General features: G+C 43.0%; 4 protein-coding genes across 4 annotated transcripts in view; 1 reads left to right on the plus strand and 3 right to left on the minus strand.

Moving 5' to 3' along the window:
- Positions 1-2,558: 2,558 nt before the first annotated feature.
- Positions 2,559-25,265, minus strand: LOC308296192 (plasminogen-like). The gene is made up of 14 exons (XM_080739362.1): positions 25,109-25,265; positions 22,080-22,215; positions 21,851-21,978; positions 21,290-21,449; positions 20,619-20,743; positions 15,258-15,393; positions 14,568-14,692; positions 12,803-12,962; positions 11,030-11,154; positions 9,482-9,704; positions 8,578-8,723; positions 6,949-7,086; positions 5,925-6,079; positions 2,559-4,818 (listed from the first exon to the last, which is right to left on the minus strand). Exons 1-14 carry the CDS (start codon positions 25,176-25,178, stop codon positions 4,657-4,659), a joined length of 1,989 nt encoding a protein of 662 aa, XP_080595488.1. The 5' UTR covers positions 25,179-25,265; the 3' UTR covers positions 2,559-4,656.
- On the minus strand, positions 17,827-18,810 carry LOC308294934 (methionine adenosyltransferase 2 subunit beta-like; the record flags this gene model as incomplete). Its single annotated transcript, XM_080737873.1, has 1 exon — positions 17,827-18,810. The coding sequence occupies one exon, from the start codon at positions 18,808-18,810 to the stop codon at positions 17,827-17,829; it is 984 nt and encodes a 327-aa protein (XP_080593999.1).
- Positions 25,266-40,888: 15,623 nt separating the features above from the next.
- Positions 40,889-51,017, plus strand: riox2 (ribosomal oxygenase 2). Its single transcript, XM_080738165.1, has 12 exons — positions 40,889-40,957; positions 42,427-42,494; positions 42,843-43,075; positions 43,524-43,679; positions 43,775-43,894; positions 44,243-44,371; positions 45,234-45,337; positions 46,455-46,557; positions 47,832-47,994; positions 48,867-48,955; positions 50,265-50,366; positions 50,681-51,017. Exons 2-12 carry the CDS (start codon positions 42,434-42,436, stop codon positions 50,834-50,836), a joined length of 1,416 nt encoding a protein of 471 aa, XP_080594291.1. The 5' UTR covers positions 40,889-40,957; positions 42,427-42,433; the 3' UTR covers positions 50,837-51,017.
- Positions 51,018-66,771: 15,754 nt separating this feature from the next.
- Positions 66,772-72,089, minus strand: part of LOC308295405 (receptor-type tyrosine-protein phosphatase C-like) — a gene marked incomplete at both ends in the record, with an annotated part of 21,920 nt that continues 16,602 nt past the window's right edge. The window contains 4 exons of the mRNA XM_080738460.1: positions 66,772-66,792; positions 68,656-68,772; positions 70,640-70,775; positions 72,037-72,089. The exon at positions 72,037-72,089 is cut by the window's right edge and continues 114 nt beyond it. Of these exons, the coding sequence (XP_080594586.1) occupies positions 66,772-66,792; positions 68,656-68,772; positions 70,640-70,775; positions 72,037-72,089 (327 nt within the window). The remainder of the gene's footprint in view (positions 66,793-68,655; positions 68,773-70,639; positions 70,776-72,036) is intronic.

A 72,089-nucleotide genomic window follows, 5' to 3' on the forward strand; every position in this document is an offset into this window, starting at 1 on the left:
GCAGGATGACTTCGGAAAACCTGCCTGGCGCCGACTTCGAGAGCTACGAGAGCTCCTAACCAAGAAGAGGGAGTTGATGAAATTATTGAGGGCCACTTTGTCCCCAACGTTGATGATGATGCCAATTTAGCTCAGTTCAGACAGTTTAGCAAAGGCTGATTGGACAGCCTTTGGGGGTTCATTTTGTGAAGAAAGTTTTAAAGTTGATTTGAGTTGTTTACATAAATCTGTTTTGACTACTGTCTCTGTGTCTCCAACTGATCATTGTAGTCATACTACTCCTCCACTAGGAGGAGACAAAGTGAAGATTTTATATACTTTTATGTACTCTTATTGGTTTCCTAGTAAGCTCACATAGGCCTACTGTATGAACAAAAATATCTTTATACATACAGTATGGTTTCAACTTGGAAGGAGCACTTAAGCAGTATTCTGAATAGCTTTTAAGGTCATTTAATGGGACAACGTTATACACAGATCAGTGGAGTTATAGGTAATAAAACAAATCAGCCTGTTATAGCTCCACCATGGGGCTAGAATGTGTTGAAGTAAACTTGTTGTTTAAAGAATAGAATGCCCATGTCTTTCTGTGGCTCTTTAATGTCCATTATCTTAAAACTACACTTTAGAAGCGAAGATGGAGGCAGATGCTCGCTTATAAAGCACATGTTGGAAAGCACCGATCCGATCCGCCATGACACCACGTAAACAATGATCGATTCCGGTGAAGGACGCGATGACGTCAGACCGGAAGTGTTTACGCTGTGGACTTCTGGCCTTCAAAATAAGACAACGGGAGTGAATGCAGCCTGAGGGTGGCATCGTGGACATTTTAATCTGTTAATGTCAGGGGCTCGGAATTGTCATGATACTTTGTTGGTAATGATGTATCACAAAAGTTTTAAATTGCTAGAGGATTACATTTAGTTAGTTGTATGGGTTAATTCATTTGTTTTCATCTACAAAGAACGGCCCGATCACGCCAAAAATAACAGACAACAGTCAATAAAATTTTACTTGTAGTTCTTGGTGTGAACAATCTTAATTTAAGCTTTGAATACATGCATTTAGATCACAGATGTGTCAGGTCTGGACCTATTGCCCAATCAATTAGTATTCAACCCTAAACAGAAAACGTCCACCATTATGCAACAACACATTATAAAACAATATAGTGGTTTAAAATCTAGGTTTGATATAAAGTAGCCCTGAAACATGGCGGTCATGAGCGACCATCATGTTTCAGGGCTAGATATGATATATGTTACAGATTTATATAAGGACAATTAAGCATAAGTCACAGGCGAGATGGCTGCCAACATGACTGATTTATATGGAAATGGTTTAGATTAAGTCAAAGATATGGTGAGTGTTTGTACATTGACATAAAAAGGATATGATTAGTTCCTTCCACAAAAATAAAATGAGGACAAAGGACAAAGGACAATACCAATGTTAGCATTGCTAAATCCATTCCTATAGTCCCACTAAATCATTTTCATTAAAGTAAAATGCAAAAGGCCGAAAACATTAACAAGAAAACAAGTTAGGGTTTGGGTCAGGTTTGGTTGTCGAAAAGATGACATGTAGAAACAGCGAAACGCTCCCCTAGTGAAGCTGTAGAAACTGCAAGAAAACAACACATGAAGACACTATATGGACTCACAAAGACACTATATGCAACAAGAGACCCAGACAGAGTACAGCAGTACTAGACAAGGATGGTAACCACAGAACACTTCAAGGAAGTGTTTAACAGACGAATAACTGAAGATGACGAATGTGATTTCAACGACAAATAGAAGAGATCACAGTAAATGAACTAACAATAGGCGAAGTCAAAGAAGCAATAAAAAGACTACAGAATAGTAAGGCACCAGGAATCGACTCCATCATAGCCTCTAGACTAGAGGCATAATCCTACTCTCTGAAGTGGGCAGGATTATTGTAGATCGCATATGAAGTGGAATTGACTGCAAGCTGAGAAAAGAACAAGCAGGTTACAGAACAGGTAAGGGAACAACAGAGAACAGGTAAATGTGTGGCAAGCAACACTATACATGAACTTTTTAGACTTTGCATTTCCTTGTGTCTTGTCTCGTTTGTGTCATTACCTGTGCCTGTGTTTCTTCTGAAACCGTCTTTACTGCCTCGGCATAACTGGTTTCTTGAACCAACTTGACTTGCTGTACTTCTTTTGCCTTCTTACGATAAGCTGACATTTAAAGCATCTGAGTGGTGGTGGAATGTACACTCACATTATAGCATATACAGTTGCGATAAAAGGTTTACATACACTTGAAATGTGTCATGGCAGATTTGACTTTCCAATCATTTCTACAATTCTTATTTTTCTAAGATAGGTTGATTAGCAAATACTTCTTTGTCTCACAAAAAAGAATCACCCAGTTTAAATTATTTTCATGAATTTATTATGGGTTTTCTGAAAATTTGACCAAATCTGCTGGGTCGAATATATATATATATATATATATATATATATATATATATATATATATATATATATATATATACAGCAATCATCATCATCATCATCATCATCATCATGACCTTTATTTAAACTCGGAGTACAATTGAGGGCAGACCCTCATTTCCAATATAGCTGAGATACAACACAATAATCAGGAATATACATACATACAGCAATAATACAATATAAATCAGACAGAATACTCCAAAAATACAAATATGCAAGGAACTAAAACATATATTAATACAAATTAATTAAAGCAGTTACAATCTAGAACATGTGTTAGGTATTGGCTTTCTGACATGGACTCCTCTTTCATTAGAGGAGGATTGTGCCATGCATTCATCCATCCATCCATCCATCTTCAACCGCTTATCCAGAGTCGGGTCGCAAGGGCAGCAGCTCCAGCAGAGAGCTTCAAAGCAATATTATCAACTTCCTCCAGGGGGATTCCGAGGCGTTCCCAGGCCAGTGCGGAGATGTAATCCCCCTATGTGGCCCTTGGTCTGCCCCGGGGTCTCTTCCCAGTAGGACATGCAGTTTATACTTAACAATTGCTTCACAGTAGCTTATTTGATTTACACAACTTTCTATATGGCAAAGGGACATTAGCATTGCTGTTATATTCCCTGTCAGAAAATATTTTTGAGGCGGCAGGTCCACAGCCAAATACATCAGAAGAAGAAGATGTTGTATTGTGTAGTCATATTACCTGTGCTAATCCAATGTGGAAACAAAACAGCATAATTTTATGCAAAGACATTGTGATGCAGTCATGGTGGAATGCTTGATTATGATTGGTCAATCACTTGAATTCAGCGGTCTGTTCACTAGTAAGAGACCACGCCTCTGCTCAAGTTGAACAAGTATATTAAACGAAGTGAATGTGAAATGTTGAGGTGAATGTAGTGTGATGATGACAGAGCCCAGGGAATGGTGAGACTGAGTGTGGGGGAAGTCTCTGGAGCGATGGTCGGTGCCACGGTAGTGGGCCATGACTGCTCTAAACAAATCAGCGTTGCGGTCCGTTCGCGAAAATGGAATGCAGGCCGCTGAAAAAACATCCTGCAGACCGGCGACCGGCCAGTTTGAAATGGTTTGCAGAGGCAAATCAAGCCGCAGGTGATGGCTGGCTAGGCGAGGTGGCGACCAGCTGCGCTGGTGGAAGAGGGCTTTGGAAGTCGGCTGCACTGGAACGGCTGCTTTCAGCGATTGAAAAAACCGACGCGTCGGAAAACAGCTCGTCATCCGAGGCATTAACGAAAAGCTCATCCATAGTGGACGGCCTCGAGCCCGAGCCTACCCTATACATATATGCACTTACAAAACGCATAAACTTAAACAACAAAAAATTCTATAAACTAAATTAAACAACGCTTGAAGGACAAGGATTTACCTTGAGACGAAGGATTTAGCTTTGAAAGCGAGGGAACTTACGAGCAAACAAGCATCAAACACTGTAGAGTTTGAGACCTACTATTGCAGATACAAACAGGTAGGGGAGGCAAACACAGTTGCTTTTATACTGTGGTGAATGTGATGTGGATTGGCCAGGAGATAGTGAGGCAGGTGTGTGTGATAAGGTGATTGTGACAGGGGAGTGGCAAGGATGAGCAGAGGTGGGTCTCCACTCCTGAACCTACGTTGCCAGCAACTACATTTATTTTTGAATAATGACCGCTGAACTCAATAACAGACTACTCTCTAACCAAAGACTCAGAGCACCTGACTCATGTTAACCTGCGTTGCTTGATTTTGTGTTGTATCCATCACGGCAGCACATAAACCCACAATCATGTAGAGCTAAACATCGCTTACAAGAATGTTTCTGATAACAGTTGAAGCCAGAAATAGATAATGCACTAACCAAATATTGATTCTAATTTATCAACACTTCCCATTGTTTTCCGAGGTGACTGCGTTGCACTGGACGCACCCGGCATAATTGACTGAAATGCTTTTATTTACTGTATGAAAGTATTCTATTAATGTATACATATACGATAAGCAATGGAATCCTTCATTTTGTTTTGGTTCAATGATTACCTGCTCCCCAAATGATTATTCCTTGCATATTGTGTCATTGTTACATTATGGTGTTGTTGCTGCATGAAGTTAACCTTTAACTTACAGCATGCTTATGTTCACACCCACAGAATAGATTTCTAAGAGATTGTTTGATTAATCCAGCCCACATATCTAAGGACATCGGCGTAGAAACCAGGAAGGTTCTGATGACCACCACATTCCGCCGTCCCCCAGCTCACCACGCCTGCGATGTAGTGAACTCCGTCTTCTTTGCACAACAGAGGTCCGCCTGAATCACCCTGTAAGGACAAAGAACGAGTATGAATAGCATGATAGCCAAGCCCCACCCTGCCAGCGTGTGATTGGCTGAAGTCCCTTTGAGCCGCATTCGGACGCAGAAGCAGTCCCCAGGACAATATTTACTATTCTGTCCCCCAGTATTTGTAACTCGAACGGTGCTGAGTCGGCTCATGTGACCTTCGCACCACTCGGCCCGGCGACTTGCTTGCTACCGCTCGGTCGCCTGAGACGTTGCGCCACAGTTGTCCGTGGTGGCGGAAAAAGAAGTGGCACAAGTGGGATGCGAACTCGGAGTGTATGGATAGCGAGTCATGACACTAGTCCACTAGTCCACTGAGAAGCCAGTTCTGAGAAGGGGCATTCGGTCTGTATTAGTAGGGGAGGAAAAGCCCAGCGTAGGGGAGGAGCCTCGCGAGGTTGTCACTCAAAGTGACGCCAGCTAATCACAGCGTGTCTTTTCCGGGACCAGGCAGAATGCAGCTCTTTCGCTAGTATGCGTTCCAATAGGCTCTATGCACAGCAGCCATATTGGAAAGACATTGGGCCTCTTCCTTCAGGGGCTACCAATGATTTGGTGCTTAAGGCTGTTCTGGTCACACAGAGTCAGGGTGCTGATATTGTTTATGTTGGCTCACTGGAAACACTCTGCTACACCAGTGGGTCTCAAATGTGGGACTCATGGTTCTTTGAGGGGCTTCCAAATGACCCCTTATGTTTGTGTAACTCTGAGAGTGTACAAATTGAACCAAATGGACCTCCGCATTTCCTTGAGTGCGGAAGAGCCTGGGATGTCTCCGTACCCTTCCAGTCAGACGGTAACATACGGTATGTCCCAATAAGTCACAATATGCATTTTAAGGAGTGAGAATGTTGTCTGAATATGTGGCCATGAGACATAAGGCACAAAAGGCGTGTTTCCATTGTGTTCTTTCTCTCAACATGCACGTACACGCATGCGGGCACACATGCACAGTTGCACACACGCACGCACGCGCACGCACGCACGCACGCACGCACGCACGTGCACACACACACACACACACACACACACACACACACACACACACACACACACACACACACACACACACACACAAACACTAACCTCGCAGGTATCGACTCTTTTGACCAAGTCTCCTGCACAGATCATGGTGTCGTCCAGTAGGCCAATATCCAGTGGTTGGCCGACATACTTCTCCACACATTGCTGTTTAGACATCAAGGGAATGCGGGCATATGACAGCTTGTCTGGCTTGTACACTGAGGGCAGAGGACACAGAGAGGCAATGAGAGAAAGACTGGACACAATGTTGCGGATCGTTACTCACACAATACATGTACGTTAAACCTAAGGTTAAGGAGGGAGGGGATCAGAAATGACTAGGCTACATTAGGATCGGCCAAGAGAGGCGAGGTTGAGATGGATTGAAATGTACAACGGAGGGTTAAAGGAGTAGTTCACCCCCAAAATGTATGTGTCGCATTCCTAGGACAAAAAATAGTTTATTGTAAATGTACCCCAAATTGATTCTGGATTGATACCCATCCGGACAAATCATTGTCTTAGGAATGGAATTAAAAACCAAAACATATTATTGAACTCAAGTCTCCATGGCGTGAGTAATCAATAGGGATAAAGTCATTTTGGGGGTGAACTACTCCTTTAAGTGGTCCATGCTGAAGATGGAGCTAAAAGAAGAAGAGGACGGCCAAAGAAGAGGTTCAATGATGTTGCGAGAAGCATGACATGCAGGTACAGTAGCTAGAGTGACCAGAGGAAGACGCAGAAAACAGAAGCAGACAGAAGAAGCACAGAAGGAAAATAAGAAGAAGAGAAGGAAGCCAGTTGAATATTGAACATTGAATGGTACAGTGGAATAAATGGATGAGCTCCCTAGACAAACCGCCTGACCAACTCTACCTGCCATATCATTAGATAGACAGTCATTTCAAAGTGATTGCCTATCAAACACTTTGTAGCTTGTATTTGAGGTGTGATTAGTGGTAGTGTAGTGAGTACTGTAGTTGTAGCTTGTATTTGAGGTGTGATTAGTGGTAGTGTAGTGAGTAGTTGTAGCTTGTATTTGAGGTGTGATTGGTGGTAGTGCAGTGAGTAGTTGGATACGTACAATGTTCAGTGCTGCCCCATCCAGAGGTGACACACACCTTTCCATCGGGGAAGTGCTTGTTTGGCAGACAGGCAGTCTTAACAAAGACGGATTCCTTGGCACAGAATGGGCTGTCGGTGACTTTCAGCTGGAGTAACGCTGAGACACAGTGGATGGAATGGTACATCAGCGTCTCTGACTTAAATGGTACAGTAAATGGTGCATTTAATTATATAGCACCTTCATCCAAGAAACTTTACAGAGATTGTGCATTACATTCACCCATTCACTCACACATTCATACACCGACCAAGGCAGAGGATGCAAGGCGCCAACCTGCAGTTAGAGGTTCAGAGTCTTGCTCAAGGACACTTCGACAATACCTCTGGGGGAGCACGGGATTGAACTGGGAACCTTCCGGTTGCCTAGCCGCCAAACCTGAGCCACTGCCGCCCTAACTTACACGTACATATATGTCATAATTTATTAAATGATGATAATAATAATCATAATAACAATACTAATAATAAAAATAAAGCTGCAAGCAGCCATGATCGGACCATCGCACCTCCATCAACATTAGGAGCAAATATCGACCAATCAGAAAAGGGAGCAGAGCTAAGTAACTCTAATGAAGGACAAGTAGTCCAGTGAGGCGACTCTAAGAACTGTTCAAAAGTTATCACAAAAGATAGGCCACCTGAAGACTGGAGTCACCAGCATATTCACACTGGAGAAAAACCTTTTCACTGTAAAGAGTGTGACAAGAGTTTCAGTCCGTTAGGTGAACTGAAGACACACCAGCCTACCCACACAGGAGAAAAGCCTTTTTCACTGTAAAGAGTGTGACAAGAGTTTCAGTCAGTTAGGTAACCTGAAGATTCACCAGCGTTTCCACACTGGAGAAAACACCTTTCTATTGTAAACAGTGTGACAAGAGTTTCAGTCATTCAGGTGACCTGAAGTTTCACCAGCGTTTCCACAGTAGAGAAAAACCTTTCATCTGTAAACTGTGTGACAAGAGTTTTAGTCGGTTAGATGTAGTGAGGATTCACCAGTGCATACACACTGGAGAAAAAACATCTGCAAATAGAAGAAAACACCCAATGTGGTCACACAGAAATATGGCTGTAGGCTGATAAATAGAAAAAAATAAAAGCGAAGCTTTGCGGCACAGACATACGTACAAACAGACAAAGCCAGATGTAGCAGCGGTAGCACCGCTCAAAAAACTAGACTGCACTCTGTCGAGTTGCCGACAGAGTGCGTAGCACAAGTAGGTTGATGAGTGCTGATGAGTGCTGATGAGTGCTGTCTGCTAATTGGTGCAACACTGCTCCCTCATTGGCTAATTGGTGCCACATACAGACAGCACTCTTCACCCTACTTGCACACTCTGTTGGCACAAGTAATAAGAGGTGTGTGGCCACTAATTTGCATATTTAGGAGCACTTAATCCATGAAAAATTGCCTTGTTATAGAGCTACTGAATATGAAAATATGTCTAAATCAGCAATTATTTTGCTTGGGAACCATGTTTTTCTGATTCCACACCCTTGACTTGTGTTAAATGGCCATGCACAAATGCATGTATCTCAGAATGCATGTGTATCAGAATGGTAACTGGCTTGGTTAACACATTGGCCTCACCAACGTCATTATGAGCAGTGTTGTAGATTGTTGTCCTGTAATCGTTGTGAGGGATGGCTCTCTCCACACGGATGACCTGGACGTAGTCTTCCTGTTTTCTAATGTCCACTGCCCCCAAGACCACCTGCATTTCCGTGTAATCCTGTCTGGAGAATCAACCAGTCAGTCATTAGCTGCGCTTACATTGACACTTCTTATCGTGTTAAACCCTCAACTCGATTAAAAATGCTGTATTTACAGTATGTATATATGCACCTAAATGAACCAGATCAAACCCGATTACAATTTTAATTGCATGCAGAGGGGGTGCCTACACCTTTTCACAACCCGATCAAGAGGAAAGGTCTTCCATGTATAGCCTACACCTTAACCCAATAACTATCTGATACTTTTTTTTTTACTGCACATGCTTCCTTGTCATTTATTGGTGTGACTTTTTTATTTGTGTTTCATTAATTATTTTATATTGACAATGTTTTAATCTATATATCTATAAATGTACGGAATCTGTGTGTACGTGGCACACGCAGGCTATATTCACACAAGCTATTTTCAATAAACAAATATAATTGTTTCCAATCCAGTTAGCCAACACTGCTTCTTCAGTAACGGCAGTTTCTAATGCGTTTTGTCTAATTTGATTCAAAATACAGTTCATGTATTATTAGTGTACTGGTAAAAAAAAAGTGAGACAGCAGTTCAATGTATTGCCTCTTAATGACCCATCTTGTGACCATTTCTTTCAGTCCTGATCCCTCTGGATGAGGAAACACTGCATTATATATTCATGACGATTCAGTTACAATAACACGCCACCTCATTACAGGTTTAGAATGATTTGTGCAGAAATAAATTGCATAATGTGATTGCATAAACCCATTAAATCTCCTTTAGTGCAGCTTACATGCAATGAGCGGCAGTGAGAACCCAACAGGATGCAATGAGGACACCTCCACAGGCGTGTACGAACGGATCAGATGAGCCAGTGGTTCTGATCTGCAGGGATGCCTGCCATGGATTATCCCCGGGGCGAGACACCTTGCCAAAACTGATCCTGGTTGAAAAGCCAAGGTATGGCCTGCCACACTGGGAGAACTGGGCCGGGGGTGCTGGAGACATAGTAGGACCTTGGAAAGAAGGTTGTGTGTGTTAAAGGTCGACTTCTTCAGGCATTTTCAACCTATTATCATTGGTCCTCTGTAATGCTCATTTATACCAGTGGTTCTCAACCTTTTCAGGCCGCGACCCCAAACATAATCATGTTTGAACTGGGAGCACAAAGAGTTGAGGCATTACATTTATGGTTCTATTGTGAGAATAGCACAGTGGCAGTGGCATACCAGGTTTAGGACCATAGGCGGACTTTGCCATTTGCCCTAGGGGGGCAGGTTTGAGCAGCAACATGCCAATTGTCAACCAACCCCTCAACACTAACTTATCACACTGTCCAACTACTGTTATTCATTGTGTCCACCAGACCACTAGTGTACCAAATAAAACAACAATTATGTGTGGTTAGAGCAGTGTCATTTTACAAATTGTGTTCATTATTAAGTAAAATAGCTACTTTCATTATTGGAAACACAGTTGCAGCTTACAAGAAATGCCAATAAGAATAAACCATTTGATAATCTCAGCTATAATTTCTAAATGGCTACAAAACATTTTGTTTGATGCAGGACAATAATTATTGTAATTTAATTTATTGTAAGTAATGAACAATAAGGGAATATCAGTGAATAATAAATAAAAAATATATATATTTTTACATTTTAAACCCCTTTTTAATTATGTTTCAAGCCTAATATGTGTAATCTTTGTGTAATCAGTTCGGATATTGCAGGTATGTTCAGGTATATTCATAGTCTGACAACCCCCATTCTTAGCAATGCTATCTTCAGACAGAGAGGCTCTGATCACTTAACATTCCAATCAATCAACTTATTGTCGCCAGCTGGTCTCTGTGTGATGGGGAGAAACCAGTGACTATTAGTTGGTTAATTCTTTAAAAAGTCATAACTCTTGACAGGAATGGGCTAGAGACTTACTTTTTTTTCCTAAATGCTCAGAAATGCCTGGGGGTGCAGTGCACCCCCTGCACCCCCATAAAGTCCGCCTATGTTTAGGACTGCAACCTTTCAGAGAGTAGCCAGTAGCCCTTGTACCATTCACCCAACACTGTGGGTGTGGCTAACTTCAGCTGGGTCACCACCCACCAGACAACCAGGCATACTTAATGAATGGGTGGGTGTGGCCACATAAAAACATAATGTTAACACTTTCTGTACACTTTTTTTGGAGAAAAAAATCCTCCTAGTATAATCATAATACCTGATAATCATGTTTTAGGGAGGGAAAAATCATGGCACCCCATCTTTAAGGTTTGTTATTTGTCCTCAGTAGAAATTCCCTTTCAAGTAATCAATAAAATAATTGTTATGAACTTTACTACCTGGCCCAGGAGCATCATCACATCTGGGGACCTGGCAGTACTCCCAGCGTGTCTGTGAGTCAGTGGTGTAGCACCATGGCATCCGCTCATTGTCTGGATTACGGCAGTAGTTCTTGTCCATGCCTCTGACAAAAATATTTGGGTAGGTAGAGTACAGTTGCTTGAAAATATACAAATGGACAGAGAGACAGACCATTTACAATTTAGGCATTCAGCAGACACTCTTTATCCAGAGTGACTTACAGTAAGGAAGGTAAACACACAGATGAAATGCAGAGAGACAGTGTAGTAGTGCGCACACCAAGATCATAGCTTCAGTCTAAGCAATATCATATTAAAACAAGTACTTACTTACTTTTGCTTATGTTTAAACTATAGAAAATATAGGATGCCAGCCAGGTAAACAAATGAAGCATCTGTCTAAATAGCATCTAAATTACATTTCAACCTTTGCATAAGACTGCATGATCATCAAGGCTCGGTCCAGGTGGAGTGCTACGGGCTAAGAGCCCGTTTACGTGACGCTGTTTCCACGAGAAATCCGCAAAATGAAATGTCAGATGTTATGACTTCCGTTCAATGGCATTTTCGAGGGTTTGAAACGCAGGATAGTAAATCCGAATGAGTGAAAATCTGTGAAACGATCCTCCTCGCGTTTCCATCTAAACGGGCAAGTTACAGTGTTGGGGAAGTTACTTTGAAAGCGTAAAAAAGTCACATGCCAGCAGAAATATGCCTCTCAACTGAGTTTTATATTTTATTTCAAAAAGGTTGACATTTTCTTTAGTAAACATCTGTTCCCAAAATAAAGTTAAAATTATGATCTGTTGAGGACACTGTTATATGAGTCAATCGTATCACATCGCTATGCATATTAACTAAACTACATGACATTTGATCGTAACAGTAAAACTATACTTAACTTTGCTGTAAAAAGAAATTGGGCCTATGCCTCTCAACTGGGTGTTATACTTATATTTAACAAAGGTTTACATTTTCTTTTGTAAACATCTGTGTTCCTAAAATAAAATTCCACAAAAAAAGAGGATCTGTTGAGGATACTGTATGACATTTGATCTTCAATTTGATCACATCTCTAACTGTAACTTAACTGTAAAAAAATAAAGAAAAAGACTGGTGCCCTGTATAGTGATAGCTACACCTTTGCTATACCTATTAATTAAACTGTTACATGACATTTGATTGTCAATCTTAACAAAACTTAAATGTAAAATGATAACTTCGCTTGTAACTTCTTAATTGTAACTTGTAACTTGAGCCAAAAATGACCCAAAATGCATCTCAGTTACTTGACGAGTTACAGAATTATGAATGTAACTAATTTACAGCAAAATGTAACTTAGTTACGTAACTCAGTTACATGTAACTTTAACTTCCCCAACACTGGAAACCGCAAAATGTATGGCATGACTGACGCTGCAAAGCCGACAGCAGTGGAGTGCATTGGAGCCTGTACGCCGCCATGGTGATTATGTAAACAAATCACACAATAAGGAAGGAGAGCGTACACGATGTCACACACTGCCAGATAGTGTGTCACTGCCACCTGCACACTACATTGTTTCATTCTCTGGTGCGTGTTCGTATGAACCCGGGACCTCGTCGTTCTCTCTACAGACCGTTGTCGTCCGTCCGTCCGACAGACAGACAGACAGAGACAGACAGACAGACAGACAGACAGACAGACAGACAGACAGAAGGCTCGATATATGACTAAGGAGATGGATGGATACTGTGGCTGGGTGTTCTTACTTGCTGGGATAGTTTTCAGGTGTGCGCCTGTGGCTGTGAGGCGTCTGGGCCGACCAGCTCTGGCAGGTTTTGCCAGAGATCGTCCTGCCAACCGTCCCCCGATAGTTTCCACCCCCGCAGGTGAAGCAGGTCAGCTCTGGAACGATGGTAGGCTCTGATGCTGAGGATAGGACAGAAGTAGATGGACGGAGGGGTTTAATAAAGACAAGAAACAAAAAGAAAAAAGAAAAATATATATAGTATATATATATATATATATATTATATATATATATCCATACTATAATTAGAGAGAGAGGTCAGTCAGTCAGTAGGTCACAAAATGCATTATCTATTCACTCGCTTCATAACCCACACTCTGCACATATTTTGCAGCACATATATTCGAACGGGTAAGGTCTAGTACAGTATATATATACACACACTGAAAACATAAAGGGGTAAGTTCATGTGAACTAGTTTGTTGAAGCTTATTCATTATAATTATCAAAATCGATATGACCGTGCCAGGCCGTATACCGTACCGCGCCGGGCCGTACCCCTTGGGATAATAAAGGTAGCTATCTATCTATACAGCGCATCACTGCACCATGTCTATGCAAGGCTATTAATCTACTTTTCATTTCAACAAATATTCACTGTGTATTCACTCCATTGTGTTCCAAAAAGTTCCTATTTATCATGACAAAGCAAAAAAATTAATAAAAATAAATATAAATTTAAAACTACACTCTTTCCATTTATGTGAATGAAAGAAAGAGGACTTTGTCCCACTGCATAACTCCACTAGCCTGGGTGCCAGCGATCTGTTTTGTCTCTCCGCATCACAGTCTGGAAAGCCTTGTATCTCCAACGGCTTTCCAGCAAACCGCAGCTTCCGATTGGTCTGTGGTGCGCAGCAACCCTAACCCTACTCTGATTCGCTGGAACAACACCACGTGGCTTTCCCATTCATTGGAACCACAGATATAAAAAGCTAGATACCTCCTCCGCCGCTGCAGTTCATTGGCGCGACTGGTCAAACACCGCTGGCGGAAGTGCGTAACTGTGGAACTGCGGAAGGCACTCTGCCCCCTCCAATGGGAAAGAGGGAGTCCTGCCAGTCCTGCATCTGATTGGCCTACCGAGCTTCCCATTATTCCCGAACAGGCTGGCACCCAGGCTATAACTCCAACCCCGGTAGCAAAAGATAATGATTTTTCTGGTTGGCCAGTCATGGACCAATCAGAAGGCTGACAAAGGGTGAATTGTGAACACTTGTGAGGCTTGTTGCTCCAACGCGCACTAAAGTTGGCACAAACTCTGCCATGACCAATAGTGATGGGTAGGGCTGTCACGATTATGACATTTTACATGACGATTAATTGTCACTCAAATAATTGCGATTGACGATTTAATTGTGTTTTTGTCGCTGACAATTACATTTCTGTTTGGCTTTTAGGCTTTGAAGTTGCACATGGTAGATATGACACATGAATATACAAAGAAACTACTGACATATTTGACAACTTTATACTTAAAAAAGAACATTGATAGTGGAAATAGCCGATCTACAAGCTCACAACGAGTCGCGATGCGACACGTTGTGAACTTGTAGATCTGCTATGTCCACTATTTTTTTTCCACTACATTGACATCAAGCTAAACTCATAGTCAGTTTCTTTGTAAACAGTACAACGAGTCCCAGAGAGATGAGGGTTTGTTATTCGTCCTCAGCTGACATTCCCTAAAAAGTAATCAATACTGTCATAGTTGGTCAAAGTTACCCGGCTCGGGAACGCCATCACATCTGGAGACCTGGCAGTACTCCCAGCGTGTCTGTGAGTCAGTGGTGTAGCACCATGGCAACCGCTCATTGTCTGGATTACGGCAGTAGTTCTTGTCCATGCCTCTGACAAAAACATGTACAGTAGATACAGTAGGTAGGTAGTACAGAGAGAGAGAGAGAGAGAGAGAGAGAGAGAGAGAGAGAGAGAGAGAGAGAGACAGATGGCTAGAAAGATGGATAGATAGTAAGGCTGGGCAATATATCGACATTGTACCTATATCGAGGTATCAACATGCGAGGAATACATATTGACAAAGACGGCTTGAAATTAGGTATTGGTGTACCTGTATGTGTCAAATTAATTAACAGACACGCTATGCATGGACGTAGCACATGCAAAAAAGCAGTCCATCGGTAACCAGGTGTGGTTATTTCAATAAAACCATGGTTGCAAAATGGAAGTGAGGCATTTAATGTCTTTATTCTATGTGTACAGTGCAATGTTTATCTGGGTTAAGCAGACAGTGGACCTAAAGCAGAAAAACATTAAAAAACGATATAATGCAATTGTTTTTACTAATATCTTGAGTAATATCGATATCAGGTATTCAACAACGTTATTGAATATTGAAGGTTTTCCTACTGTTTTCTACTGTAAATAGGTAGATGTTTGTCTGGTTGGTCTTACTTGCATGGGTAGTTTTCGGGCGTGGTCTCGTGGCTGTGAGGTGTCTGGGCTGACCAGCTCTGGCAGGTTTTGCCAGAAATCGTCCTGGCAACCGTCCCCCGATAGTCTCTGCCGTCGCCACTGTAACAGGTCAGCCCTGGGATGGTGGTAGGTGGACAGGACAGGAAGGAGTAGATGGACGGAGAGAGAAAAGACAAGGATCAGGGTTTTGCATTTTGCTAGATATAGGCTAACCTTCACCTTAAGATATTACTGTGTTAGTATTAGTGTTGTAGATGCACAAGATGCTGGGAATTCTGTGATAATTATTCAAAATCAGTGGTGTGTGTGTGTGTGTGTGTGTGTGTGTGTGTGTGTGTGTGTGTGTGTGTGTGTGTGTGTGTGTGTGTGTGTGTGTGTGTGCGCGTGTGTGTGTGTGTGTGTGTGTGTGTAGGCGTTACCTATGCTAATGCTCTTACAAATAAGCTCATTGACCACACCTTGGTAAGACCCAAGTATAGCCTATAATTAACTAGAAATTCTTTGCCTGGCATTGCCAGCCTCTATCACACACTTCGTTTTGGGAAGAGAGTGATTTTTGGGTTTGCCCCAAACCACGTGCCCCAAGCCTACAGAAACCACGTGCCCCAAGCATACAGCCCTGATTTGCCAACCCTTGAAGCTGGTTGAGGAAATAGAATCTCAATGGATCGGTGCCAGACCGTACTACAACACCACTACCGCCAGATGGTGTTGTTGTGTTCGGTCTGGTTTATTAAGCAGGCAAAGAAATACTGTTCCTATGAAACAGTGTGGGCTCGCTGCTCCCTCATTGGCTAAAGGCCCTGCCTTTGTACTGTCGGACAGTTTTTTGAGGAGAATAACCATAGTACATAAAGATTTGTGAGAACATAATACAAAATATTTCATGTGTTGTTGTTATTTATATCAGGTCGCACTTGTTGGTGATGATGTCACCTAGATGTCACGCCCTGTCGTAATCGTTTCTTTTTTCTTTTTGAGGAGAATAAACTTGACCTATAAAGATTTGGTATAACATACTGGTCTCGGCTTCCACAATAAGACCAATAGCAATACAAGATTAGTGCCTTGCAATAGTATTCAGGCCGTGACCAATTCCCCAGATTTTCACTTTTATACCTCAAGTAACACCATCCCGCAGGTGTAAACCTCATGTCCATCACCTAGGAGAATTAAGCCTCTATCATAGTCCAAGGTGAAGAGCTACCTCACCGCAGTGTAGTTTTCTAGCTATCACCTAAACATGTATAACAAAGCCTAGGTGATATCTAGAAAACTACACTGCGGTGAGGTGATAGCTCTTCACCTTGGACTATGCTCGAAGCTCACATGCCTCAACCCAAAGGCCTGTCCACACTGTCTCCGACTCTGTCACCAACTCCCCGTCGGAAAGGTCCGGTTCAACTACAAAATGACATCACTCACATCTTTTGAAAAGCATTTCCCCGAATTAGAGTTCAGAAAGTTGAACTCTCAGACGAAAAGAGGACAGGCCTCCAAGCCAAGTCACAAGAGCTGGCACTCAAGACAATCAGAATACAGCACTTTGATCCTTGAAACAGGAATTCTCAGGTTTAATTAAAAGAAAAAAAGAAATTTAGTTACCTTTGAGTTACCTGGGCATACAAGCTCACAGCGCAGCACCGAGTGCCGCGCTGCGAGATTGTAGATCTACTATTTTTGAAAAGTCGTGAAATTGTGTGCAAATCTTTGAATGTATGTATTTTTTAAGCGAACATTTTAACTCAAATTTTGCCTCTGGGGGTCCCTGGAACAAAATATTTTGAGATGGGGGTCCGTGGCCAAATACATATCATTTTGGGGGTCCTTCACACATGAAAACATTTGAGCACCACTGACATAGAAACATAGGTTTTTCAAAAAACCTTAGAAGGATTTGAAATATTCAAAGACAAAGAATTTTCACAATTTTTCAAAAATAGCAGATCTACAAGCTCACAGCGCAGCACAAGGTGTATCACTGTGAGCTTGTATATCTGCTATTTTTCAATGGTTAAAGCACAAAATAATGCATAATAATGTGTTCCCAGTCTAAATGGGTTAAACCCCCTCCCCCTATGAAGAACATACGCAGTGAATCCTTGTACCCAGGGCCCAGAATATGGTGTGACACCCCTGCCTGTCGTACAGTGTATGGGCACCTTAACACAGAGCAGGGCCAGGTCCACAGTGGATACGGGAGCAGGGAAGTGGAGGGTAGTCAATTGGTCAAAACCAATTGGCTTAGGTTTGTGGAAGATGGTGGGTTCATCTACTTGCTTTCTGTAGGCCAACAACTTTCTTTTTTTTCTCTTTCTTTCTTGCAAAATGTTAGCAATGGTATCTCTCCCCCTGTCTGTCGCTCTCAACATAAATCCTAACGTAAGCTATACTTAGTTGCGTGCAGGCATCACGCACCGGAAATAGCAGATTCTGTATTTTCGCATATATATATTTTTTTTCATGAAACCTGCGCGCGACTAAGTATTAACCAGGAATAACACCCTCCCATGGCAATCCACTCCTATCACGTTACTGTCTCCACCCCTCAATGAAAGACCGTCTGTCTCCAGCGTTTGTCGGGGAGGAAAGGCCAGAGGCAGTCGGTGATGGCGGCATGGAAGGGCCGAGGCTGCACGCCAAGTCCTAGCAGCTCAAGTCGGGAGCACTCCAACTGGGAATTCTGCGGCCGCTGGGCCCCTGCACCAACTGGCTGCTCTGTCAGCGGTATCAGATGATTAGTGGGTAAGTTGAAAGCCTGGGCAATGGCAACGGCCATTTCATATTTGGTCATCTGTTCTTTAGCCGAGCAGTGGAAAATTCCGCGGATAGATGGATCCTGTAGCCGCCCCTCCGCTAGCTTCCGACAGACTGCAGCCACATCCCTGACATCGGTTGGAAACCTCTGCTGGCAGTGGTCCAGCGTACAGCTCTCTGCTGCCCCCTCCTGGACTCGATTCCACAGCACAGTCACGGCACTCTCTGACACACGCTCCACCTCTCCATAGAGGATGGGTATGCGAAGGATAGCTGCACCTGGACAGTGTCGGAGCGTCTCCGTCTCACCCTCCAGTTTACTTCTGCCATAGAGATTGAGTGGGTTTGGCGCGTCGTCCTCTCCATAGGGAGGGTTACGGCCGTCAAACACGTAGTCGGTACTGATGTAGATCAGGAATATCCCAGGGATTGATGCTGCCTCCTTGGCCAGTGTTGCCGTGGCGTGCACGTTGAGTTTGATAGCCGCCTCGGTGTCTCGTTCAACCACATCCGGTCTCCTCTCGGCAGCACAGTGGACGATCACGTCTGGCTGGAAGTCCTGTACGACCGCCTTGACTGCGTCCTCGTCCAATAGGTTACAGCAGAGGAACCTCGGCCGGGCGCGGCTGTAGCCCGTCCCCAGAGTGTGCCAGTTGTTGTCGTGGAACTCCTTGTAGACGGCCCGGCCCAGCAGGCCCGTGGCACCAGTCACCAGGACCCTTCGACACGGGATGGACACATCCTCCTCACGACCGCCATGCTCAAATCCAGGCATTCTTTCCCCGATGAGGAGATGACAGAGCAGAATAGTGGCAAGACACACACAGAGATGCTAGCAGTGCAGTACTACACAGTGATGCCACTACACCACAAGTACTGCGTTCGGATGCGTATGTACGTATGTAGGTATGTCAGTGTTTGTTTAAGCCCATAACCCAATCAGGGACTGGTAACGTCATTATTACCAGAAAATGAGGGATGTCGCATGGCTTGGTGCATACATGGAGCTCCGCTTGGCACCGCTGCTCTGCTGAGAGCAAGATGGGGTGGTGGTTCATCATCAAATCTGCATCTATACATGGACTGTGACTGACCTCACTCACAACACAACCAGTTGCTGTGCAACACCGATGTGCGCAGGCTAACCGCCCCTCCATGTTTGGGTAAGAGTGATGTCATCAATATGGAGATCGTTATGGAGAGATCCACATAGATGCCATTCCATTATTAGACCCAGTTTATTTATTTTAAGTGTTAAGGCAACCAGACTATAGTACTTCTCCGACTTTCTTCCTTCCATCCATCCATCCATACTTTATTTTTGCTGCGCTACTCCTCCCACAGTTTTGGTGGCACACACTTGGGCCTTATGTCAAATCAACCGACCTGAAATAAATAACAAGTTGGCACTTCGACAGAGTGCCAACTTGCCCACCCACATACAGTACATTGTACATACTGTACATACAGACAGCACAGAAAGTAATACTCGTGCGCTCTGCTGGCACACAAGTAGGCCATATATGGCCACGAGTGCACCAGGCGCAAGTTGGCGCCTCGACGTGTGGTGCAGTCTATTTTCTCTCTCAACAGCATAGTAACCAACATGCAGTAGCAGTATACGTGTATATGGGTATCTGCACATTTGTAAAGTTACAACTTAATAACTTTGACTTCAATGATAACACATTGATTGATTTTCTGGTGTGGGCAACTTTAATGATAGAGACACTCACCCCAGAGGGACACTATATTTCCACACTCACTCCAGAGGACCACTATATTTCCAAACTCACTCCAGAGGACCACTATATTTCCACACTCACTCCAGAGGACCACTATATTTCCAAACTCACTCCAGAGGACCACTATATTTCCACACTCACTCCAGAGGACCACTATATTTCCAAACTCACTCCAGAGGAGAGAGTAGAGAGTGGAAATATAGTAGAGAGGTAGAGAGTTTGTCAAAAGGTCCCTGGTTTGATCCCTGAGCAAGAAACATAAACCCAAACTCTTCCCAAGGTGCTATATTGATAGCGTTTACTGCTCCTAATATTTAGCATGCACATATATGCAGAGGATACGTTTCACATATATGTGCACCATGAGGCCGATCTGAAATATTCTGGGTTGAGGTTCTTCCTTGTCCTGCTGTGAGCCTGCTGTGAACATCAATGACCACTGTATTTTTGAAACCCTGGCTATGGGCCTACCCGACTTCAGTCGGGTTCAGCAGTAACTGTGTACACTTCCAAGACAGCAGACCAGAGGTGACTTCTTGGGACAGACGGCCCAAAAAGTCAAACGTTTGACTGGAAGTTACGATTGAGTGAGCTACGATTCTGTCCCTATTTTGATACTGCTACTACTGATGCTCAGTAATAGAACAGTAAACCGTGAGCTTGGGAACAGCGACATCATGCTTAATGCATGGTCAACAGTTTCTCTGCAAACAGTACATTGAGTCACAGAGAGATGATTGTTTGTTATTCATCCTCAGCTGAAATGTCATAAAAGTGAGAAAAGAAAATACAAATACAAAATCATTCAATCATAAGTCATGAAAGTGGTCTGAGCTACCTGGCTTGGGAACATCATCACATCTGGGGACCTGGCAGGACTCCCAGCGTGTCTGTGAGTCAGTGGTGTAGCACCATGGCGCCATCTCATTGTCCGGATTACGGCAGTAGTTGCTGTCCAAGCCACTGACAAAAACACATGTAGGTAGGTACAGTAAGTAGAACATTTAAGCCCCTTTTTGCAGCTTAAGCACCACACTACACAACACAACACTATACTCCACCCCTCCACACCACACCACACCACACCACAACACACCACACACAAATATCTACATTTTCCATTACACAAAGGTACCCCTATCAGTAAGAAACACATTGATCCTTTTAACTGTTTAAACTGTATTACAACTATCCTAATTAGATAGTTATTATACACTATAATGGATTATAACTGTGATCATAACACAATAGAATCTATATTATCATGTATTACAACTATATCCTGGTGGTTTAGCTCAGACCTCTGGAGTGGATACTTTTTAGTACCACTCTGATACCACTATCACTCTACCCAGGTCCTTGTAGTAGAAAACCTGGCACAAGTGGGAAGTGTGGAGTGGTGGGGTGTTGGGCCATTTCAGTCGAAAAGGGGCTTTAGACAGACAGAAATTCGGCTAAATAGATGGCTAGATACGGTAGAGAGGTAGATATTTGGGTGGATGTTCTTACTTGCGTGGGTGGTTTTCAGCTGTGAAGCTGTGGCTGTGGGGTGTCTGGGCCGACCAGCTCTGGCAGGTTTTGCCAGATATCGTCCTGGCAATTGTCCCCCGATAGTTTGTGCCATCGCAGGTGATGCAGGTCAGCTCTGGAGTGACGGCAGGCTCTGATTCTATGAGGACAGGACAAGAAGTAGATGGATGGAGAGAGCAAAGACAAGGATCAGAGAGAGAGGGAGTTCCTTTATCTTATTTGAGTTTTCTTTTCTTAACAGGCAATTAAGAGAATATGACAAATATAATAAGCATTTAACAGAGTGTTGCTGCATGCATGAGGACCATAATCGAGAGCTGTTTTGCTATTTTCTGTAGGACTATTAGGATTTACAGTACCTAAGTTGTGAAATTACTAAGATAGTATCTGGTATGTACTTTGAGTGGGAACCGGTTGTAAGAAAACTTTGTTTCACTAAAACCAGGCAGTATATGTGGTCTTGAAGAGAATCATACAGTGAGTCACAGATGAGTCCTCAGCAGAAATTTGAAATGAACTTCACTAAGTGGTCAAAGTTACCTGGCTCGGGAGCACTATCATCACAAGTGGGGACATGGCAGTACTCCCAGCGTGTCTGTGAGTCACTGGTGTAGCACCATGGCATCCTCTCATTGTCTGGATTACGGCAGTAGTTGCTGTCCAGGCCTCTGACAAAAACATGTACAGTAGGTAGGTACAGTAGGTTAGACAGACAGCTGTGTAGATGCATAGATACTGTGTAGATTAGAAAATATCTGTGGTTCCTTACTTGCATGGGTAACTCTCGGGCGTGCGCTCATGGCTGTGAGGTGTCTGGGCCGACCAACTCTGGCAGGTTTTGCCAGAGACAGTCGTGGCAACCGTCCCCCGATAGTTTCTGCCGTTGCCACTGTAACAGGTCAGCTCTGGGACGATGGTAGGTGGACAGGACAGGAAGAAGTAGAGGGATGGAGAGAGTAAACACAAGGATCAGTGTTTTTGGTAGAGAGTTTGTCAAAACAGAAGGTCCCTGGTTTGGTCCCTGAGCAAGAAACATAACCCCAAACTCCTCCCTGGGTGCTGTATTGATAGCGTTTACTGCTCCTAATATTTAGCATTGCAAATATATGCAGAGGATACGTTTCACATATATGTGCACCATGAGGCCAATCTGAAATATTCTGGGTTGAGGTTCTTCCTTGGCCTGCTGTGAGCGTGTATGCAAGTGTAGAGTGACTCACAGCCTCAGTCTGATGGCCTCAAAAGTCTAGCATCTCCCTCTGTCCATAGGGATATCCCTTTAGAATCAATCGTTAAGATATTGGACTTTCACGTGGGAGACCTGAGTTTGAAACCCGGGCGTTACACAAGGTTTCCGGCTGACTGGTCCAGAGGTGCCGGAGATTAGCTGTTCACAAACACACCGATGGACGCACGCACACACATGCGATTATCTTGGTGGTTCCCCAGATGATTAGCTTTAATGTTGATAACATTGTTTTCTCACAAACAAATCAACACAACAGTATACTTGTATACAGGGTATCTGAACATTTCTAAAGAGTCAAGCCTTAAATTGCAATTATAAGACCTTTTTTATACTACACAAGAAAGAGGCAAACATTGTGAAAATAGCTCATGAAAACATAGCGCTCATGACAGACAGACAGAGCTGATTTGGACATAAATCATTCATACATTCAAGTGCTCTGATTAATAGATGTGATATTTCAAGTGACTTCCTTTTCCTTCCGTTGCTGTTTAGTTGGTCAAATGATAATCTTCCCAAATGTCAGGCTCACCTGCCCGCCTATGGCAATGTTTATCATTTGTTATTATAAATACACTTTATAACTATAATGTGCTGTTCCACTAAGCTTATAGTGCATTATGACCAACACTTATAATACATTATAAACCTTGTTATAAGATGTTCATGGTCAGTCACGTCGTATACTAGTTGGTCAAATGTTAAAGGTCAAATGACATTCTGTTTTTACCAATCATAAAAGTCTTTGCCCTGGTCCTAAAAACATGTTTTAAAATGTTTAAACTTGAAAATCCACTCCATGGAGCCATGGTCTCTCTCTCTGTTTAGGTGTCATGAAAAACGGTCTGTCACCTGAAATACTCTATAATCACCACCAGGGGAGCCTCTCTCTCCCACTCATTCTAACAAATATTAGTATAGCTTGAGTACAATTTTGAATATTTGTACTTTACTTGAGTATTTCCAATTTTCAATTCTTATACTTCTACTCCACTACATCTCAGAGGCAAATGCACTTTATCTCTCCACTACAATCATTTGGATTTTGATTATTAATACAAATCACTCACTTCAGCCCTTATAGGCCAGCAGTTCTCAAACTATGGTACCCAAAGTGGCCACTGGCCACACACACGCACACGCACACGCACACACACACACACACACACACACGACACACACACACACACACACACACACACACACACACACACACACACACACACACACAGAGGTCCGCCCCGGCTCCAACACTGACCGAGAGATGCATGCTCGCAGACGCGATGCATGTGTTTCGCTGCTTTGCTTTGGTACAAGACACACTGTGACACACACACACACACACACACACACACACACACACACACACACACACACACACACACACACACACACACACACACACAGAGGCTGAGCTGAGCCCTGACGAGGCACACACAAACAGCATCGAGAGTCGCGAGTGTTTTTTTCTTACCCCGGGACCGAGGTTACCGGATCTCTGTGGTTACATCTGTACCCCCGCGGAGTTCAATTTAGACCGTACGCGGTAGCGTTTCAATAGCTCCGCTCCGCGCTGCAGAAAAACTTCACGGTCCTTCTGTAGTTATTATAGTAACATATTTTGGCTAAATGCCTCCGTTTAGAGAACCACCTATTGCTTGTGTTATCATAGCGTTTTACTGTCTGCTCGCCGAGTCGCCGTGCCCGTGTGTGTGGGGGGGAGGACAGGGCAGCGTGGAGTTATAGTCGGCTGCTCCACGGAGCTCTGCCCCGGGAGTAGTGCGCTGTCCTCGGACTCGGTAATGAGGAGGGAGGCGCTGTCCACAGACCCAGCCAGGGCGGAAAATACATAGCGGTACATAGCGATTTTCATTATTTCACAAAAGCATAAACTGACTACTTGATATGAAGGATATTGATGTAAATAAGATATCCCAATGGGTAAATATATTTTATAGGCCCGTATTTGTTATTAAAGGACAATTTATGTAGAGGTTCCTCATATAATCTTGGGCTGCGGTGAGAGGGTGGAGGAGAGAGACAGTATGAGACCATGACGTAACAGCCCGAGGGCAGTGGATCCACGCGTCAGAGCCGATCAGAGCCTAATTATGCAGAAAATACAAGACCACAAAGAAACCACTGCATGTTGAAATCTCCGTTTTTTTTGGTGTAATTGAGGCCAGATAAGATAAAAAAAAACATAAAAAATAGAAAAAATATTTTTTCATGTCATATCCACTTAATCTTACCAAATGTCAGGCTCTCCAGCCGCCTATGGCATCACACAAACTGGTTAAAATTGGCAAGTTTAGGCTAATTTAAAAAAAAAAAATATATATATATATATATAAATATAAATATAAATATATATATATATATATATATATATATATATATATATATATAATCATGAACTCTGGGAGATCCCAGGATCAAACCACGAGGTTCCCATCCGGACGCTCTATACCGGCCACTCTACCTCTGAGCCACTGCCGTCAAACCGTGAGATCTTCAACACATATTACATCCAATCTAATGAGCCTTACCTGCAGCATTCACAGAGTTCAGAGTATGCAGCCACACGGAGAGGAGACAGCACTGTATTATCACATGCATCTCTGAACATTAATCTTTGAAAGTGTAAAATGAGAGCAGTGAGGAGAGTAGAATGGAAATGCCTGTTGTGTTCTAGCCTCCACCACAAGGAAGGGTCAAAGGTCGAAGTGATATGACTCAGGCACATGCACACATAGACATCAGAGGGGGCTTGATCCCCTGCCCTCTTATCCCTCTGTAAATGGTGCCCTCTCCAGACCGTGAATGCAGTTTCCACTGGTGAAAGAAACGCAAATGCCCTCTTTCCATGCCATACCCGAAGGCAGCATTCAAGAGAACTGCCTTGTCCAAACTCTCCTGAACTTGAATGCAGCATCTTATTATAAAACAAACATTCTCTCTGTGTAGAAATCCATAACATACGCCATATCTCCAGCATTGACTTGATTATGTTTAGTTCAGCGTGGTATCAGGCACCGAAAATAGCCAACCCCCAAGTTCATGTGTTGCACTGCGATGCGTTGTGAGCTTGGAGGTCTACTATTTTCATTATTTTCACCAAAAGGCCCTTTTAGAAATGTCAGCCCCTGCCTCTCTAACATGCTCTGCACGTCCCTGACCATGATGAAGTCAGCACTTTAGATGAGGGATGCAATGTTTACATACAGCTCTTGTCTTATAATGCACAAGCCATACAGTGCCTAAAAATATATAATAATAATCAAACAGAAAATCAGACACAACTGGTGTAATTCAATGTTGATAATTATCTACAATTGAATTGCAATCGCTGAAGTATTTTATTGTAGAAACATGCACTTTGAGATTGTGATATTTATGTTTGTAACTGACTAGAGAGATTCCCTTAAAGTCCCCCCCCCCCTCTCTCTCTCTCTCTCTCTCTCTCTCTCTCTCTCTTCTGTTAATCATTCGCATCGCAGTAATCAATTAAGCAATCAAACCCTTTGTGCCGATCCAAAAAGTCAGAGGAAAGTGTGGAAATGTCCGGACAAACAAATAATACATACAACATACACGTTAAGAAACATGTTAATGTGATATTATAGCAACATCTGATGTTGAGTAAAGAGGTTTGTGCCCTATCAGTTGTTTTAACTGAACTACACTGCTTAGCTTGTATCATCTGTGTCACTGGTTCATGTCAATGACCCCCAGATCGATTAACCCGGGGCCACAGACCCCATTCGTTGAGGGAGATCAAACATTAAATTAGCCTGAAATGGCTTTTGTGACTCCTAAGGATAACTTATATGGAAGCTTTGCAGATGTTTTGTGAGTATTGATGACCCGACTGAGAGGTTTGCATGCTTTTAGGTCAACAGCTGACATAATAAATTGAAATACACGTGCTACAAAAGAAAGAAAAGGTAACAACAGATGTGAATAATTAGTATGTCCTTAAAGGAGACCTTGCAAATAAAACATTTGAGAACCACTAGTGGACTCCTAATATGCAATAGTGTCATTGCAAATCAGTGTCACAAATATTTATTCTAAAGAAAATCTGGAGACTTATGATGTATTTTGTATTGATGTTGATGTATTGATGTATTACCTTGCTTTTTGTAAATCGCTCTGGATTAAGAGCGTCTGCCAAATGTCTAAATTGTAAATTGTACAGTAGCCTGTTCAACAACAGGCTACAACAGGGTATATTGATACACTATTGATACTTTTTTTCCACTTACATTTATCTTTTAAGTAAGACATGTGAACACTTATTCCACTACTGACGTTATTATATTCTTTTTTATAATTTTGAGAGCACAATTGTTTCGGCCAGCCGTATTTAGTGTTTTTGCATTATTAGATTACATACTTTTGTACTGCTTGTATTGTATTATTTGAGGCCTGTATTATATTGTTTTCCTTTTGTTTTCCTTATATTATAAGGTGCTGCATGCTGAGAGAATGGAGAGAAGGGTGTGGTGCTGATAGGAGTGAGTGTGAAGTGAATGATTGAAAGCAGACTTGATTGCAGATTGACAGGCCCAGCCTCTGGACCTGCCCTCCCTCCTCATTCGACAATAGTGTCCACACCCTAGCTGTGATTGGCTGTGTGATCTGCTCTACATCTATAAAGCTCAGTCTGACCTGACTCTGGTGGGGGACAACAGCTTTGCCTGCAGAGCCGCTGGTCCTGCAGGCCCTTTCTAGCCTTTTAGTTTGTTTGCTTTGCTAATTTGCCATGTTGCTTTTAGTTGTTCTTTGAGTATTTTGTATCCTGTTTGATTTTGGCCTTCAGTAATTTTCTTAAGTTTGTTCATTTGTTCATTTATTGCTTCCACTTAACAACCGTTATTACCCGGCTTGTTTGGATGCTTGATTCTGATTGGTCGAGCGCTGAAATCAGCGGTGAATTATAGGAGAATAATGACCGCTCCGCTCTATAATTCACCGCTGCCTAATCAAGGGCTCAGAGCAGCTGCTACATTCAGGCTGCACCGCGTATCCAACATGTCTACCATGTAAACAAACACACAGCGTCATTTACAACTAAACATTGCTCTGAAGAATGTTTTTAAAAACATTTTAGGCGAGAAATAGACGACGCCGTAACAGAAAATGATGGATTCTATTTGACCAGCATTTTCCAAGGCGACTGTTACGCTGGGGGGGACGCACTTTCAGCCATCTGTAAACAAGGAAATACTTTGTTTGGTTTTTAGTTTTGAGTCAAATTATTAATTTTATTTAGTAGCCGGGTAATAAGCGGGATAACATCTCGCTCAGCAGTGATTATCGAGTGATAGGAGCCCTTCAGGTTGATATGCCACCTCCACTTCGCTGTCGGGCTCCTATCACTCTATAATGACTGCTGAGCGAGATGTTATCCCTTACGTATTCACCTCGTAGGGGTGTTTGGTATATTTTGTTTGGTTCCTGGTTTACTGTCTTTTTCTTAGTTGGTAAGTTAGGTTAGTATTTGTATTTTTTTGTTTGGTTAGGTTTAGGATAGGGCTTTCTTATCTTGCACTTTGAAACAGAACAAAGACTAAAGTCAATAACTCTCTGCCTAAAAACAAGAGTAAATAAAAACGTGTCTTTTAAAAAATGCTCTGTCCTCATTATTATGTTGTGATCCCTACCCTAGAGGGGGTCGTAACAACAGTACAATCAAATAAATCACAGAGGCTACTTTCACAAACCTTTTTTTTATTAAAACAACATAAAGATGCAAATAAGAAATAAGATCTTTATTGAAATAAAATTAAGTACAATGAAATTCAGAGTTAAACCAAAAAAATCTTAAAGACACACACACGCACACACACACACACACACACACACACACACACACACACACACACTGTATTGAAATTATTCAATACAGTATTATGGTCCTCAAATTTCTTCACTTGACTCACCTCAAATGAAATGTCGACTGGAATGTCAGACTGCGTCCCAATATTCATCGACAGTCAACACTCCATCCAGGTATGGACTCTGGTCTCCTCCAGACGTCTCCACCTCTCAGCTGGCGTAGGACCGGCTTCTCCGCTTCGGGGCAGCATGAACGCTCAGCTCCGTGTTTTTCTGCACCATCTTCAGTTTTAAGATGAAAACCCATATAGATTTGGGTGACGTCTGTCCAACATACGATTAAATGGAATGAAATGCTACAGTAGAAAAAAGCATGCCGATAATGTTTCCATAATGGGCCACCGTCAGGAAGTCATCATGCTCAATGGAGATGAGGCGCCACATGACAGATGGTGTGGCAAAGCAGGTGCCAGGGACGTGCTGGCCATTGGGAAAATCGGGACAACTCCCGAACGGCCGGTTCATTCCCGGACCGGCCGGCCATTAGGAAAAAATTCAAAACAAAATGTCGGCGTTCTTTCCAGTTTGGGGGCTGGGCGGCCAACAAAGTAGATCGTCACTGTCGGGCAGAAACCTTGTATCTCCAAGTTTCAAATTTCATCATACAAGGCCGTCGCACAAAAGTAGTGAAAACAGCAGATCTACAAGCACACAACGCCTCGCACCCGCGAGGCGTTGTGTGCTTGTAGATCAGCTGTTTTCACTAGTTTAAATCATTTTTAAAACGATACATATAAAACCAACGGTTTTGGACATACAAGGTTTCCACCCGACGACGACGAAATATAACTCATGTAATTGGCCCACTGGCTTGTCACTTGTCATGATCTGAAATGGCGAATCTTTGAGTAGCAGCAGCGCTATAGAGAGATCTCTCTCTCTATAGCGCGCAATGAGGGCCTCTCCAACTCTTTTCCCCGGGCTGATCTAGGGGCCCAGCACGTCCCTGCCAGGTGCACACGTCATCTGTGGCGCTGAAGGGTGTGAGGTGAGGGAGGAAGACGGACTGCTGTTTACACTGACCCCACATGTACATCCTGTCCTCTCTGGGTCTTGGCTGCTGACGCGTGCGTTGAGTGACACGCAGCGATTTCCACAATTCTCTCCTTGTTGGTCATTATGCGGAGGGGGGAGAGCCGGTTGTTCCTGTTGCCAACTCCAGTTCCCAGCTGTTGGTTCCCCAGCCGTACAGCAGCCCCTCGCCCGTCAGCGCCAGGCAGTGGCCATAATCTGTTGAATACACACAGTAACGCAGCAGGGGGTCAAGTGGGTTACGTTGGTTTCCGACAACTAGCTCACCATTCCCATTATAGCCCCAGCTAATAAACCTCTCCATTGTCCAAGAGGGCCAGAGAGGAGATCTTTCACAGGCTATGGCCACGGCAAAATATACAGACAATAAAGTACACCCATTATACACAGACATATACACGTAACGTAAAGACTTAAAAGTTACTTGCACTTAAAATGAAGTTAACTTAACTAAATTACTTACGATACAAAACATACAAAAATAAAAATAAACAGTTGTGAAATTGTGTACCAGTCACTTTACTTGAATTGAGAGATACCGTCTTTGCCATAGTAAAATTGTGTACCAGTCACTTTACTTGAATTGAGAGATACAGTCTTTGCCATAGTAACACTGTTAATCTGTTTCATGATAGTGTTTTATTACAAAATGATATAATATAACATGTTATAAAAAGGTGGGAAAACCATACTATGAGTTGTCAATCATATGAGATGGAAGAGAAAGGGTGAGAAAGGGTTGCCAAATCCCATACAACATCTGTATATTATTTCTTGAAGAGTAAGTTATACTGGCATACTTCTGGCTCTGCTGGGAATGTAGTCATGGATTGTTGATAGTGCGTTACATAATCTTTGCCAAACGGGTTGTAGCTTATAACGGTGCCAGGTGGAATGTATGAAGGTACCTTCTGCTGTACCGTATCTAAAACAATGAGGTGATATGGTCGGGTTGTACCTGCGGAAAAATGGGAGGAAAAAATCTATTTATTAAAGAGCTAGCGAGACAGGCAGACCCCTGTTACTCTTTAGCACTCCAATTATCACTATATGAAAATAGAGCTTTAACATTTATTTATTTTTTACCAAAAATAAAATAAATCACGTGCGACTACCTTTGAACTGGGCATTTGAGATGCTTCATCTCTTCTGAGAGAAGTGACGATAAAGCACACCCACTTTTTTTAAAACAGTGTTTTCAGAGCACTTAATTGTTTTGAGGGACATTTCAGTGCAAAGTGAGTCTTTTAAATGGGAACTTTAAAATGACTTATAGCCCTATTCAATTCTTACATTCAACGCAGTTGTTTGTCCTGTTATCCATGTCTCTATCATAAACATTCCACAAGGACGGTGGGAAGACACAGCCTTGCCCCAGGTAGCTCCTTTCCAGGTATGCAATGAAGTCGCCCAATCTTCTGTACTGTCAGATGAGTCGGCGAGTAGAGACTTCTTGGGACAATAAATAGCTGGAAATTCTGCCGCACTAATGGTAAAGGCAGATACCTATAAATACATCCAAATAACAAAGGATTAAACTATTAGATCTTTTAACATAGGTAGGCCTATAAGACATTGCAGCAGCAACAGTAAAATGACATTCTATTTTTTTTTTATCACAAAAGGATTTCTAAATAACAAAATGAATTTAAAATCTGGTTTGTTTAAAGGATGGACTCAATTAACCATTACTTAAGGCTTATTGTTTTTACCCCAGTCATGAATTTGCGGAGGCACTTTCGGAGTTCATTATCTGCCCGATATGCGGAAGCCATTCCGAGCTTCTGCAGAAGTGAAAGTTGCATCCACTCCTTTGGCCTTGAGGGAGTTCGGTTTCGATGGCCACCAAAAGGGAGCTCTCGAAGTCGGTGATGACCCTTTGCGGTGTCCACTCCTGCCCCGTTATCCGCAGGCCCTGGCGTTTGATGTGCATACTGGTATTCATTGAGGATACTCACATTTGTTAAGTTAATCAAACGTACCTTCCATGTATTGTCACAAACTGATAGTATGGTCGTGGGGCGCTTTTGAATGTTCCGTCGATAAAAATATCGGTGCAACTGTGGATAAATCAGTCAATTATTAGAATTATAAAATATTCAATTAATTAAAAAAGAAAGAAATGGATGTCTTCTCAGTGTTTTTTCTTTTCTTTTTCAAACACCATCAATGGCCACTGCGCCAATGTTTCTGGGCGAACGTATAATTTTTTAGCACGCCATCTATTCAACATACGTAGATCGCATTGTCCTGAACTCGTGGACAAGTTCCCGCCTCCCATGTCTTGCATCCCTTGCGGCCTCGGTGTACGCACGTCTGATGGATATGGTACCGTTGTTTCCTGTTGAGATTGGCACATTTCACCCAGGTTTTTTCATCTCACTCACATCACTTTGTCTGCTGACCTCACTCAGCAACAAAATAAATAGAAAATAAACAAAAATCCAAATAAAACAATTCACATGAGGCAAGCAGTGATTACACAATGATGTGCACTGCAATGTACTGTAGTTTCAAATGCACTACATTGCAGGCGCTTTTTGAGAGTGAAAAAATAAGAAGACACATGTGACGTGTGATCTGGACAGCTTGCCCCAGGAAATGTGCCAAGCTCAATAGGAACAACGGTAGGGTCTCTCTCTATGATGCTGAACGTACCGGTATACAGGTATGTCGGGCTTTAGGTTGGGTCGGGATTTTGTAATCCGGTAGACAAGCGCAGCATGGTATCATGATGTCTCTGTGACTGTGTAAACTGCGCGCTCATAACTCTATGGCTGCACCGCTGCGCTGTTGCACGACTTGACATTTGAGCATGTGTGTGTGTGTGTGTGTGTGTGTGTGTGTGTGTGTGTGTGTGTGTGTGTGTGTGTGTGTGTGTGTGTGTGTGTGCACGCTGGTCGAGCAGAGCGGAGGACATAGTTGAAACAGTCCACACAGACACTTTTGTATATCCTAATAATAATAGACGTTGTGTGAAAGTTGTACCTATAATAGCCATTACGCCTGCTGCCTGATTTAACGGCGGCCGTCAGCTATGTTTTCCAGCGAGGCTCCGATGTTTATTTGTTCCATAATTAGGACGGTGCTTGCTACAATGTCTTATATATAAAGACAGTTGGAAAAGGACTATGTTCTTAATAAATCACCAAATGAGAAAAAAGGCTGCTGCAGCAAATAAGCTTGTTTATAATGTCGGGCTGCAGGCTGTGTCGGTCTCCAATTGTCAATTATGTATCGGGCTTTGGGTCGGTCCCAGGCTGACGTTCTGCCGGGCTGGGCTGGGCTGGGCTGGGCTGGGCTGGGCCAACTACGCAGTACATTGTAACTGTGAGGGCTGTGTAATGGCACACACTTTAGATGTCTTGATTATAGGGGGTCAAGTATCAGTATTAGGGTGTCAAATATCTTGATAATAGGGGGTCAAGTATCAGTATTTGCTACAATGGAGAAACATTTACTAAAAAACAATATTGGTGAGCCTGAGCCCGAGGCCACCAAAGAAGGAGGAAGTGAGGAGGTCAATTCACCCTTTGTTAGCGTTCTGGTTGGTCCCTGACTGACCAACCAGCAGGTTCTATCTGCCCTGTCCCGCCCTGGTTCTGCCTTTTTTATGTTGAATTTGCTAAAACATAATTTTTGGATAAATCTCATTTAAAACATGCTGATCGTCACTATACTGCCACTGAGCAGCTCCATTTTACTGAAACCAAGTTTGAAATTAGAATTGAACACACAGAATAACAATATGAAGCAACTGAATTAAAATGGTAGGTGTCCCACCGAGTGTCCCACCAAGACACAGAAAGAGGGGCGGGACAACGGGCGGGCTGACAAAGGGTGAATCATGAATGGAGTCAACCAGTGGCGATGCCAGAACAGAGAAATAGACACGCACGCACGCACGCACGCACGCACGCACGCACGCACGCACACACACACACACACACACACACACACACACACACACACACACACACACACACACACAGGCAGGAGGCAGTAGACACAGAGCTACACACACACACACACACACACACACACACACACACACACACACACACACACACACGCACACACACACAGGCAGGAGGCAGTAGACACAGAGCTACATAACCGAAATGTACTTCTTATAAATTCAAATAATGAACAAAAAACTGTTAAATTGGTGTGAAAGGGCTTCAGTCAATGAATCAAAGAGTCTGTGACCCATGCATTGAATGGTTAACTCCCGTCTGGGAGATCAAAAAAACAACTGATGATGATGATCGCTCATTCAGCAGCACAGACTTACTTCAAAGCAGTGGAGATGGGGCCGGGATTCACATTGTGTTGAGACGCACACGGTATGGAAGGATCATTGGAAAATGAAGCTGTTCAGGAGGTTCCGGTGGTCAGAGGTTTCTCAAGATGCACACAGCGCGTTGCACGGGTGAAAGCTTGGTTTGGGGATCTGACATGGCTGTTTAAATAAACGTCCTCCGCGACCACGACAGACAAGCTGCCATCCAATCATGATTGGGTGATCGGATGATTTCCCTTTGAGTCTTTTAACAACTTGTACATTATGTTGTTATTTACTTGTTGTAAGGATGTGACTACAGTTATCAAAAAAAATATAATAATAATAAACAAAATGGGTGGGCCAAGGCTCCCAGGCCCACCCATGGCGTCGCCCCTGGAGTCAACTGGCAACAGGAATGTCAGCTGCAGGAATGCTACACAGTGGAAATCCAGAATTCAGTACAGGTTTCTTAACTGACTGAACCTTTTTCCACACAGTTTACAGAGAAAAGGTTTTATCTCCTGTGGATACACTGGTGTCTGTCTCTTCAGGTTACCTAACTGAACAAAACCCTTGTCACACTGTTTACATTGGAAAGGTTTTCATCACTGTGGACACGCAGGTGTGTCTTCAAATTATTCAAAATACTGAAACTCTTGGCACACATTTTTACAGTGGAATGGTTTTTCTCTAGTGTGGATGCGCTGGTGTGTCTTCAGGTTACCTGACTGAACAAAACTATTGTCACACTGTTTACACTGGAAAGGTTTTTCACCACTGTGGATACGCAGATGTGTCTTCAAGTTAATCAATTGACTGAAACTCTTGGCACAACTCTTACATCTGAAAGGTTTTTCACCACTGTGGATACGCTGGTGAGTCTTCAAGCTGTTCAAATGACTGAAACTCTTGTCACATTGTTTACAAAGGAAAGGTCTTTCACCACTGTGGATACGCAGATGTGTCTTCAAGCTGTTTAAATGACTGAAACTCTTGGCACAACTCTTACATCCGAAAGGTCTTAGACCACTGTGGATACGCTGGTGAGACTGCAGGTTACATAACAGACTGAAACTCTTGTCACATTGTTCACAAAGGAAAGGTTTTTCACCACTGTGGATACGCAGATGTGTCTTCAAGCTATTCAATTGACTGAAACTCTTGGCACAACTCTTACATCGGAAAGGTTTTTCACCACTGTGGATACGCTGGTGAGTCTTCAAGCTGTTCAAATGACTGAAACTCTTGTCACATTGTTTACAAAGGAAAGGTTTTTCACCACTGTGGATACGCAGATGTTTCTTCAAGCTGTTCAAATGACTAAAACTCTTGGCACAACTCTTACATCCAAAAGGTCTTAGACCACTGTGGATACGCTGGTGAGTCTGCAGGTTACATAACTGACTGAAACTCTTGTCACATTCCATACAGTGGAAAGGTTTTTCTCCCGTGTGGATACGGTGATGGATCTTCAGCACACTTAAACTTCTGAAACTCTTGTTACACTGTTTACAGATTTTCTTTCCTGTCAGTTTACATTTGTTAACTTCTATTGGTGGTGCTACTAAGGCTGCAAACTGTTGTTGACCGAAATATCTTGGTTCATCTATGTCCTCTTGTTTCCGATTGGTTAAAGAGCTGGGTATTTGATGACAGGCTACTGAGGAAATTTGCCCGTTTCTCATCATTTGGGAGTAGCTGTCATTGTGGCTCCCCTTCATGTCAAAGGCCTCAGAAATGAAGGAATATGGACACTGAACAGAATGTCTAAGTTTCATAATACTGGGTGCCTCTCTTTCTCTATATACCTCTATCAATATTATATATATATGTGTAAAGACATCTTCACTTTATATAGGCTGTTTAGAGTTCTGGTCTTACATCACACCCAACACAAACTGCTGCCATGCAATGTGGATTTGTGCAGGCACTTTAGCAGATCCCCAAACATTGTGCATTATTATAACTAGAAGCTCGGCCGCCCTTCGGCCGGCCGAGCGTCTAGTCGGCGACCTGGCCAACTCGGGAACAATGTAAATAGGGAATGAATGCCCCGCCCTTTAATGCAAACCCCATTATACCTGTTGTCATAGGATCCGTTTTGACCATCTGTTTGCGTGTGTCCATTTATGCCCATATATGGAGAGATATGTCTGTCTACGTCCATTTTCTGCCCATATATGGAGATCTCTGTAGGACCTGGTTTGACCATCTGTTTGCCTGTGCCCATTTATGCCCATATATGGAGTTTGCGACCTGGCCAACTCGGGAACGATGTAAATAGGGAATGAATGCCCCACCCTTTAATGCAAACCCCATTATATGGAGATCTCTGTATCTGTCTGTGTCCCTTTTATGCCCATATACTCTATCTGTGTCCATCTTTTATGCCCACATGCCCATATATGGAGATCTCTGTATCTGCCCATATGCCCATATATGGAGATCTCAGTCTGTGTCCCTTTTATGCCCATATATCTGCGTCCATTTTATGCCCATATGCCCATATATGGAGATCTCTGTATCTGCCCATATGCCCATTCTCTGTATCAGTCTGTGTCCCTTTTATGCCCATATACGGAGATATCTGTCATGGAGATCTCAGTCTGTGTCCCTTTTATGCCCATATATCTGTCTGTGTCCCTTTTATGCCCATATACGGATGCAAACCCCATTATATGGAGATCTCTGTATCTGTCTGTGTCCCTTTTATGCCCATATACTCTATCTGTGTCCATCTTTTATGCCCATATGCCCATATATGGAGATCTCTGTATCTGCCCATATGCCCATTCTCTGTATCAGTCTGTGTCCCTTTTATGCCCATATACGGAGATATCTGTCATGGAGATCTCAGTCTGTGTCCCTTTTATGCCCATATATCTGTCTGTGTCCCTTTTATGCCCATATACGGAGATATATCTGTCTGTGTCCCTTTTATGCCCATATACGGAGATATCTGTCGGGTCGAGGCAAGGCCCCTGTATTGCCCATATATGGAGATCTCTGTATCTGCCCATATGCCCATATATGGAGATCTCAGTCTGTCGGGTCGAGGCTAGGCCCCTGTATCTGCCTGCAGTGATGTCACAATGACTCAGCGCTTGCGCCCGGCACTGCAGTGATGTCACAATGAGTCAGCGCTTGCGCCGATTTTGCGCCGATTTCCGCATAAGGAGATTCCGAACGTTTCGCGCCGGTTAGGGAAAACCGCGCGTCGGGTCGGGTCGAGGCCCGGCACTGCACTCCGTGCCGCGGCGGGGAACGCGCGTGCCGAATCTGAAGCCGGTGGGACGAACGGTTCTCGAGATACGCGGATTACAAACACACACGCAGAGACTTCGGCGGGGAACGCGCGTGCCGAATCTGAAGCCGGTGGGACGAACGGTTCTCGAGATACGCGGATTACAAACACACACGCAGAGACTTCTCGCATTTATAGATAGATGATATTATTATCATGACAATGGAGAATTCTGACCACCAACGCAATGTTACAAACAAAAAGGGGGAAGATGTGTACCTGGATCAGAGCCCTGCACGGGTCCAATTTTGACAACCCGCGCCCACCCGTCCCGTCATTAATCAGATCCGTGGACCGCCCGCTACCCGTCATTATTAAAAAATCAAAACCAGACCCGCCCTGCCCGTCAAAAAATGGACCCGTCACCCGCCCCGTTACCCGTGATTACATGCATTAAAGTAAATAGCCTACAGCCGTGCGTGCGTTCTTTCAATGGCATCGCACTCCATTTTCACTCCATAGTTGAGTGAAGTATTATTAATAGGTCTATTATTATTTGGATAAAGTAGAACAACCTTTAAAACCAATCATACTAATTTAAAATTGTATCATGATCTGACACTGTCGCGACAGCTTGTTGCTGCTGCTGCTTTCTGCCTCCGCTGCTTTGTGCAGTTGTATTTGTCATACGACGGTGTCGCGCATTGAAAATATCAGAGCTACAAGCTCACAACATGTCGGAACTTGCAGCTTTGTGAGCTTGCATGTCTGCTATGCTCGACACGCACCGTCATACGGCGAAGCACATATCCAGCTTTTCACAGCTGAAGGGAACGCCACTCGCTGTCTACTGTCTGTCTTGGTTCTCTCATGATAAACAGCCCGAGGTAATCTAAACCAAACCGGACGCATGATGTGACGATAATAAAGGAACTCCTAATAGTCGTGGAATCACGTGGATATTATACAATCATGCACCTTTCAACTACATCGCGCGCTAGGCAAGCAGATCACTCGCGGCCACTTTATTCAGTTGTGTGTCGGTGTCCTCCTCACTGTGAGTGTGTGCGCTCCAGCCGGCTGCCGCCGCTCCATGTGTGTGACTTGACGTTTAGGTGGAAACAGTGCTGTATGCATGCCGTGGTTCTGTCGTCCTGCTGCTCACTGCATGTGTGCGCTCTTGTGACGTTGTTTTAGGCAGAAACAGTTGTCTGATTTTCACAGTAAAATGTCATCCACCCATCACCCGCCCGTGTTTAGTCGCGCACCGCCCGTCCCCGTACCCGCACATTTATAATAGTAAATATTCCGCACGTCTCCGCCCGTCAAACACGGGTACCCGTCGGGTACTCACGGGGCCCCGACCCATTGCAGGGCTCTGACCTGGATGTCACCACATTCCACATGTGCACCCCCTTGTTTCCCCTATCTTGTACATAGTGGTTTTATAACTGCGATGATATTGAATGTTTTCTCTGCTTGCTATTTGTTATGTCCATGAATTGAATACCAAGGACTTCCAACGTAAAAAAGACCATACAAGAACTTATTTGGAATGTTCCCTTTAGGCAGGGGGTTCAACTGTACTTGTACTGTACTACTTTTTTTATTGTATTGACTATACTTGTACTGTTCTCCATTTTTGTCTAATACTATTTTCAATCAATCAATCAAGCAACACGGCACCAGATTGACTACATCCTAACATGCAGTACATTGAGGATCATATATTGTCAATAACAGCAAGGAATCTCCTCAAGATTATGGGGGCTGTAAAGAATGTTTCCGGTTATGGACCATTGAGGGTCAGACCATGTTCAGATGCATGGAACCCCATATTTGGAGATAATTTACCTATTCAATTCCAACATCAGCCTGATGGCCTCAAACGTCTAGTATCTCCCTCGGGCCTCGCCATAAATTACAACTCTTGTAGAGTACTTTTATTTTGAAGAGTTATAAAGAGGAGCGGGGAATCACTGCTGGTTGAGCCCTTTTGTCCTCTAGCTGCTCCAAACATGCACAAATGCAATACCTACAGTAATAAGGTGCTCACCACATTGACCAAACTGTTCTCTACCGACCCAAAGTGTTTTTACTCCAGATTGTCCCGGAATCTCAGAGCATTTCCTCATTTCCCGCTGTTGCGCAGTAGCGCAATAGTTTTACTGAAGTTAGCTCCTTTCGGAACCACTCACTCCACGGGTATGCCGCTCCGAGATGTGGTTCCTAGTCACTCCATGCCCAAATGAGGCGTCGCCGGGGGTAGTTCGCCAACTTCGCCAGGTTTTCAACAGCTCTTACCGTCACCAAGCGTTGTATCCAAAAAGCAATGGTCCTGTACCCGTCTCTTGCATCTTTACTTTTTTAGCGGAAAGGGTAAACAAGCGTTGTGTTGAAACAATACTTTAAAAACGCTCACTTTGTCAGCCCGGTCTGTGTTTTCCCAGTGAAATGTTACGGAAGCAACCACGTGACTCGCCATTAATCTCAAGCGAGAAATGGGAACGTGTCGCGAGATTTCCCCGCAAGAAATGGCAACAGGCTGACAAAAAACACAGACCGGGCTGACAAAGTGAGCGTTTTTAAAGTATTGCTTCAACAAATCGCTTGGATTACCCCCGCCGCTAAAAAAGTAGAGATGCAAGAGACGGGTATAGGACCATTTCTTTTTGGATACAACGCTTGGTGACGTTAAGAGCGGTTGAAAACCTGGTGAAGTTGGTGAACTACCCCCGGCGACGCCTCATTTGGGCATGGAGGGACTAGGAACCACATCTCGGAGCGGCATACCCGTGGAGTGAGTGGTTCTGAAAGGAGCTGTACTGAAGTTAGGGTTATCATTCACCAGGTTGACATTCACCTGGTTAGCATTCACCAGTTTAGGTTTAGGCATAGTTTTACTGAAGTTTGGGTTAGGATTAGGGTTAGGTTAAAGCATAGTTTTACGGGGGTTAGGTTAGGGTTAGGATTAGGCATAGTAGCATTCACCAGGTTAGCATTCACCAGCGTGGGACTAATGCAGTCAAATGCTCTACCACTGAGCAGCTCCCCAATGACATAGGCTTCTTCCAGGGACTGCCCATAAGGTGAAGTAAAACAAGCGCTCCGGTCCCAATCTTACTGGTACCTAAAAAAATAAATAAAAATAAAATAAAAAAGTAAAAAAGTGTGTGTCTGTGTGTAACAGAGTTGATTTCAGCCCCTGCCCTAATATTCTCTGCACGTCTCTGTGTAGGCCTACTGTACAGTTGTGGTCATCAATATACTGTCTGTCTGTACCGTAGCCATATCTTACACACTCAATTATGCAAATATAAACATCCATTGCCCAAATCCAGTAATCCTACAGGTCAATTTTACAGCTTGTACAGTTACAAATGGACAGTTTATAACCTACATACATTAGCAGTAGTCTATTATTATTGTTATTATTATGTGAAGATCTAAATAATGGCCACATACTAGGACATCGGCGACAAATAATAGATCACGATTTTATGGTGATAATAATTGTTTTCCACTACTGAGTACTAGTTAGAAAGAAAGACCATACTACCATCTAGTGTCCCGTTTAGGTCATTACATCCGACCATTTATTTATTTCTCCCGGTGTTACAGTGAATGTTGTCTGTGTACGTGTGTTTACTTTATATTACATTCACTATTTATTTTAACAAACTATGATAAGTTAATTGTACCACCCGTGTCCTCACTTTAATTTGACGGCTTAACACAAGGTAGTAAAGTCTTTACATGATGTTTTGAAGACGTGGAAAGGCGTTCTCGTTGCTGTCACTTTGATCGCCACACGTTTCCTGTCGGACTGATTAAGGTAGAGGACACAACTCACACTCACGTGGGTGTGAAGGAAGCAGATGTTTGTGTGGAAATAAGAGCTATTTATTATAACTCTATGAATAAATAAGACTGGTGAGTTTGTTCTGTTTGAAATAGAAACGTTTTTTAGACGTTTAAAGTTGTTGAGAAGGTTTAAACTCAACTGCATGTAATTTATGAGAGCCATTCTTAATCTAAACTGTCCTATTTATGGAATAAGCTTATAGCTCCTTACTCCAGTGAGTGGTTCCGAAAGGAGCTAGAATAAGCTAGGTTTTTGAGGTTTAAGTTGCATGTCAGAGAGTGTGATCATGCTTTGGTTTCTGTTATGAGAGGCAATCTTATTAATCTAAACTGTCCTGTTAAAAAAGAAACAGTGTAAAAATACTGCTATGGAAGAAGCTGCTATAGTGAGTGATGCAATTTAGATTCATGTTTTTATGGATTGATATTTAACCCTGGCCTCAATCCGACTGTATTTACTAAGGTTGAGTCCCATGCAGCAGCTCCTATTATTTTGGAGGAAATATCTGATTACATGAGATAAAATGAAATGGAATATTGTTCTATATTGCACTAAAATAAATAAATAGATACTGTGAAGTTGAATATACTAACCTGTTGCACATAGAACATGCTGTGAAGTTGTTTACAAAAAAGTTAATTACAGTAGCAACTAACTGGGGAAAAAAAATGCTGTTGGTGTATGCACATATGTACAATTGAGGATGCTCTTTTATTCACTCGCTTTCTTTCCCCAAAATCTTTTTAGATTATTATTATTTTTTTGCATTGTCTGAAGGAAGCCAAACAAGTTTTACTCTTATGTACCTGCACAGAAGACGTAACAAGCTTGTAGATCGTCTATTATCTTCTTAGAGGTTTGATGTAGAGCGGAAGTGGTTCATATCTGAAGATGCACATTAACACCAATCCAATCCGTCATGTCAGTAGAAAAGCTAATGTGTAAACGAAGGAAACGTGAAACGACAAACACAGATGATGACCGTAATTTCAAGTCTGAGAAGCTTTCTATGAAATCTATTACAAAGTTTAATCTGCTATACAATTTTATGTGTTGCGGAAGAACGCCGCTCTGGTCTTTGTTTCCGGGCAATTCTAGCTATTTCGACTAAGGGTTAGGGTTAGGTTTTAGGGTTAGGTTTAGGCATAGTTTTAGCATTCACCAGCATCAGCAGGTTAGCATTTCACCAGGTTAACATTCACCCACGTCGAACAAATGGAACGTCAAATGTTATGTTGCAATATCGACACACTCCCTTTGGTTCCATGATTGGTCACGATCAAGGAATCTACGATCCGACCTCATGGACGTTTTATACGCGAGCGCGCATTCAGCCTGCCTTTACGATCCTCGCTCGACAAAGTCGCTCCTTCTCAGCCTGGCTAGGCCTTAGTGGAACGGAACAAACCAGGCTGTACGGAGCTGGCTTTGCCAAACCTGGATTTTGGCTTAAATCCTGGCATATTTAATTCTGCTTTTGTGAAACAGGCCCCGCCAGCTCACCACCTGCACTATTCTCTGATTCTTTTTTTCCCAGATTAAAAATGTCAAAGGAAGGAAAAGCTGCCGCCAAACGCCCCGGCGAGGAGGAGGTGGAGGATGCAGGTAGGCCTGTCACAATTATTACATAATAATAATCGTCTAATCGCAATTATTTGATATAATCGCAATTATTTGATATAATCGCAATTATTTGACATAATCGCAATTACAGTTGTGAGCTTGTAGATCGGCTATTTCCACTATCAATGTCCTTCTTTTAATTCTAAAGTTGTCAAATATGTCAGTCATTTCTTTGTATATTAGGTTATCTGTAATATAACTGCCAGGTGCAACTTCAAAGCCTACAAGCCAAACAGAAATGTAATTGTAAACGACAAAAACAGAATTGAATCGTTAATCTCAATTATTTGAGTGACAATAATTGGTAAAATGTCTTAATGATGGTGGCAGCCCTAGACGCAGGTGTTGAAGCCAAGCAGAGAAGAGGCTCCTCTCCTCCTCCTCTGTGCTTCGACTCGCCTGGCAGCCTGTTCCGAAGCCTCATCGCCCCCATGGAGCCCGACACGTTCTTCCAGGAGCACTGGGAGAAGAAGCCCCTGCACCTGCAGAGGTCTGATCCCTCCACAGCCTCCTGCTACCAGAGCCTGTTCCAACTGGCCGACCTGAAGGGCCTGTGTTCCCAGGTAGAGGCCTGTGCCAACTATCAGTTATTTTCATTTTTAGCAGTTATTCTACAGACCAGGGGTGGGCAATTTTGACGACGATGAGGACCGGGTACTGCCCATAAGTCCTACATCTCATTAGTGCTAATTTGGTTAGGGTTAGGTTTTAGGGTTAGTTTAGGCATAGTTTTACTGAGGTTAGGGTTAGCGTTTGGGTTAGGTTTAGGCATAGTTTTTCTGAGGTCAGGGTTAGGTTTAGGTTTAGGCATAGTATTTTCACCAGGTTAACATTCACCAGATTCAGACTAATGGGATGTAGGAACAATGAAATGTCGGACCAATGCCATGGCCACTATATTTCACATTTGAGGGCCATATTACATGACATTGTTATTATAGTGTTGTTACTGTTCTTTTAATATTATAACTATGTTTTTGCTTTTACTCTCTTTTACTCTCTTTTTCTCAGGGCCTGGAATACGCCAGGGACCTGAACGTGTGCCGCTGTGTGCAGGGCAAGAAAAAGAGCCTGAACAAGGAGGGCAGAGTCAAATACAACGTCCTCAACAGGGACTTTGTTCAGAAGAAAGCCACCATCCAGTTCCACCAGCCACAAAGATTCAAGGTGAGAACCAGCGTTGCCAGTGTTTTGCGAAAGAAAGTGTTAATAACTTGACAAACGATGGTCTTAGACTAGCACTGTCTCCATGTCTTTCTCAGGATGAGCTGTGGAGGATTCAGGAGAAGTTGGAGTGTTTTTTCGGTTCTCTGGTGGGATCCAACGTCTACATCACGCCCCAGGAGTCCCAGGGGCTGCCCTCCCACTACGACGACGTAGAGGTACCATTATTGTTCAGGGGGTCACCAGCACAATTAGTTTATGTAGCATAACAATAACTTTAAACACTCGAACAATATTTTATACTTATTATTCAAAAATAGCAGATATACAACCTGCGGGACACATATCTTTGAAAATGTTTATAAATGTGTGGAAATATTTTGAATATTTGAATAATATGTTTTTTTAAACATATATTTAACTATCATCTTTGTTTTCACATTGTGTGTGACACCATTGAGATGACAATTTGTGGTTGGTGGTTGTATTCCATTCTCTAGAGGATGTTTGGCCATGTCATGGGCTTTTGTCTCTAAAGTGATGTGTTGTAAATGTGTGTGTTGTAGGTGTTCATTCTGCAGCTGGAGGGTCAGAAACACTGGCGTCTGTATCCTCCCACGGTTCCCCTGGCCAGGGAGTACAGCCTGGAGCCCGAGGAGCGCATCGGCAGCCCCTCCCACGACATCATCCTCAAAGTAAGAACAACAAAACTTATTAGTATTTCTTACGGTAATGCAACTATTCCATAAGTGTTGCGCTGGCTGTCCTCCAGCGCAACATGGACACAACAGGAAGTGTTGATCAAATAGAACAGGGTTCACCAATAGGCGGCCCGCAGGCCATTTGCGGCCCGCGGGGGGCTACTGTCTGGTCCCCACCAACCCCAGTAATAATGGTGGTATAAGAGCAGCAACAACACTAGTATATCGCCGTTATCGGGTGGAAACCTTGTATCTCCAAATGTGTATGTTCTTTCGCAAAGTAAAGCCCTGCTTCATCATAAAAGGCTGTCGCACAAAAGTTGTGAAAACAGCAGATCTACAAGCACACCTCAGCACGCCTCGCATCGCGAGGCGTTGTGTGCTTGTAGATCGGCTGTTTTCACTAGTTTAAATCATTTTTAAAATGATAAATGATAGACAAACGGTTTTGGACATACGAGATTTTCACCCGACAACGACGATATCTGAACTGTCGCTGGAGTAGTGGGAACGCCACCGTCGCCGCCTGCAATGTTGTGGCCCTCGGCTTGGTACCCTAGACATAATTCGGCCCTTGGGGAAAACTAATTGGGGAACCCTGAAATAGAAAGTATTCTTGAGAGTAATGTTTAGCTGTAAATGACTTTGTGTGTTTGTTTACATGGCTGTCATGTTGGATACAGCATAAAATCCAAGCAGTGCAGCCAGGTGCTCTAAGGCATTGTTATTGAGCGGAGCAGTCATTATCCAGAAATAACACACATCTGAATTCAGCGATTGACCAATCAGAATCAAGCATTCAAACAAGCTGAATAACTACGTTATGTTATGGTTATTGTTATGTTTATGTTAACAGGCAGGAGACCTGCTGTACTTCCCCAGAGGAACCATTCATCAGGCAGACACTCCGCTGGGAGTGGAGCATTCCACCCACCTCACCCTCAGCACCTACCAGAACATGTACGTCAACTATTCCTCTTCCACTTAACATTTGGGCTTCTTAACTTCTCCGTGTGAAAGACAAGATGTTGAACGCCCGTGAACGGGGGCCGCGCACACAACGTGTGCACGCCGCCACCGAAAATCTGATAAAAACAATGGGAAAGATGCATGCAGGGTTCCCACGGTCATGAAATTCCTGGAAATATTTTGAAATTAGAACAATATTTTTCCAGTACTGGAAAAGTTTTGGAATTGATCAAGGGTCCTGGAAGGTCCTGGAAAAAATAGCTATGCATTGTCTTTGGTTATTGATTTTGTTAATACCTCTGAAATGACAAATTAAACATTGGCCAAATTGTCAAATATTAGAGGCAGAAATTGTGAAAATAGCAGATCTACATGCTCACAACGCCTCGCAATGCAAGCATGTAGATCTGCTATTTTCACAATAAAACCGTGTTATACAAAATTCCTCTACTCTTAGTGCTCGTCAGGGTGGGGGGTCCCCAGTTCAAATATGATTATTTCGGGAGGTGAAAAGGTTGAGAACCACTGGCATACACTGCCTGTCTTTGGGAATTGCGCATATGAGTAAACGACTCGTTATTGAGCTGAATTATTGTTATATAGTCCTGGAAATTTGCTTAAATATTCTGGAAAAGTTTTGGAAAAGTTTTGGAAATTAATTGGTAAAAATGTGTGGGAACCCTGTCGTTATGGCAAAACTGTGGCAGCTCAAGTGTTAAAGTGGCCTGACATTTGAAGTGAGCAAGGCATCATAAATACATACTAAAATAAAACCGATTGATAATACTAGACCGGTAATAACCAAATTAGCCACTCGGCGTCGCACTTGACTCAGTGAAGAGTATACTGTAATTCCCATGAATAAAGAGTACAGGAACCACAGTCAGAAGGTGGCATGTTTCTATTTCTTGTAAAGTTTAGCGCCAACATAATGAATGCAATGAAAAATATAACAATAATGAATACATAAATAAAATGTGTTTTTTATTGTTCAAATCCAAAATGTTGCAGTGTTATTGTAATTTTTTCTCTACCACCTTTGTGCTTGTCTGTGATCCTCTCTCTCTCTCTCTCTCTCTCTCTCTCTCTCTCTCTCTCTCTCTCTCAGGTGTTGGGGTGATCTACTGTTGGATGTGTTTCCCACCCTGATGTTTGACATGATGCAGAGGGAGATCAGCATGCGGCAGGGCATGCCCCCCAGACACCTACTGGTGAGGAACAGGGTTGGCTTATGGGGCTTTTAAGCCGTGACATCATTTTGTAGGCAGAGGAGAATCTGCCCCCAGAGCATTTTCTGTCCCTCGCTATTTTCAACAGATCCGAGACAAAAATAACGACTAAAGTATAATTCTAACACTTTCCTTTCAACAACAAAGAGAAGAAAAATGTGTAAATAGTAAAAATAGTAAAAAGATTCACGGAAACTGGGGGCAGAAATTCTCCTCTGCCTACAAAATGATGTCATACTTAACAGCCCCATAACACTGTAGGGATGGCATTGTGGAGATTTAAATGTATCGTAAAATTATCCTCCCACCCTAGGTGGGGTTGGCGAAAGGGCCTTTCTGTGTGGAGTTTGCATGTTCTCCCACTGTCTCCTAGGGTAGGTACCCTCACAAAAACATGCAGTAATCGTGTTCTCTAAACTGCCTCCCCCTGGCCAGCCAGGGCGCCTGATGGAGGGGAAAGGAACTGGTTGGGATAACGTTTTCCTTCCACGCACTACGTCCAACCGGCGAAGCTCCCCCCTGTCAGGTGATAAGAAGTGGCCTGCTCACTCCTCATGCACTGAAGGAAGCATGAGCTCAGTTCAGGGCTCTCCCCAGGTTGGCAGAGGGAGAGCAGAGCCCAGGATTACAGCTTAGGCAATTGGCACTGGGTGAAAAATGGGTTAAAATTATAGGATTTAAAAAAATATGTATCCTCCGTCATGCACTGGGACCAATTCACCCTTTTATTGGCCGAGCTGCATATTCGGTACCATTTAAACTCTCTATAATTGGTAAAACGGACCAGGAAATAACGTAATTGATAGTCTTTTTCTTTTTTTACTCGACGAAATTACTCTCTTTGCCAAAGAATAGCAGATCTACAAGCTTGTAGATCGGCTATTTTTTGGTTAATGTTCCGCCTCAGGATAATGGATTTTGGGGATATTTTGATTGTTGCGATAATATCGATTCTTTGGTCACAGTAATCGTGACATGACATTTTCATATCGTCCCATCCCTACAACACTGATTCTCAAAGTGGACCCCCAGGGGTCCTTGAGGGGGTTACCACCTGCTCCCGTACGATTTGGGGGAGTCTGAAAAAACATAAATGCCATCTAGATAATTTGTATGTGTTTGTTGTGTGTGTGTGTGTGTGTGTGTGTGTGTGTGTGTGTGTGTGTGTGTGTGTGTGTGTGTGTGTGTGTGTGTGTGTGTGTGTGTGTGTGTGTGTGTGTGTGTGTGTGCGTGTGTGTGTGTGTGCATGCGTGCAGAGCAGGGGTGACAGTGGTGACACTCGCAGGTCCCTGTCGTCCTTCCTCAGACGCGCAGCAGATGAGCTGGACGCAGGACAACAGGAGCTGAGGTCCAACGACATGAAGAGAGACTTTGTCACCAACAGACTGCCTCCGTATAACGACACTGACATCACTCCATGTACGTATATGCCATCATATCACCCCATGTTCGTATATGACATCATATCACCCCATGTACTGTACGTATGTAATGACAGCATATCACCCCATGTACATGTAACGGAGGTGATCCGAACCTCCCCACCCGGCTTCGAACCTGTGTCTCCCGCGTGAAAGTCCAATATCTTAACCATAAGGGATATCCCTATGGAACAAGGGCAGATACTAGACTTTTGAGGCTTCAGGCTGGGGCTGTGACTCTCTCCGCCACACTCACCCCCCTTTGACCTCCTCCTACGGGGAAGCCCGGAGCCGGGTCACGGCACCAATGTAACGGAGGTGATCCGAACCTCCCCACCCGGCTTCGAACCTGGGTCTCCCGCATGAAAGTCCAATATCTTAACCATTACTCCAAAGGGATATCCCTATGGAACGAGGGCAGATACTAGACTTTTGAGGCTTCAGGCTGGGGCTGCGACTCTCTCCGCCACATACATATGACATATGACATCTTATCACCCATGTGCGGTACATATGGATTAAAGTTCTCAATTGCCGGTGACTGATTTCTGTCATTTGGATTCTGTTGAAGTCTTGGGCAGTGAAAATAGCCTATCCAACAAGGCTATTGTAGATGGGCTATCTTTGGTTATTATAAAGTGGTCAAATATAAAATCCTAAAAAGTCTAAAACTTTTCATATAAAAGCAGATGTTAAAGCCTGTCTATTACTAATTCCACATTATGGGTGTGCGTTGCTTGCGCGTGTGTGTGTGTGTGTGTGTGTGTGTGTGTGTGTGTGTGTGTGTGTGTGTGTGTGTGTGTGTGTGTGTGTGTGTGTGTGTGTGTGTGTGTGTGTGTGTGTGTGTGTGTGTGTGTGTGTGTACTGTAGGTGGGAAGATTCCTGCACTGGCGGACAGTGTGCGTTTGAGGTTCAAAGATCACATGGTTATTTCGGTAGAACCCAGCCAAGACAGAACAGTGAGTACAAATGTTACCATGCATTCATGAAAAAGTTTGAGATACACTGATATAGGAACATATCCTTAAAAGGATTTAGAAGACATTATAGAATTGGGTCAAAAATATTCAAAGACTTGCACAATTTTTCAAAAGATTGTTTATCTACAAGCTTGCAGCGACGCACTCGGTGCTGTGCTGTGAGCTTGTATATCTTCTAATGCAAGGGTCTTCAACAGGGCGTCCGGGACACCAAGGGGGTCCTCAAAGCTACTACAGGGCGTCCTCCAAATCTTTGTGTAAACTTGACTCTCCTTAACCATTTGAACCCTAGCGTCCATATTCTGAGAACTTTAGCTAAACATAACACATCTACAAGCTAACAAGCCTGGCGCTGCAAGGCGTTGTGAGCTTGTAGATCTGTTATTTTCGGCAAATAGGTCTGGTGTAAAGGGGAAAAAGAGCAGACTAAGTACAGAGTGAAAGGTCAAGTTTAAGTATAGACTGTGGTTATTGCGACCGTAGGTCGCATTTACTACCAAAACCTCCACAGGCTGTCCGTGGGTGAGTGAGTGAGTCAGTCCGTCCGTCCGTCCGTCCGTCCGTCCGTCCGTCACACTTTTGCCCTGCTCATATCTCCACAACCGTTGCCCCCATCCATGCCAAATTTTGCACACACACTCCTTGACTGCCAAACTACAACCTCCAAGGACCCCCGGAGCCCCAGTCCCTGGGGGACCCCCAGATGTAAAAAATGACCAAATGTGGTCACACGTCACACTTTTTCCCTGCTCATATCTCCGCAACCGTTGACCCGATCCATGCCACATTTTGCACACACACTCCTTGCCTGCCAAACTACAACCTCCAAGGACCCCCGGGCCCCCCAGCTCCCTGGGGGACCCCCAAGTGTAAAAAATGACCAAATGTGCAAAAATGACCAAATGACCACCCCAACGGGGCTGCTCACGGGGAATTCCCGGGGACCACCCACTCCTCGTGCTCCAGAACGGATGCAAAAGTGGTGACGCCCCCAGTGGAGGACCCCCTCCACTGCAGCTCACATAAAATGCCGATAAGCGACCTACGGTCGCTTATCTCCCGATTAGGGAGTCTTACTGGTATATAATATATAATATCTGAGAACATAAATTGACATGAATCCAAAATACACTGATGATTGTGCTGTCAAACAGTGAAACTATATGGAATCTATGAACATGTTGTGGAGGTCCTTGCTTCATCTCTTCTCTCTCAACTAAAGGGTCCTTGGCCTGAAAACGCAGAAGACCCCTGTTCTAATGGGTTAAATGTTTATGTGTGTGTGTAGGATGAGGCCACAGTGCTGGTGGTGTACGTACTGCATTCATTGAGGAACCTCAGGGAGGGTCACATGATGGGTGATGGCGTACAGGATGACTCGGTCTCTCAGGTAAGAAGCTACCTAACGTACGCCGTTCGTAGCTTCAAGATCAGCCTCGAAATGTTAACCTTTGTTTTTTGTGTTAGAAAGTTAAAGCTCAAGGTGCTCGGGTGGTGGTAAAAAGTAGCCCGCTGCCCGTTCGTATCCACTGCAGTGCATCAGGCTTTGTCGAGCGCCTATCTATATGAATGAGCAGTGGTTCTAAAAAAGGAATTGCTCAGGTCACCCCTGTAAATAAAGTTTTTTTATCCCCTGCACTCCTAAATGACATTGTCAACGGTATGTATCCTAACTAAAGTCATTTTAACCGTGTTCTTCCTCAGGGCCTGCGCTTCCCTCTGTCACACCTGCAGGCCATCAGACAGCTCCACGAGGCAGAAGAGCGCCTCCCTGTGGCCACACTGGAACTGCAGTCTGACCAGGACAAGCTCAACCTGGCGCTGTCCCTCTGGACTGAGTGTCTGCTGGAGGTCTGCTAGTCACGCTGCTTCTGACCATCAGGGGTCTCAGAGGGACCCTTAACGGGTCTGCAACTCTTGAGAGTGTATACTCTCGGAGTTAAATAAACACTGAATATTTTACAGTGTAAAGTGGGTTCCCAGAGATAGCAAGAGCAAGATACCCCTTATCACAATGTTTCTCAAACTTTCAAATTTCAAGGTCTCCCCTTAACTCTGTCAGTGTACAAATGGAACCAAATTAACCCTAATGGGTTCATTTGGTTCCATTTGTACACTGTCAGAGTTACAGACTTGTATGGGTCAATTTAGACCCCATAAAGGAACCCACAGAGTCCCTGGAATCCACTTTGAGAACCACTGCCTTATCGGACAACTTCACACTGATAAGAACCAGGATGTGGCCGGCACCAAATGAACCCCAAGTGGCCACAGCACTCACCTGTAAAAAATGCATCCCATCAAACTTTCAGATGCTGTTTTTCTTCCAGTATGAAGGAAGAATGCTTATGACTTTTACTGTGGTCTCTCGCTCTTGAAATAATTATATAATCGTTGGTTTCTGTTGGTGTGTAAACAATAATAGCGATTATAGTTGTCGAAATAGTTGTCCTTCCAACCCCACCTCCTGTCGCTGTCACTAGAACCCAGGGAGACACTCTTCCTGGTTGAAGACTGTTTTTACGAAACAGCGCTTCCAACGTCGCAGAGCTGAATAACACCCAACGAGAGACTAATGCTCTGTTAATGTGGTCCTCTGACCTGCGCAGCAGTAGTGAGTTGGCACCGTGATGGCGACACATAGTGAAAAACTAGAAAAAATGGAGTCTCCATCTGGAGAACTCCACTAATGCGACCAGAGCTAGGCTCGCCTCACTATCCAACACACAATGAACTGAAACCAGCGCTCCCCAAAACAACAGCTTTGGCGGTCTGTTGGGAATTGATTACATGAAACAGTCACCTGTCAGTAAACAAATAATTGGTCTATAGGCCTATGATCTATGCACAGTAGCCATACTGGAAAGAAATTGGGCCTCTTTCTTTCTTCCTTAATGTGTGTGTTATCTAAGGACCCCCATAACTCTGAGAGTATACAAATGGAACCAAATGCCTTACGGGTCCATTTGGTTCCGTTTGTACAATCGTACACATGCAGCAGAGTGTTTCCAGTGAGCCAACATGCACACTATCAGCACTGTGACGATTTGACCAGAATGGAACTCACATGGGGGTTCCTCGCCTTATGAATATCAATCAAGGGTGTCATTTAATAAATATTGCTTATGAAGGAAATATCTTGTTTTCTTTTGCTATTTCTTGTCAGTAGCACTTTGAACGGATCGGTTTAACCAGCCATGCAACGGACCCAAAAAGCAGACTGCACGCGTCTCCACTCGATCAAGCATGGCACTGGTTATACTTCTTTCAGTACGACGGTGTTGTGCGGTGCGGTGAGCATATAGACGATCTAAAAGCCCTCAAAGCCCTGAGGATGCGTCTAGTTGTAGGCTTGTAGATTAACGCGCAACGCGTTCGTACGGACAAAGTACAAACCCAGTTTTACCGTAATTCCTCCAACAGTCGTGCATGATTGGTTCTTTAGTTTACCGTATGACAATCACACCAGCAAACTGGCTGAGGTAAGATTTTTAGAAGCCACAAATGACAGTATAAAAATAGAAAGGATTGTCAAGCCAATTTCACCAGCAACAACAACAATATAATAACAATAACAATAATAATAAATATTATTATAAGGGTAATACTAATAGACCTGCAATAATTTATTATTTTATTATTATTATTTGGGACGGATTACATTCATTTGGGGACGGTTCAATTTGTATTTTGGGATGGTCCCGGGACGTAGGTGAAAAAAGTTAGTCTGGAGCCCTGCACCTGACCACCAAGATACCCATGTAACTAACAAAATACTTCCTAAACGTCAAAGATGTCCACAATTACAACACCAGAGGCAGCTCCACAACCCATATTTGACTCAAAAAATGTGTTCTAATCCCTAAAGGAGTGTAAATCCCTAACCTCCTTCAAAATCGGTCTGAAGTCACCTACGGATGGCTGCTACTCGAAACTTGTAATAGACTAAGCCCATCCATAACTTACCTACCATTTTCTACTGTAAATATCTTCCTTTTCTTTTTTAATTACATTTAAATTTTTTTCTTCTTTTTGAATGCTGTTCTCCCTTTAGGAACACAGTAGTAGGCTACTGTGTTGAGTGTGTTCTATCCGACTGTCTTTTCAGTGTTTACTAGGATCTTCTTTTAGTTGACCTTGTACCGGTGATTGGTACTGTCATGAAACTGTACCTTTTCCTATGCAACCTTCTAATACAATCTTCAATCAATCAATCAATCAATCAAACAAACCAAATGAAGCTGTAGGCCACACACGCGGCTCTACACACATTAACCAGCAGGGGGCGGTAAACATCAACTCATCAACACGTTCTCCTCAGTCTTGACAACGTTGCCTGGAGAACGCATGCGTGGGGACGTCGTTGACTGGGAAGTCGGTCCGTTCATTCTAAACAAAACACCACGGCACCACGGAGGGAGAGAGTTTTACATTATAGTTCCACTTTAGAATAGGATCATTAAACAGCTCCCGACATGACTCTGCTCCAGACCCTGAAGTCAGTGGTGGAGCAGCGGCTGTGTGCAGTAGCCGAGCACATCTTCATGGACCTGGAGAGGATTCTGACCGAGCTGGAGGAGCCTGCTGTCTGCTCCAAACAACAACAACACACCACACTGCAGCTGCACACTGCAGGTTGGTACTACCAGGGGCGTCACAAGGAGGGGGAAAGTGGGACTGAGTTTAGGGCCCAAGTTGGAGGGGCCTTAATTTTGTTATACTTATTGAAAAATAGCAGATCTACAAGCTCACAGCACGGGTGCACTTCGAGCTTGTAGATCTGCTATTTTTGAAAAGTTGTGAAAATATGTGCAAATCTTTGAATATAGGCCTATGTATTTTTAAGCGAACATTTGTAACTCAAATTTTGCTTCTGGGGGGTCTCCACCGCAGAACTAAATATTTTGAGATGGGGGGGTCCTGAGATAGGCCTACATACCATTTTGGGGATCCTTCACATTAAAAAGTTCGAGCACCACTGACATAGAATCATAGGTTTTTCAAAAAACCTTAGAAGGATTTGAAATATTCAAATACTTTTTTTTCAAAGACGATTTAAAAAGAATAGCAGATCTACAAGTATATCTGCTATTTTTCAATAGTTAAAGCACAAAATAATTGAAGTGAATCCTTGTACCCAGGGCCCAGAATTTTGTGCCACACCCCTGGGCGGGGTTGCACCAGCTGTTACTAAGTTATAACGTAGCCTAGTTGTAACGTAAATGGCTTCTAAGTCAAGACTTACGCATTACTAAAATGTCAGGTGTTGCACCACACACATTTGTTCTTACGTATCTCTAAGTAACAACTAAATATTTACACCACCCCTTGGGCAGCACTAAGTCTTTACTAAGTAACCTATCTCTATGGGAGACTGGGAGTAGAGCAACTACACTACTAACGTGGCAGACGGCATTATATCGGCTATTTAATTAATTCTACAATGAAACGACCCATCTGTTTAAAACATACATTAAGCCCAATATACATTTCGGCCATTTGAAAATAGCCGATCTACAAGCTCACGATGTGTCTGCTATTAATAGAGTATTTCTATATTGCAGGATTGATACTTTTTTAATTCATTTGAGTACTTTTCAACCACTGCACATACAGCACAACAGCGAATTGAGCGGTGCGCTCTCTCTCTCTCTTCTCCCCTGTCTCCAAATATGCGATGCCCTGCGTTACTTCACAACGGGGAAAAATGTATGAGGCCAATATAATTTGTGATACAATCCGTTTGCAGGGCAGTGCGCAGGGATGCGCTCGCACTGTGCACGCATAACAGTGACTTTGTACATGCCAGTGGAGAGACGAGACAGAGCTCTCTGTTGACAAAAGACGACAAGCTTTACTAGAAACAGTTCGTTTTCATTGGATTCGGGAGCTATGATGTCATTTTATGCGACTATACATTACTTTAGGAACAGTCTACGCATTACTAGTTACGTTATGCCTTAAGCAGTCGTGGTGCAACACCTGTTAGTAACTCATTTAGTTACAAACTAACTAGTTGTTACTAAGCCTCTAGTAAGGACTTTACTCCCTAACTTAGGGCAGAACGTAAGTTCTGGTGGTGCAACTGGCCCCTGGTTACTACTACACTAGTAGTAGTTCTCTAACGTTTTAATCATATTTGAACTGGGGACCCCCCCACCCACCCATCCTGACAAGCGTGCGGTGTGTGTGTGTGTGTGTGTGTGTGTGTGTGTGTGTGTGTGTGCGCGTGTGTGCGTGTGCGTGTGTGTGTGTGTGTGTGTATATGTTACAGGGTAACTGGGTAACTCAGGGAGACTGTGGTAAGAGCGCTCGTTTTGTAGTTCACCACACACTAATCACCACCAGATGGCGACGCAGCCATTCAATAGTGAAGGCGCTGACGTCACTCGTTTGCGACTCTCTTTCTTTATTTACTAGCCTAGCCTAGCCTAGCCTAGCCTAGCCTAGCTTAGCCATTAGCTCCATTGTAGTCACTTGGACAGGGCGTTTATCGTGGGCTTGCCCAGGCCTTACGGCCTGGGCATAAATATAACGATTGCATTCACCACGGCTTCGTAACTTCGCCACTTCGCCACTCGCGCCTGCGGCGCTCGGGGGCGAAGAGCAGGACCAAGGTCCGCTGGCCTTCGCGCCGCTTGCAATGTCGTGGACAATCGAGTGGCTCCGCCTGGAGGACGTTGTTGTGGCGACCGCTTGTTCCGCCCTGTGCGGCACGGCAAGCGCTCCGTTTCTCTAATTCTCTGAGACGCAAAAAAACCGTGACATATACACTCATTGCATGCATTACATTTGGATGTGTTTGTGTGCGGAAGGATGGTGTGTGTGCGTGCGTGCGTGTGTAGGGTAAGATTATTTTAATGCTCTATTTGTTTATTTACTTTTATTCTTAAAGGAGTAGTTCACCACTTTTCAACCTGTCTTCATATAATAGGTCCTCACTAATGTTCATAATAAAATAGCACAATTTTTTTCTATTCAGTCTGGGTCTCATAGGAGAGCTGTCAAATCCTTCCTACCGGTGACATCATCGTTTGACAAAAAATAATAATAATAATAATAATTTTGAAAAGAAAAACTAGATTTTTATTATCAAGAGAACAATGGCTTCCAATTTAACATTGCAACTTTTTCAGGAATAGAAAGCCTGCAGTTTCTATTAGCTTGCATTTCCCATTGATGATGTCACCGGTAGGAAGGATTTGACCCACCCACAGCTCTCCTATGAGACCCAAACTGAGTAGAAAAAATTGTGATATTTTATCATGAACATTAGTGAGGACCTATTATATGAAGATAGGTTGAAAAGTGGTGGAGTGCCCCTTTAAGTTATATTTTTTTCACTTTCTCTACTTTTCCCCCTTTTTTCAGTTTCTCATTCATTATTATATAATGGATGCAATTTAAAAAAAATAATAATCTCAAAGTTGTACCTCTTCTCATCTCTCCTCTTTTGTAGATGTCCCATTGCTAGCAGCAGAGTATAAAGAGGAGTTTTCCTCTGAGTATGAACAGCAGGAGAGGAGCTCCAGTCTGGTCTGGGAGGAAGCCATGGAGGAGCCAGAGCCTCCTCAGGTAGGGTGACCAGATTTCCCACATTTCCATGACTTTTCAGGCATCCCACAAATTAAGACGCTGTCTCACATTGTGACTGACATGCTCCAGTAATAAATCAAGCTAGACTGGACACATTTATTTTTTTGAGAGACAAATTATGTTCCAAGGAGCCCCTGCAGCATTGTTGATCTAAACAAAAGTGAAATAGACAGAGTAATCTACTACAGTATCAAGTTATAACACTTATTATTTTTACCAGTAAGACTCCCTAGTCGGGAGATAAGCGACTGTCAGGTCACATACACAAACTTTAGAAGGCAATGGTAGCCAATCAGGAGGGAATATGGGAAATGGGACCAGATCCATGTTGATGACATGACTTTAGAGATATTGTGTACCGCTTTGCGTGATTTTAGGGCAAGATCTGTAGGAGCAGTGTCCAAAAATGTGTTTTGCAAGAATCGACCTCATGGTGGTGCTAGAAGAGGGCCATGTGAGAAATGAGCCAAGGATTGTGTGTGCAAAATTTTGGCATGGATGGAGACAACGGTGGCGGAGATATGAGTAGGGCAAAAGTGTGACGTGACAGACAGATTGACTGACAGCCGGTGGAGATTTTGTAACATGACGGTTGCAATAACAGTTATTTAAGCTAGTTTTAAAAGCAAAATGAAACAATGTAATTGTTGCATTTTTCCTGCAAGATATGTTTTAATCTTATAAAAATCAAACCCAAGTTTGAAGTGAGCGGTGGTGCATGTGCGTGTGTGCGTGTGTGTGTGTGTACGCACGCACGCACATTCTTCTCCTCTCTCCAAAACAAAACGTGTGTGTGTGCGTGTGTGCGTGCGTGTGTGTTTTCACCCAGGTTTGTGTGTGTGTGTGTGTGTGTGTGTGTGTGTGTGTGTGTGTGTGTGTGTGTGTGTGTGTGTGTGTGTGTGTGTGTGTGTGTGTGTGTGTGTGTGTGTGTGTGTGTGTGTGTGTGTGTGTGTGTGTGTGAGAGAGAGAGAGACAGAGTGTGTGTGAGCCATATTTGCTCACTCAGGCCACCACTGGCATTGCAGTTGATGCTCAGGGCAGGCTAGACTCAACAGCACCTCTCTGGTCAAACAGAGGTAGGGTCAGGCTACATACACCTCAGGCTACATACAGACAGACAGACAGACAGACACACACACACGGATACACACACGGCCACGCTAAGGAGACGGTGTGACCACCGCTCAAAAATAAACATCCCCTAGGGCCTAGGCTACAGCTGGTTAATAAGAAAATTATAGGTAATAGTAATAAGTTAACCCGCCCGCCCGTCCCACATTGATTGTCCCACACAAGCGGTACTTCTGTCCCTCAATTGAACAATTGTGATCTGGTCACCCTATCCCCAGGAGGAACCGGAGCCTCCACAGGTGAAAGAGGAGGAACAGGAGGAGTTTCTCCTAAGACCAATGGAGGCTGAGGGGTCGACACTGACATTAGCAGAGTGGGAGGAGAATCTTCACACTCTCGCAGGTAAAAAAACACGTTAATACTGCTTATTATTGATGTTTTGTTGAACTCAGATGAATACAACCCTGAGGTACAACAAAGGATCTTGCATTCGTGGAATGACCAACATAGCTTACCATGTGGGTAGGGCCCCCTCCCCAAGGAAATGTGCCAAAATCCCCCCAGCTGCCCTATTGCAGTGGTTCTCAACCTTTTCAGCTACAACCCACATGTTTAGCTGTGTTGCTCAAAAATCTTTTTTAATTATCTGTAAAAAGTTACATTTTGCAGCTTTATTTTGTGTTGATTTTTGTTGATCTGCCTGCCAGCGTCTGTCAACAACACACAGACATTATCACACCGCAACCTGCCCTGCTCCAAGTCAACCAATTCCTACATTGCGTAAGTCAACATTTGTATTATGCTTCACCCATTTTCAACTTAACTTTATATAATTGGTCCTCATGAATACCATTTCTGTCTACTCTCTGTGGGGCCTTTTCCACCAAAAGAACCTTGGTTCAAGAACCAGTGGGGTGCAACTTTCTTGGAACCGTGGTTTGTTCGAGAACCGGTTTCCACCAGATTGAACCAGAGGAACCAAGGATTGTGTGGTTCCCGTTCCGAACCAACTTTTACGGTTCGGAACCAACTCAGTTCTCGGTGGAAAAGCTCACCTCTGGTTCATCCCATAGGCGGGAGAAAGAACCCGAACCGTTTTTTTTTGCCGGTCGAAAAGTGCCCTCTTATGTCTCAGAGGAGGTCTGTGGACAGTTCAGAAACCCAGCTATCAGTGACATTTTTCATTTAAGTTTATGAATGCTAGAACAATTACTTCTATTATAGCAAGCTAACTTTCCACAAAGAGAGGGCCTGCAGTTTCTATTAGTTTCGATTCCTTGTTGGGAGAAAAGGGGACAGACTTGTGTGTAGACGACTACAAAGAAAGATAGCCGAGCAGCACTGTTGCAGCACATGCAGTTACTGTTAAAGGCACACAATAACAATTATGTTTCTTGTCCATACAACAATGATGAAGGACTCATCTTTTATTTGGCAGGACAAAGTCAATTTTAATTGACAGTGCAACTGCTGTCTGGAACACTGGTTCTCAAACCTGTGAGTGATGATTTGCTTTAATGTGAGACATTGTTTTCTCACTCAACAGTAAACAAACCAACATACAGTATACCTTTTTAACAGGTTATCTGCCCATTTCTAAAGTGACAATTGAAGGACTTTTAAGACCTTTTCAATACCTCTCAAATTAGAGGCCTGAAAACGTGGAGAACCACTGGTTTAGACAGAGTATGCCTGGCCCTATACTATGCTTGGCTCGTCAGTGATCTCACTCCACCACACTCTTTTTTTTGTGTGATCAGGGCCAGAGTCCTCTCTGCGCTGCCCAGTCTCCCTGCAGAGGTGTTGGTCAGTGTGGTGGAGAGGCTGACGCATCACGGGGCAGTGACAGGGAAAGCCCTCCGGTACGTCGAAGAGGAAGACCTGGAAGGGCTCGCGATGACACCCATTCAGTGCCGAAAACTGCTGCGTGCCTGGAAACGTACAGGTAATTAATACTGCTAATGATTGATGTTTACAACAAAGGATCTTGCATCCGTGGAATGACCAACATAGCTAACCATGTGGGTAGAGCCCCCTCCCCAAGGAAAAATCCCCCCTATTGCAGGTGGTTCTCAACCTTTTCAGGCTGTGAGCCACCCAAAAAAAAAAAAACCTATTTGAACTGGGGACCCCCCACCCTGACCAAGCACTCTGAATTGTAGGATTTGAGGCATTACATTTAGTTTGACTCTTTGTGAGGTGTTAGATGAGCTATTTTCGTTTTTGCCTCTTGCTTATATTATTTGATAATTGTTTGACCAATCTTTTTGATCTAATCTTTATTTTAGTATTATTATTTTTTCATTAGATAGACATGCGCACGCACACGCACACGCACACACACACACACACACACACACACACACACACACATTGAGAACCACTGCCCTATTGCGCAGTCCTTATCCTGAAGGGACAAACGTGGCATCTTGATGCTTGAAGACACAATAATAATAATAATAATAATAATATTGCTACAACCCACATGGTCAGCAGTGTGCTCAAGATTCTTTTTAAATTGTTACATTTTACAGCTTTATTTTTGTTGATTTTTGTTGATCTGCCTGCCAGCGTCTGTCCTGTTGGAACCATGCAGTGATGTGATCAGGGCCAGCGTCCTCTCTGTGCTGCCCAGTCTCCCTGCAGAGGTGCTGGACAGTGTGGTGGAGAGGCTGACGCAGCACAGAGCAGAGACAGAGAAAGACCTGAAGTACATCACAGAGGAAGACCTGGAAGGGCTCATGTTGACACCCATTCAGTGCCGAAAACTGCTGCGTGTCTGGAAACAAACGGGTAATTCATTGATTAATGTTTCAGATTTCTTATGTCCAAAACAATTTTTACACAATAACATGCCGTTAAAGGAAATGTAATCACAATCAACAGAATAGTAGAAAGCACATCATGGAGGGAAATTATACTAAGAAATGATGCAATGCAATAAGAAAACCAAACATGCGGTAGGTAGAGAACACTAAATATGAGAACATACAATCTGATCGTGTGATGAGATAAAATTAAAACTAAATGTGATCATATTAGCAAAGCGACATTCAGATTGACTTGATATTGATTTTGATGTCAACGGTATTGCATACTCAGTGATTACTCATTATTTTCTGTGACTAAAGCTATGACTGACAAAAACAATATGAAAACGAAATAAAAACTAAGCTATGATGACTAAAACCATGCCTAAATTTGTTGACAATTTTGACAACAAATAAAAAGTAGACTTAACATGTTTGGGAAGGACTAGTGGAGAAGAGATCTAGTAGAACTAAGATATGACAATTATGTTTGGTTGTGTGCAGGTGTCGTGCTTCCGGAAATAGCCAGATGGACAAGCTCACAATTTGTTGTGAGCTTGTAGATTGGCTATTTTCAGCACACAGCCATGTATAAATCCGGCTGTGCGTGTGTGTTCAAATGTTTATTGTTTATCATTTCTCTCTCTCTCTCTCTCTCTCTCTCTCTCTCTCTCTCTCTCTCTCTCTCTCTCTCTCTCTCTCTCTCTCACATATCAAGGCCTGCCAAAATAGATTTTAGTCCGTAGATTTAGTCGACTGAAATTGTATGACATTTAGTCAACTAAAACTAGACTAAAACTAAGTATTCTATTCAAAAGACTGACTAAAACCAAAACCAAAAATGTTCTGTCAAAATTTACCATTGGATGAATCTCTCCATTCTAGAGCCTGTGTCCGTGTCTGCCCCACCTCGGCAGACGTCTACACGCGTCCTGCTGGACCAAAGCTCTTCAGTTTCAACAAGCATTCCCATGTTCCCTCCTCCAGCATCGCCCAGATACTGGCCTGAGAACTTCAAAGTGGACTGGGACACAATGCCCACGCCTCTACTCACAGCCCTCCAGAATGGAAAAAGGCCTTCGCCGGAAGATAGGCGCCTGATGGTCCGCCTAATCGTCGACAACATGAGAAGGATCGTGGCGAATCCACGCCGAGCCGAGTGTCTCGTCATTGCAAGGAACATAGTGGACCAGTTTCCCCAGTCGTTTATAGATTCAGTGGATGACGTTGACGTAACAAAAAAGAGGAAAACTAATCTGAAGGAAGACGCCTACGATAGTCTTTTATCTCAAATAAAGACACGCGTAGCTCATCTGAACAGAACGAACAATCTTGCTCGCCTTAGAAGGCCACGGAAGAAAAAACGGGCTAAGCCACAGCAAGGACCTCCAGACACGCAAAGGCAACCACGGCAGATGTCTACGTGCGTCCCGCTGGACCAAAGTTCTTCAGTTTCAACAAGCATTCCCATGTTCACTCCTCCAGCATCGCCCAGATACTGGCCTGAGAACTTCAAAGTGGACTGGGACACAATGCCCACCAATCTACTCACAGCCCTCCGGAATGGAAAAAGGCCTTCGCCGGCAGATAGGCGGCAGATGGTCCGCCTAATCGTGGACGACATGAAAGGGATTGTGGCGAATCCACGCCGAGCCGAGTGTCTCGTCATTGCAAGGAACATAGTGGACCAGTTTCCCCAGTCGTTTATAGATTCAATGGATGACGTTGATGTAACAAAAAAGAGGAAAACTAATCTGACGGGAGACGCCTACGACAGTCTTCTATCTCAAATAAAGGCACGCGTAGAACATCTGAACAGAACAAACAATCTTGCTCGCCACAGAAGGCCGTGGAAGAAAAACCGGGCTAAGCCACCGCGAGGACCTCCAGACACGCAGTGGCAACCTGAGCTCCCACCCGAGGAGACGGGAGAATCTCTGGAAAATAAGAGGCGAACGCTGACGGAGCTCTTTTCGCGCGAAGGTTCCTCGGGGACGGAGAGGGCAGACGTGTGCGAGCTGATGGAAACGACGTACCCCTTGCAACGGCGAACGATAAACGCCTACCCAGCGCCGGGTTTGCACGACGTGAAGCAGCGATGGCCCTATTTGTTTTTCCCGAGGAGCATGTGCGCTCATTTCGAACGGCTGACGGGCGTTCCGCTTCTCCGAAGGATCGGGGCTTTTCTGGAAGAGCGTGGCGGCGACGTCATGGAGCTCTTCAAGCGGAACCCTACGAATGGCGCCGTAGAGGCTGTTCTCCACAGGACAGATGGCGGCACGACGGCCGTCCACATCCTGCAGGTGCTAATGGCACACTTCGAGGAGCCGCTGGATGCCCTCGTCATCCAGACCGATGTACGATTATCTTTGTTACGGTGTCTGTCTTTAAACAGTATTATTATAGTTAGACATTAATCATTCTTTACATTAACTCAGTTATTTTATTATTATTCATTTTTATTCATTTATTTTAATATAACATTGTAGTTCATTGTCAGCCAGCATGCATCTGGAAGGATTAATAACTCATTATATGTATTTGTGCTATTTTCTTTCTTTCTTTTTTTAAGGAGTCTGCTACACCAGCCTTTGTGCAGTTGACAGTCCCACTTGTTGACAGCCCACGTTTGATTGTGGCGGGTGAGTATACGCAATGTTCGATTAGATTCAAAGATGGACAACTACACTCTGTTTACAAAGTGACTAAGACTACAAATTAATACAAACACATTCTAATAAAGCCTAGAATATAGTAGGGATAAATGCATTTTCTAATATTGAGATAAAGAGCGAGATAAATGATAAACATTTTAACTCCATAACATCCATAACATGAAAAAGTTTGAGAAGCACTTGTCTACACCCTCAGCAAACCAAACAGTGGGAACACATATGGGGTAATTATCTCGATAATCTAATTTAATTAACATATTTTCATACTTTCATACCATTTAAGCAATCAGAAGAGATTGATTCCATTATTTTTTGCCATGTGTATTAACTGCTATAGAGTTACTACAGGGGGTCCTCTAAATCTTCCAATCCTTTTTACATTAACCACTTGAACCACCGTCCATATTTTGAGAATTGTAGCCAAAAATAGCAGATCTACAAGCTCACAACACCTCGCACTGCGAGGCGTTGTGAGCTTGTAGATCGGCTATTTTCGGCAAAGAGGTGTGTGTGGTGTAGAGGGGAAAAAGAGACACAGAGTAAAAGGTCAAGTTTATTAAGTATTGACGGTTCAAGTGGTTAAATATCCGAAAACACAAATTGACTGGAATGCAAAATACAATGATGATTGTGCTGTCAAACGATGTATATGGAATCTATGAAAAAGGTTGAGGTTGTGCTATTTTACTAATCTGTAATTTCTGTCTGTCTGCTTTATTTCTGGTCAGGTCAAATGACCAATGAGTCAAACCAGCGCTGGATGCTGAGCATAGAAAAGCAGGTGTTGGTTGAAGGGACGTCCTTTCTGGAAGGACTTGCTGTGGTGTTTGCTTCCTACTACTGTTTCAACCTGCAGTACCAGCACGACGCAGCGTGCACCCTGGAATTCATTCAGAGGTTGGAGCTTTTTCCACACATCAGTGTTAATTTTGTCCACCTTTTTTTTCACCGACGAAAAGTAAATGGAAACTAAGTGTGATAAACTAAAACTAAGCTATGATGACCAAGACTAACTATAGTGACAATTTCATCAACCAAATAAAAAAGACTAAAATGTTAACATCCTAATAGTTTCCTATATCCTTTATGTATTGCTACCTAAGGTCGCAGTTTACTATGAGAAACGTCACAGCTTGCCCGTGTAGACGTGTACACATTTTTACAGTCTATGGTCTCTGACATTTCCCTGGTCTCCTTCCTCTGGCTTCACTGCGATGTCACACTTACAGAATCCCTTTTATGCCCATATATGGAGTTCTGTGACCTGTTAGAGAGATCCCTGTGATGCCAGGGGGAACAAATCCCTTTTATACCCATATAAGGGATATGGAGATCCCTGTGATGCCAGGGGAACAATCCCTGATGTCCACATGCCTGATGTCCACATCGCTGTGGCGCGACCTCTCCCTTTAGGGCGAGGTCTCTTGTCGCCCTGAGGCGTCTTACACACACACACACACACACACACACACACACACACACACACACTGTTTAGTTTCTTAGTTTACCTATGATCCTAGATTACTGAGGCACTAACTACACTGTTAGTTGCTCTGTGTGCTAAATGCCAACAAAAAAAAATGGTATACTTGATAGACATAATATGACGATTCAATATTCTTCACCACTACATTGTACTGATCAAGTTGCATTGGTAAATTGACGCCACCTGAAAGAAGAATCATTTTGTGGTGTTCTGTTTTCAGAAGCTGCGTTGACGTCAGTCCTGAGGGTGGCACAGGAGCAGGCCAGGTGACGATGGAGCAAGGCAAAAAGGGCAGGGAGAATGAGATGGTCAAAAAGAAGTTGACACCGGTGAACCCGCATGTCGCCGCACTCATAAAGCAGCTCAGCGACTTCAGGAGGAACTTTGTGTGAACTTTCAGCTGCAGTGCAATTTGAGCAATTTGAAAAGGAACTAGTACCACGGACAAAGAAGGGCGTAGCTTCCTGTGTGTGAACGTTATCACTCCAGTCAGGGATGGCTCAGCTTGCTCTATACAACTGTGGTTCCCAAACTGTTAAGCTCAAGACCCTAAATATCATTTTTTGATTTTTTTTTCTTCTTTTTTTTTTTATCACAGCAAATTATGTATATGAGACTAGTACTTCAATGGCAAGTGGATGTTAAAAAAAAGGTTTTCCACAGTTCTGTAACCATCTGTTAAAAAAAAGTTATTTTCGTATTGTTTATCTTCATCTTGATTGTTTGATTAACAATAACAAACTTGTCATATTGAGATAACGATTAAAACTAAAAAGAAAAGAGTAAGTAAATAGTAAATAGTCAGTCATTAATGATCTAATTTGAGTTTTGCCTGTGTTTCACTGGTGATATGTTGACATGTTTCATTGGTTTCTTTTGAATAAATAAATGCATAATGACTACTTTCCATTTGTTATTGCTGTGGTTATAATACTATTGTTAATAATTATTATTATTAGTATTAATAGTAGTGCATGTTGTAGTAGTAGTAGTAGTAGTAGTAGTACTACATTGACATTAATCATCAAATGCCGGACATACTGTACATTACTGTAAATATAGAGTAATTTACAAAGAATCTGCAGTATTGTTGTAAATTTATAGGAATACAGTAATTAACTACAATCATTTCTTGTATTGTACTATAATTCTAAAATGTAGGGAGAAACAAAGTCAGTTTTATAATTTGAAAAGTTAAACTTTCATGTATTCTAGTTTTGATATTCAAATCCAGCCAAAGTTCCTCCAACTACCGGTACCACTGCTACAAAACAGAGCAAACACTGCATGGGAAAAAATTACATTCAAGTAGGGCTGTCACGATTATGACGTTTTACATGTCGATTAATTGTCACCCAAATAATTGTGATTAACGATTTAATTGTGTATTTGTTGACAATTATATTTCTGTTTGGCTTTTAGGCTTTGACGTTGCACATGGCAATCATGACACATAACTTAAATATACAAAGAAATGACTGACATATTTGGAAATGTTATACTTAAAAAATAACATTGCTAGTGGGAGCTTGTAGATCTGCTATTTCCACTATTTTAAATGTTTGAACATAATAAACATCTTTAAACAATTATGACGATTATCACAAAATAACTGATTATGTCAAATAATTGTGATTAGACGATTATGTAATAATTGTGACGGCCCTACTTAATTGACATTACAATTCAGCCAAAGTTCCTCCAACTACCACTGCTACAAAACAGAGCAAACGCTAGATGGGGAAAAAATTCATTCAAGCATTGAATAGTTTGTTTCTGATTTGTTCTTTTTTCCTAGACCACCTGCACCTCCCTGCGTGTAAGGAGGTTTCCCCTGCACATGAGAGGAGCCTCATTTTGGTCCAGGAGGAACCAGAGCCTCCACAGATTAAAGAGGAACAGGAGGAGCTCCCTCGAAGCCCAGAAGAGAGTGATGGGTCAACGGTGACATTGCTATCAGTGAAAAGTGAACATGATGATTATGACAACAGACAGACAGAGCCTCTAACCAGCAGCACCTCAACTGGACACATGCAAACACACATCGATGTACAGCACTGTGGAAAATCACAACCAAGTAGTGATGGCCAGCTCCTCCCTTATCACCGTTCTGTACTTGACACTGTAGACAGTGACGAGTGGAAGGAGACCAGGAAATCAGATCAGTCCGCTAACACACTGAATTCACACGAGACACAACATGTGGAAGGACAAGGATTGTCTTTGATCAACACGTTGGCCCGAGACCCGACGCCGTCATCACAACATACATCCACGAGAAAGAAACCTTGTACTTGTACACATTGTGGCAAACACTTTAATTATGCCAGTTCTCTGAGGACTCACATGATGACTCATACGGGGGAAATGCCCTTTCGTTGTACATTCTGTGGCAAAGGCTGTGTGAGCACCAATGAACTGAAAGTGCACGTGAGGTCTCATACAGGGGAGAGACCGTTTAGGTGCACCGTGTGTGGCAAAGGCTTTAGTCAAATGAGTGATTTGAAGATCCACACAAGGACTCATACTGGGGAAAAACCCTATGCGTGCACTGTTTGCGGCAAAGGCTTTAGTCAAAAAAGTAATCTGAAAAATCACATGAGGATTCACACTGGAGAAAAACCCTTTAGTTGTACACTTTGCGGCAGAGACTTCAGTCAGTTTGGTAATCTGAAAAAGCACATGAATACTCATTCGGGTGAAAGGCCCCTTCAGTTGCACAGTCAATGGCAAATGCTTTGATTCAATTGTTACAGGTGTAACCCTTGGTCTAGGGATAGGAGTTTTGTAACAAAAATATGTGTACTGCACGACACACCTGGCTATCAAATGTATACTTTTCTTTTTAAATAGCAGATCTACAAGCTCACAATGTGAGCTATATCCAAATGGCCAAAATGTATACAGGCTAGAGCTGAAGTGGTATAATGTATGTTGTATGCAAAGTGTCTACAAAGTAACTAATAACTAAACTTTTGAAATAAATGTAGTGGAGTAAAAGTTTGGATCCGAGATGTAGCGGAGTAGAAGTAAAAGTATTGGAAATTGGATTTACTCAAGTAAAGTACAAATAACTCAGTACAGTACTTAAATAAATGTACTTAGTTACTTTACTCCACTGGTCTTTATTTTATTTTACTTTATTTATTTATTTAGGTGCTATTTCATTTTGCATACACTTTGCACTGTACTATGTCTGCATATACTGCAAATATTACAAGGTTAGGGTTAACACAAGTTAAATCAGTGGTTCCCAAACTTTTTAGCTCAAGACCCAAAAGAGAAATTAGACATTTTGGCTGGGACCCAAAATAGTGTAAACAGCAGATCTACATGCTCAAAACGCGTCAATAGTGGAAACAGCAGATCTACATGCTCACATCGCGTCGCTTCGCACTGTGAGCTTGTAAACCGGCTATTTTCACGAATTCTTGCATTTGTTTTCTAATTTATAGAATTGCTTAAATTTGCTTTTTTTTATTTATTAATGAAATTAATTGTTTGTTTTTATTCATGAAAATTAGATTTTCTTTTTATAATAATTAAAAACAAAATATAGGAAACCAAAATTAAGGGACCCATACAAATGTGTCCTTGACCCACAAATGGGACCCGACCCACTGTTTGGGAACTAGTGAGTTAAATGCTGCACTTTGTCAAAAATGACATGACTCGTTGAATTTTTGTGGGACTCACTGAACATCATTGTATCTATTAAAAAAAGAATACAAATAAACACGACCAGCATTTGCTGGTTTTATGTGAATAGCATAATGTATGGTTTATTTTGCATTTTGAGTAGTCATATCTGAAGTCCACTCTCCTTAGCGGCCATGAGCGACATGAACAAATTGACAAAATAGTGTAAAAAAAAAAAAGAAAAAAAATATCATTTCTGTTATAAAGATAAACTGTATGTACGTTTTACACAATATTAAAGGGAACATTTTAATTGATGATAAAAGGCTTTTAAAAATCGATTTTGATGATCCAATAGATAAAATACACGTTTCTTTTTTTTGCTTCATTCTCTCCATCTACCAATGGGGTGCTCTCAGATGCTGCCAGATGCTGGTCAGGAGAGGTGCTGCTGTTTTCCTTCTCAGCTGGCTTGGCCTCTGCTGCCACCCGCTGGTTGACACTGGTCTTGCCGTTTACCTGTACAGCTGTACAGCATAGACATAAAAAGGTAGATGCCTCCTCCGGCTCTGGGTCGTTGGTAAAAGAGGACTGGCAAGCTTCCGGAAATTCTGAAGAACACTTCCTTGTGCGTCACAGAATGGGATGCTCGGTAGGCCAATCAGATGCGGGACTCCCTCTTTCCCACTGCAAGGGGCAGAGTGCCTTCCTCAGTTCTGCACTTCCACCAGTCCTGTTTTACCAGTCTGCGCCAATGAACTGCAGCTGCAGATGAGGTATCTAGCTTTTTATATCTGTGCTGTACAGTACTTGGTCTCTGCTGCCACCTGTTGGTCGAGACTGGCCTTGCTGTTTTCCTGCTCAGCTGGGCTTGGTCTCTGTTGCCACCTGCTCATTGGAGGTGGCGTTGGTATGGATTGGAGATAGCAGCCGTTGCTGATACTTCCCCATCTTGAAGTGGATAGGCCCTATCTACTGCATCATACAATAACTGGTACTGCGCCTGTGAGGGATATAGAGAGGCGTGTACATCAATGACTGAAATCTATTTAAAGTAGTAAACATTACCATCCACATCACATAAATAAACACACTGACACAGAACCAGAGTTAATCCAATATAGTGTTTTAAATCTCTGACTACCAGTGGTGGAAAGTAAAGTACATTTACTGAACTTTTTCCAAGTTTCAATACTTTTACCTCTGCTCCACTTCATCAAGTATGGGTAACAAAGATGGCGCTGGAGCGGGGACTGGTGACAGCATAGAGGTATAATATAAGGGGGTGATGGACAGCGAGTGAGTGTAGAGTAGTGTTTCAGCAAATCCACCTAACAATTCTGCCCAATGATATATTTTCAAAAGACCAATCACACATGTACCCATGCCCACGTGTGCCATCACTCGCTGTCCCCACACCCATAGACCTTATTCACACTGCAGCCATCTTGGATCACATGACCACATCGGGTGGCAGCCTGCATTACAAACCATTGGAAACAATGGAGCGATGGTCCCAAAATATGAGTTCTGTTCAACTAATTTCTTTTGACCAGATCGACAAATGGGCAGATGACAACATCAACATCCCCAAAAGGATTCAAAAGAATCTGCATCCACAATATTCATGGTAGTCAGGTTGCAATGTTATTCTGTGCAAAGGCTTGCTACAGTATCTGTGCACACTAGTGCTTGCTCTGCCATCATATTAACTTACTGTATCGTGATTTTGGCATATTAATCAGGAACAATTTAACAACAAATAGTTAATATGATGGCGGAACAAGCACTGCACAGATAGCAAGTCTTTGTACACAGTAAGGTTGCAACCAAACTTACCTTGAATATCATTACAGTGGATTTAATCAATCCAGTTACAGTAGCCCTTCTATTTAATCCTTTTGGGGACGTTGATGTTGTCATCTGCCCATTTGTCAATTTGGTCAAAAGAAATTGGTTGAACAGAACTCATATTTTGGGACCATCGCTCCATTGTTTACAATGGTTTGTAATGCAGGCTGCCACCCGATGTGGCCATGTGATCCAAGACGGCCGCGGTGTGAATAAGGTCTATTGCTCTCATCACCACAAGCTCACAACGCGCCACCTTGTGACACCTTGTGACACCTTGTGACATTGTAAATTGTCTATTTCCGATTCCCCCCAAAATAGGGATGCTGGTGTTCAAGTGGTTAAACGTCAAGTATAAAGTTATTTTCATTTCATTTGTGACATAGCCTATACCGTATCTCAGGTGGAAAGATGTGCATATTTACGTCGTGTGAGATGAAGACTTAACAATGTAATTCAGGGGTGCCGTGGATGAAAAAGTTATTTATAGGGGTGCCCTGAGTCAAAAAAAAGTTTAATTTCATGTGTGTCTTACCGGGCTGCTGATCATGCCCAGCCTTGCTTTGCGCAGGGTCTTGACCACCTGGAACACGTCCACCAGCTTCTCCGTCTCTGCGCTGTCCATCAGGTTCCACAGCGCACAGAACACTCCGGAACGGGACGAGCCGTCACTGAGGAGAACCACGCAACACAACAGAAAGCCACTAAATCGTTTACCTTTTATTCATGATTAAAAAGCTCAATTGTCAAACAAGGGTCAAGGTTTCTTCTCTCAGTATTGAGGATACAGTATGAGGGGAAGAGGGAAGTGCGGCACACACATAGCTTTATGGGCTGCTAAGAACAGTGCTTTTCAACCTTTTTCATATTAAGATCCATTACTTATGCAGCATTTGAGCCACGGGCCACCATTTAATGAGATTTAGCCTCTCAGACCCAAAACGTAGAATATTTCGCTATTGTTGGATAAGATTTTGTCCACGATTCCATGCTGAATTGATATGGCACCATAGGAGAGATAACAGGCAAACATTGATCAAAATAAAACTTTTTCTACATTTTCTAATTGTGTAAATCAAGTAATGCACAATTTTAACAATAATTTAACTATTGAGAGCCTAAAACCTTTGAGAGTGTACTCTCAAGAAATAAAGATCTATAAGGGCCCATTTGGTTACCAACTCTCTATCATTTAGCTGGGGACCACCTGGCATCTCTTCAAAGACCACTGGTGGTCCCCGGATCACTAGCTTTCAAAAATAAATAAATAAGAAAAAATATATTTTAAGAAGTAATGAAAACAGTACATCTACAACGGTGTAGCTTGTAGATCAACTGTTTTCATTAGGTTTGGTCAAAGGGACACATCAGATTTCTCTTTTGGGTCTGGAGTTTAACCCTGCAAGGCCCAGCGTTGCTTTTTGGCAACGTTTTTTAAATCATTTTTTAAAAAATGTAATAATTAGTTTTCCTGTTCTTTTTTCACATTAACATCACCATTAAATCCTATTGTTTAGTATTACAATGCTATTGGCCACGATATTTGCATATAAATACCCCCCACAGAGACTGACATTCACACCTCCCAGAGAAGTTGACATTCCAGCGTCTGGACGAACAACATCTCACTTTTTAACTGAAGCCATTCCTCACAAAAACATAAGTAAAATGCCTGTAATATTTTTTTTTAGAATGTCTAGAACATGTACATATGTTATTATTGTGAAAAATATCCCCAAAATGCAAATTAGAGCATGATTTATGGCTATCAAATCTTACAAAAACATTATTAATTTTTTAACATTACATTTTCCTGTGATTAAGACTCCTACAACACCATCTGATTTTTTTTTTGATTTTTTTGGCCAGTAGAAATTAATTCGGGTCTTGCAGGGTTAAATGTTTGAGGAGCTCACGTGTGTCGGAGCTCACCTGCAGTGGATCACTATAGGAGTGCTCCTGTCTGCCTTGCTCTGACCATAGCC

This window comes from Nannobrachium achirus (genome assembly GCF_963921795.1).
Source record: "Nannobrachium achirus genome assembly, chromosome: 12".
Classification (NCBI taxonomy): Eukaryota; Metazoa; Chordata; class Actinopteri; order Myctophiformes; family Myctophidae; genus Nannobrachium; species Nannobrachium achirus.

Excerpts from the sequence above, each read along its gene's own strand:
- LOC308296192 (XM_080739362.1), bottom strand. The coding sequence starts at position 25,178 with ATGCATGTGATAATACAGTGCTGTCTCCTCTCCGTGTGGCTGCATACT. Across the intron at positions 15,394-20,618 it reads TGATGATGTTCCCAAGCCAG|GGCTGACCTGTTACAGTGGC; the intron begins GTAGCTCAGACC and ends CCACCATCCCAG. Across the intron at positions 4,819-5,924 it reads AAAGAGTCGATACCTGCGAG|GGTGATTCAGGCGGACCTCT; the intron begins GTTAGTGTTTGT and ends TTGTCCTTACAG.
- riox2 (XM_080738165.1), top strand. The coding sequence starts at position 42,434 with ATGTCAAAGGAAGGAAAAGCTGCCGCCAAACGCCCCGGCGAGGAGGAG. Across the intron at positions 43,680-43,774 it reads ACCAGCCACAAAGATTCAAG|GATGAGCTGTGGAGGATTCA; the intron begins GTGAGAACCAGC and ends TGTCTTTCTCAG. Across the intron at positions 46,558-47,831 it reads TGCCCCCCAGACACCTACTG|AGCAGGGGTGACAGTGGTGA; the intron begins GTGAGGAACAGG and ends GCATGCGTGCAG.